General features: G+C 35.0%; 2 non-coding genes across 2 annotated transcripts; both read left to right on the top strand.

Moving 5' to 3' along the window:
• The first annotated feature begins 16,176 nt into the window (after positions 1–16,176).
• LOC112534482 lies at positions 16,177–16,282 on the top strand. The gene has a single exon (XR_003078769.1). It is a non-coding gene; the product is annotated as a small nucleolar RNA R71 (small nucleolar RNA).
• A 19,873-nt stretch (positions 16,283–36,155) lies between these two features.
• On the top strand, positions 36,156–36,262 carry LOC112537101. Its single transcript, XR_003081019.2, has one exon. It is a non-coding gene; the product is annotated as a small nucleolar RNA R71 (small nucleolar RNA).
• Positions 36,263–72,089: the final 35,827 nt, after the last annotated feature.

The raw sequence follows: 72,089 nt of genomic DNA, 5'->3' as shown, positions 1-72,089 counted from the left end.
TTTGTAATGTTCTTGAAAGCACCCATAACTTGATTTCCCACAAGATAGAAAATTGAAATAATATGGTCACTAGCTTAAAGTATTCGGTTGCATATGGATTTTATAGTGCGAGATCCCTCATTCCATAAGAAGAAAAGCTAGAAGCTAAACATGAATTAATAAATAAAGAAATATGAATAAACTAAAGTCAAATCAAGAACCAAAGAGGAGTTGACTGGTCAACAAGTCTCGTACTCTCAAATTTTATGAGGCTACTTAATGAAAAAAGGTGAAATTCTTATGGGCCTACCTAATAATACTCTGACCCAAATTACTTCATCATATGCATCCCAAACATCAAAATAGTCGCATTCCTGCTTGTATTACATTTAGATTAATAGAAAATAACATGATTTCTCCTTTATGCGTATGGATTTATGTCTCGTGTTGCTTAATCATCAAGCAAAGCATCAATGCCACCGATCAAGCTTACCAATTGCGTTCTCATGATTTCTTATGCTAATCCTTGTGTCAGGAGTCCTCATGATGAGAACCGATGTAGCACAAGGAATCCTACTTCAATTAGGAATCCTTATGATGGAAATCCTACTTCCTCAAGGAATCCTACTTCAACAAGGAATCCAAATTCCACTAAGAATCCTAATCCAGCAAGGAGTCCTGATGATAATAGGAACTGTAATTCAACTTGGTGTCCCAGTCAGATTCAAAATCCAAGTAAGATTAGGCTTAATTAGAAAAATGGGCCTCAAGATACTCTTATCAACTTAATCCAACATATGGAGGCATGATCAAGACAAGAAAAGCCCAAGATAATCAAGTCAAGCTATTTGGAGTCCAACACTTAAGAGTGGGCCACATATCACATGTTACTTAAGCCCTATTTTCAAGTTTATTATATGGGCTAGGGTTGGATGAATCTTTAGAGTTTTTATTCATTTAGGAGTCTTATTTTAAGCTATCTTTTTGGTTTAGGAGTTCTATTCCTAGTCTTACTGTTATTTGCTTCCTTATCATTATAGAATTAGGTTTTTTTAAGGCCTATATAAGCTAGTACGAATTTCTATGTAAAAGGAGTTGTTGAATATTGATTATTTTTTCCTTCATGAAAAGTTGAATAAACAGTGTATAACATAATAAAAAAAAAACTTCCTTTTTCTTATAGCGATGATACTAACGATGTATAGCGCAGCTTGTGCCAGCACGGCGGATGGCTAGAAGAAAGCCACAAAGGAACCCAGCTTCGAAGGAGGTTGCCCTAGTATATATAATATATTTAAACAAAACTTTATACAAAAAGTCTTATGCTGTGGCTGAGATGTTTGTCCTTGGTGAATTTATCAAGTCAAGGCTTGGTATTTTACAAACTTAGTTTAATCTAAACTTATGTTCATGTTAAACAACCTTTAATTCTTTATAATTGAGGTTCTTAAGTACAAGTTATTTAAGTTTCTTATTGTGAGTTAGAGTTTTTTTGCTTGATTAGGTGGACGATCCTTAGTGAAGACATCAAGATTGAATACGGGTTTGGCATAAGTTAGCCACGTCCGTATCACCTCGTGCCTAAAGGAACATGGAATGATGGAGGTCCCAATGGTGCAAATCCTGAATTAGAATATTTGGGCATGCCTCGAATCTCGTCGTTCCCTCTTTTCTCCAAAAGATTCATCCGCGATCATTCAGAGAATGATGTCCATACTCGATCAATTAATTTAATTTCTTCATAATCATATCAATACTCGATCAACTAATTTAATTTCTTCACATTTAGGGTTCGATAAGGAAAGAAATCATAAGTTCTTTTTTCTTTTCCATACGTCTAAGAGTAAGGATCAAATCGAATTGATTTAAGTACAAGGCTAGACAAAGAACATAAAAAAAAGGAAGGACGTGAGCAATAAGTCTATTTTTGCTATTGCGACTTGTGATTAGTTCCTATAGTTTTTGAAAGAACCTATAACTTGATTTCCCACAAGGTAGAAAATTGAAACAATATGCTCACTAGCCTCAAGTATTCAGTTGCATGCGGTTTTCATATTGCGAGATCCCTCATTCCATAAGAAAAAGAAACTAGAAGCTAAATATTAATTAATAAATAAAGAAAGATGAATAAACTAAAGTCAAATCAAGAACTAGAGAGGAGTTGATTGGTCAACAAGTCTCGTAGTCCCAAATTTTATGAGCCAGCTTAACAAAAATAAGAGAAAATTTGTGTGGGCCTACCTAATAACACTCCAACTCAAATTACTTCATTATATGTATCCTAAACATCATAACAGTCGCATTCCTGCTTATGTTACACTTGCATTAACCGAAAATCATATGATTTTTCCCTTATGTGCGTGGATTTATGTCTCGTCATGCTTGATCATCAAGCAAAGCATCAATGCCACTAACTAAGCTTATCAAGTGCATTCTCATGATTCCTTATGCTAATCCTCGTGTCATCAGGAGTCCTCATGCCTAGAGGAATAAGGAATTATGGAGATCCCAATAGTACAAATTCTAAATAGGAATATTTATATGCTCAATTGTCGTTGTTTCCTCTTTCCTCCAAAAGATTCATCTGCAATCATTCAAAGAATGATATTAATACTCGATCAACTCATTTAATTTCTTCACATTTGTCCAAGCAATGGATTGGTGCCTATGATTGCCGCTAACACGCGCTTTCACTCAACACTCATATTTATTCTCCCCAAATAAAACCAAACCATCATACCAGACAAAGAATAGAAATAGAGGCACAAAAGAAACAAATAAAATGAGAACATAGGTAGGATTTCGGGTCCGATAGGGAAAGAAATCACAAGTTCTTTGTTCTTTTCCATAAGGCTAAGCGTATGGATCAAATCGAATTGATTTAAACATTAGGGTAGATAAAGTACACAAAAGAAAGGAAGGACGTGAGCTATAAGTCTATGGTTTGCTAGGGCGACTTGTGATTAGTTCCCATAGTTCTTGAAAGAACCCATAACTTGATTTTCCACAAGATAGAAAACTGAAGTTCATCAACTTAGGCCATTTGGCTACAAAGGGTTTAAATAGATAGAGACATAACCTAGTTTTCTATTTGCATAAAGGATATGAACTAATTAGGAGTAAACTAAAGTATATGCTAAATAGAGGTTCTCCTAAATAACAAAATAAGGAACTACGCTTAATTAGGGAATAATAAAATCTATTCTAAAAGGAAATACTAAAAGACTTTTAAAATAATAAAATAAGAAGCTTAATTGATTTAGTCAACCTAATCAAGAAGGATATGACTAAATCAACCAAGATATATTCCTAAATAACCAAGATATGCGGCTGCTTTCGTTTCCTATTCAAGGTGATGCACTATTAAGGCAACGAGACACAGAAAGGTGTCTCTTTGGTATCCTCTTTAAGGAATTTCGCCCCTCCCTTGATTCTTTGGCATATTTGGCCCAACAAGCTTCTTTATAGCCCAATATATTGAATTAGATTAATAAGACTTGAATTAGTTCCAACTCAACATGTGTTGATGTAGTCTTAGCCCAAATATCTTGTATGAGTACATTAAAGCCTCCTTCATTCTCTTAGCTTGTAATTAGACCTCTTGAATGTGTAATGCATCCTTTGGACTTGGAGTAGAATTTGGCCCTTGGGTTAAAGTTGGACCTTAACTTGGCTTTGACTCTTAATTCACATCATCAATACTCGATCAACTAATTTAATTTCTTCACAATGATATCAATACTCGATCAACTAATTTAATTTCTTTGCATTTATACAAGAAATGGATCGGTGCCTATGATTTCCGCTTACTAGCAATAAGTTTATATTTGCTAGGGTGACTTGTCATTAGTTCCCATAGTTCTTGAAGAACCCATAACTTAATTTCCCATAATGTAGAAAACTGAACTAATATGCTCACTAACATCAAGTATTCGGTTGCATGCGATCTTTATAGTGCTAGATCCCAAATTCCATAAAAAGAACTAGAAGTTAAGTATGAACTAATATATAAAGAAAGATGAGTAAACTAATGTCAAATCAAGAACTATAGAGGAGTTGACTGGTAAACAAGTCTCGTAGTCCCAAATTATATGAGCCATCTTAACGAAAATAAGGGGAAATTCGTGTGGGCCTATGCTTCGATTAATCGAAAACAACATGCTTTCTCCCTCATGCGCGTGGATTTATGCCTCATCGTGCTTGATCATCAAGCAAAGCATCAATGCCATCGGTCAAGCTTGTCAATTGTGTTCTCATGTTTCCTTACGCTAATCCTTATGTCATTAGAGGTCCTCGTGCCTAGAGGAACAAGGAATGATAGAGATCCCAATGGTGCAAATCCTGAACTAGAATATTTGGGCGTGCCTCGATTCTTGTCGTTCCCTCTTTCCTCTAAAAGATTCATCTGTGATCATTCAGAGAATGATGTCAATACTTGATAAACTAATTTAATTTCCTCGCAATGATATCAGTACTTGATCAACTAATTTAATTTCTTTGCATTTTTCTAAGCAATGGATCGGTGCCTATGATAGCTAATGCGAATCCTATTCTCCAACCCAAGCTTCAACTCTTGTTCATGAACACTCCTAAAGCATCCTTGAACTTCTTAATGTGAGCTCTAGTCATTGGTTCATCATATTTGAATGGCTCGTATACAATCCTAGTTTGATTAGGATTCCTAGGTAAAGTAGGATTCCGCATGGGACTACGATTCCTAGTGGAAGTAGGACTCCTCGTGGGACTAGGATTCCTACTGGAAGTGGGATTCCTAGTTGGAGTAGGACTCCTCGTGGGACTAGGATTTCTAGTGGGAGTAGGATTCTTAATCGAAGTAGGATTCCTAGCGGGAGTAGGACTCCTTGTGGGACTAGGATTCCCAGTGGGAGTACAATTCCTAGTCGGAGTAGGGCTCCTTTTGCTTATGGGATTCACATCATTCCCTCCTTGCTCATGAGGATTTGTCCTCAAGTCATCAATCTCATCAAAATCAAAAGAAGATAAATCAACAACATTAAAAGTAGCACTAACACTATAATTACCAGGCAAGTCTAACTTATAAGCATTATCATTAATCCTTTCTAGAACTTGAAAAGGACCATCACCTTTAGGACTCAATTTAGAGTTACGCATACTAGGAAATCTTTCTTTTCTAAAGTGAATCCAAACCCAATCACCAGGTTCAAAGATTACTTTCACACGCCCCTTATTAGCTCTTTAGGCAACTCTGTCATTCCTTTTTTGAATGTTCAAGCACACCTTTTCATATAATCTAAATCAACCTTCTTTTGACCATCTAAATCAACTATGATATGCAAAGGCAAAGGAGATAAATCTAATGGACTCAAAGGGCTAAAATCAAACAATCTCAAAGGGCAATAATGAGTAGATGAATGCACACTATGATTAAAAGTAAACTCAATATGTGGTAAACAATGTTCCTAAGATTTTAAATTCTTCTTAATCAATGTGCACAATAATTGACCCAAAGTGCGATTTAGTACCTTAGTTTGACCATCAGTTTAGGGGTGACATGTAGTAGAAAATAATAACTTAGTCTCCAATTTACCCCACAAAGTCTTCCAAAAGAATCTAAGGAATTTTGCATCCCTATCACTAACAATAGTTCTAGGCATACTATGTAAACGCAAAATCTCTTTAAAGAACAAATCAGTAATAAGTGGTGCACCATTAGTCTTATGACAAGCAATACAAAGTGACATCTTAGAAAAATGATCTACAACCACAAAAATAGAATCATGCCTATGTTTTGACCTAGGTAAACCTAAAATAAAATCCATAGAAATATCAATCCAAGGCATACTAGGTATAGGTAGTGGCATATATAATCCATGAGGCTTAGATTTAGACTTGGCTTGTTTACATACAATACACTTATCACAAATTCTTTGCACATCTATGTGCATGTTTGGCCAATAAAAGTGATCATGTAAATCATCTAAAGTCTTAGCAACTCCAAAATGTCCCATAAGTCCACCCTCATGTGCTTTCCTTACCAAAAGTTCATGCAAGCTGCTCTTAGGTAGACACAATTTATTATTCTTAAATAAGAATCCATTATGCCTATAGTACTTTTCAAATGCAACCTACACATGCATGATAAAACTTGCTAAAATTATGGTCATTAATATTCAAATCTTTAATATACTCAAAACCAATTAATTTAGCATCAGAGTGTTAAAAAGCACATACCTTCGAGACAATGCATCAGTAACTATATTTTCCTTACCTTGTCTATACCTTATAATTTATGGAAAGGATTCAATGAACTCACTCCACTTTACGTGATGCTTGTTAAGCTTTTGTGGACCCTTCAAATACTTCAAGGATTCGTGATCAGTGTGAATCATAAACTTTATAGGCCAAAGATAATGCTGCCATGTTTGCAAAGCTCACACTAATGCATACATCTCCTTATCATAAGTAGGATACTTCAAGGCTGCCCCATTTAGTTTTTCATTAAAGTAAGTAATTACCTTTACTTCTTGCGCAAGAACGACTCCAATCCCTAAACCTGAAGCATCACATTCAATTTCAAAGGTATTAGAAAAGTTGGGCAAAGAAAGTAAAGAGGCAGAAATCAACTTATCTTTAAGCCTGTTAAATGCTTTCTCTTGAGCATCTCCCCACTTGAATCCCACACTCTTCTTGATTACTTCAGTTAATGGTGCGACAATAGTGCTAAAATCATGAGAAAATCTTCTAAAAAAGCTTGCCAAACTATCAAATGAGCGAACATCTCCAATAGACTTAGGTGTAGGCCACTCCTTGATTGCCTTAACCGTCTCTTCATCTACTTTAATGCCTTGCTCGCTTACCAGAAACCTTAGAAAAACAAGTTTGCTCGTGCAAAAAAAACATTTCTTAAAGTTAGCAAACAACTTTTTCCTTACACAAAACATTAAGTACTAAATGCACATACTCAATGTGTTCATTTAATGACTTACTATACACAAGTATATCATCAAAATAAACAACAACAAACTTTCCTTAGAATACACGCAAAACATGGTTCATTAATCTCATGAAAGTACTAAGTGCATTAGTGAATCCAAAAGGCATAAATAACCACTCATATAAACCATATTTTAAAAGCAGTTTTCCAATCATCACCCTCTTTCATTCTAATTTAATGATATTCACTCTTAAGATCAATCTTAGAAAATATACATGCACCATGCAACTCATCAAGCATGTCATCTAAATGAGGAAGAGGATGCTGATACTTTATCATTATTTTATTCACGGCTCTACAGTCAACGCACATTCTCCAAGTTTCATCCTTTTTGGGCACCAATAAAATGGGCATGGCACATGGAATCTTGCTCTCATGAATCAAGCCTTTATCCATTAGCTCCTCCACTTTCCATTGTAAGTCCTTTGTTTCCTCGGGATTACTTCGATAAGGTGGTCTATTTGGAATTTGCAAACCCAGAATGAAGTCAATTTGGTGCTCAATCGCTCTTAAAGGTGGTAAACATTTTGGAACTTCCTCGGGAAATAGATCTTCATATTCCTTTAAAAGAGAAACAAACACACTAGGCAAAGAGTTGTCAAGACTGTTAATAGTAAAACTTGCTTCTTTGTACAAAAGTATAATGACAAGCATGTTAGAAAAATAAGCTCTCTTAACATCACTCTCTTTTGCATAAAAGCTCACTTGTTTCTTTTTCCCCTCAATCTCTCCTTTTGCATGCACCTCTTCTCTCTTTTGCACATCTACACTTTGCTCTCCTTTCTCCATTCTTTGCTCATACCTCTCATTATTTTTCACATAGCTCTCCTTTTTCCGCACATTCTTTTTTTTTCTCTCACATGCGTGCATTCTGTCTCTCTCAAAATTCTTTGATCATGATAGACTTCTTTTGGCAATAAAAGTGAAAGTACAATATTTGTTTCATTCATTACAAAAGAATACCTATTAGAGTATTTATTATACTTCAACCTCATATCGAATTGCCATGGACGACCCAAAAATACATGACCAGCTTACATGGGTACAATATCACAAAGAACTTCATCAACATATTTACCCATAGAGGAAGAAACTAGACATGGTTTGGAAACTCTAACTTCCCCATAATCATTTAACCATTGCAAATTACATGGCTTAGGATGCTTAAGTGTAGGCAAGTTAAGTTTTTTCACCAAATAAGTGTTATAGGCATTGGTACAACTCCTAGTATCAATGATTAACCAACATAGCTTATCTTGAATTCGACACCTTTGATGAAAGATGTTGTCACATTGCTCATCTTCCTCTTCCTTCTTTGCTTGCAGGCTTACTTATGCAACCTACACTTAAGGCAGTGCACCTATCGATGCAGTCTAGCACTAATGGCGAGTATCAAGGTTGTATTCCTCGAGAAAGTGAAAGCCTAGAGTTACTCCTTTGTTCTTTGTTATATTAACCTAAAATGAGTGATGAATACTTTCTAAACTAACTAATAGCTACAATCTAAGCTCTAAGGGAGATGCAAGAGTAATTGATAGCTAAAATAACTAAGGCAAAAGAGCAAACCCAAAGGGAACCTAAACTAGTTGGCAATCAAACAAAAGATAAAGGATTGTTGAGTCTAATTATGCTACCCATGGACGAATTCTTAACCGAATTCGGTTTCTCTCTCGAGATAACCGAATTCCTAAATCTAATAACCTAAAGTTAGAATCTCTTCCTAACGATTGATTCTTAAATTAGCATTGAGCTTTAATCCGCCACTATTAAGCTTTGTTAATTCTTAATCCAGCTAGTTAATTATCCTTATCTCTAAGCGATTACTAACTAGTTCTTGCTATTCAAAATTCCAATTGCCAAATGGACTTCTCAATCACACAAAGCAATCTAAACACACAATTCCTAATGTCTCATGAACAATGCATTATCTTATTAATACTGAAAGCAAGAAGAATACAAAACTAATCCAAATAATCCAACAATATAATACTAAGCCAACATAGTAAAGAAATCCTAATGGATTTAATCAATCTAGCTAATCATGTTCATTATCAAAATCCACAAGGATACAATTACAATAAAGAGTAAAGGTAGAGAAAACCCGATTACACCCTTGGATGAGAGTAAACAGCCCAATTCCTCTTGTTCAATCTTGAATCGATCCTTGTTCCCATTGCTCGATTTGAAAACCAATCAATGAACCTCGCCCAATCTTCAATCCTTGAAGGGAATCTAATTGAAACCTTGATCCAAGTCTCCTTTTCCCTTGGTTCCAGCTCAGAAAACCCTTAGGGAGAGAAAAATTAGGGTTTTGGGACGTTCTTCCCCGCTCTTCTCTTTTCTTTCCTCTCTTCATTCTTTTAATTAATTGCCCCTATCGCCGCTAACACGGCCATATTCCTGGCCGTGTTGGGAACACGGTTTGGTGTTCCTGGCCGTGCTCCCTAAAAACCTTTCTTCCTTTAATGTTTGTTGCATCCAACACGGCCGTGTTGGTGGCTGTGTTGGGAACACGGCTAGTGTTGAATCCAACACGGCCGTGTTAACCTTCCTCATGGGCATACTTAGCTTGTTTCGGCACCTTTGACGTCCAATTATGCTCCAATTCTTCCCTTTATCATACTTTGACTTCTTTTTGACCTAATGCACACAAACAGATACATAGGGTGAGTGTTGGGACCAATTCACATCTAAATATATATAAAATCATTCTTCAAAACCCCATTTAGATGTATGTATTTTACGCACATCAAATAACCCTACACTTAGCTTATTGCTTGTCCTTAAGCAATCAAAAGTAAGATAAGGAAAATAAACCACTAAGGAACAACACTTGAACTGACAGACAAGCTAGGGCGCTCCTGCACATATCCTTAACAAGCGCAAGTCAAACAAAAAGAAATGAAGCAATCAATTCAAGTATCACAACCAAGATGCCAATAATTCGCAAAACATTGTCTCAATAAAATTATTCAGAACCAATGCCTCACCAGATTCACTCTAAATCACTCAAAGTGTTTAAAGGGTAGTGTTTAATCGCTCAATGCATCAACTACTGCCTTACTTAATATATGCTTGCTCTTAAATCCTACTCCTACCACTTATGGGGAGTCAACAACCATGTCAAGAGGTCTTTATAAAGGTTGTAATGAGGATTAGGTAGGGGTAGGTAAATTTGGTTAGAGTTGAACCTATGGTGTTCTACAATGAAATACATGACCTGCACAGAAGCCACAATGATTACAAGGGGTAAACAATGGACAGTAGTCCAAGGTGGGAAATAGGAATCAAGTCAAAATGTAAACTCCGAGAAGCAATTAAACAATTAGCTTACTTACTTTCTTTCTTTTCATCACCCTTCCCTCTTATTCTTCTTATTATATTTTTTTCTTCTTCTTTTTTTTTCGTCTCTTTTTCTTTTCTTTTTCATGAGGGAAGAACATGTTCTTTTAGATTGAAGTAAGCTACTACAAGATTCCAACGCTATTCCCAAAGACAAATATTCCTAATAAAAACAACTCATGTGCAGAATCATAACCCAAAGCATAATAAAACTAAGTGGCAGTGAAATATGATAAAAAATGGTGAAAGAGGGGGTTATCTACAGAATCAATAAACGAATGAAGGCTATTTGGCTAGAATGAAAAACCTAAGTGCCTTTATCATACCAAAGTGTTATACTCTCCTTATGGCCCTCATAAGCATTACCGAGCAAGTTCTAAAAGTAAAGACAGTGATTGGCACTCTCAACAAGAAATAAATACAAGCAAATAAAGTGTATGCTTATAATTTAGGCTCAATTTCTCACAAGTGTGCTTTTGAGTGGGTTCCAAACAAAAATCATCAAAATAGAATTAGATAAACCAAAGCAACTTAGTACAAAACTCAAACTAATTATCTTACATTCTTCCGCAAGACTCAACACTATCGGTTTTACCCAATCACATGGACATAAACAGGATTTCCAAAAGCAAGTCAACAGTAAAAGCATCGAACAAAGTGAAAAATTTTCAAAATTTTTACAAAAAATTGCACAAAGAATAAACAAAGAACTGAGATGGGATAATTAAAATGCGATATATACACTAGAAAAGGAACTGAATTTCATATACAAAACAATAAAATATGAAAGCAAGTGTATATTAATATCACCACCCCACACTTGAAGGACACACTATCCTCAGTGTACAAAATATAAGAAATGCAAAAGGAAAAGAAAAAAAGAAAACTAAAGAATTAAAATGAAATAAAGAAACAAGCTTCTTTAAAGTCATAAGCTAGACTTTATTCTTTCTTCCATATCCAATGACCCTCCAAGGTAATGCTTCAACCTCTGCCCATTAACCTTGAAATTTCCCTTTTCCGGATGATGCACTTCAACCGCACCATAAGGGAAGATTTGCGTCACTGTAAATGGCCCCGACCAACGACTCTTCAGCTTCCCTAGAAATAAATGGAGATGAGAGTTAAATAACAACACACTATCTCCTACATTAAATTCCTTCAAATTTTTGAATCGCTTGTCATGCCATTGTTTGGTCTTCGCCTTGTAGATTGTTGAATTTTCATAGACTTCTTGACGCCACTCCTCTAGCTCATTTATTTGCCACTGCCCTTGTCTACCTGCGCTATCCAAATCAAAGTTAAACAATTTAAGTGCCCATGACGCTTTATGTTCTAGCTCCAGAGGTAAATGACAACCTTTTCCATACACAAGCCTAAAAGGAGTGAACCCTATAGAAGTCCTATAGGTAGTTCTAAATACCCATAAAGCATAATCTAGCTTTGTAGTCCAATATTTCCTACGAGCTCCTACAGTCTTCTCTAAAATGCGCTTAAGCCCCCTATTAGTAACCTCTACTTGCCCACTCGTTTGTGGGTGATAAGGCATGGAGAATCGTTGAGACACTCCATATCTTTTAAGCACTTTCTCAAGTTGAGAATTACAGAAATGGGTTCCCCTATCACTAATTAATGCTCGAGGTGTTCCAAACCTAGAGAATAGTCTCTTAAGGAACCTCACAACTACCCTAGCATCATTAGTAGGCAAGGCTTGTGCCTCAGGCCATTTAGAAAAATATTCAACAGCCACCATTATATACTTGCATCCATACGAAGAAGGAAAAGGACCCATAAAATCAATGCCCCAAACATCAAAAATTTCCAACACTTGTATACTATGTTGGGGTATTTCATCTCGGGCAGAAATATTACCTGACCGTTGGCATGCATCACAAACTTGGACAAATGCTCGTGCATCTTGGAAGATAGTCGGCCAATAAAAACCAGCATCCATAACCTTCCTGGCCGTATGGTTTGCGGCTTGGTGTCCACCAACAGGTCCCTCATGACAATGCTTGAGAATTTGAATGATCTCCTCCCCATATACACACCTCCTGATAATTTGATCTGCACAAATTCTAAACAAGATGGGGTCGTCCCAAATGTAATACTTTAAGTCAGCAAAGAATTTCTTCTTTTGCTGGCTCGTCATACCCTTTGGGAGCATCCTTGCAGCCAAATAATTTGCATAATCAGAAAACCAAGGAATAGCATTTGCCAACTGCATTGAGCATAGGTGCTCATCCGAAAAGAAGTCATCGATCTCTTTTTCATTAAGCTCCTCCAAGTGCGAGTTCTCTAATCGAGAAAGATGGTCTGCTGCAAGATTTTCAGCTCCTCATTTGTCCTTAATTTCCAAGTCAAATTCCTGTAACAGAAGAACCCAACGAATCAATCTTGGCTTAGAATCATGCTTTGAAAATAAATACCTTAAAGCAGAATGATCCGTGTAAACAATTGTCTTTAATAGCACAAGGTACGAACGAAATTTGTCAAAAGCAAACACGACAGCTAGGAGCTCCTTCTCTGTGGTTGTATAGTGTTCTTGGGCATCCGTAAGCGTCTTGCTAGTGTAGTAAATAGGCTGGAATTTCTTCTCCTTGCGCTGGCCTAAAACAGCTCCAACTGCAAAATCACTAGCATCGCACATAAGCTCAAAGGGCAGCTCCCAATCAGGAGAAAACATGATGGGAGCCGTGGTTAGTTTTTCCTTTAATAACTCAAAAGCTCTTAAACAATCATCATCAAATTCAAAAGGTATATCTTTTACTAGCAATTGAGTTAAAGGCCTAGCATCCTTAGAAAAGTCCTTAATGGACCTTCTATAGAACCCTACATGCCCTAAGAAACTTGTAACAGCCCTAACCGAAGTAGGGGGAGGTAGTTTACTTATAACTTCCACTTTAGCTCTATCTACTTTCAACCCTACATGTGACACTTTATGTCCTAAGACTATACCCTCTTGGACCATAAAATGACATTTTTCCCAATTCAACACAAGGTTAGCTTCAATATACCTAGCTAACATCCTTTCTAAATTTTGCAAATAATGGGAAAAAGAGTTACCGAATACAGAGAAGTCATCCATGAAGACCTCCATCAACTCCTCTATCATGTCATGGAAAATGGCCATCATATACCGCTGAAAGGTCGCAGGCGCATTACACAAGCCAAACGGCATCCTCCTATAGGCAAAAGTGCCATAAGGACAAGTGAATGTCGTCTTCTCTTAGTCTTCTAGTGCTCTGGGAATCTGAAAATAACTAGAAAAACCGTCAAGGAAACAATAATACTTATGGCCTGAAAGCCTCTCAAGCATTTGATCGATAAAAGGAAGGGGACAGTGGTCCTTTCGGGTTGCGTCATTAGAGCGTCGGTAGTCTATGCAAACCCGAAAGCCCATTACCGTTCGTGTAGGGATTAGCTCCTCCTATTCGGTTTTCACCACCGTCATGCCCCCTTTCTTGGGAACCACCTGCACAGGACTTACCCAAGCACTGTCAGAAATAGGGTAAATTAAACCTGCATCAAGAAGTTTAATTACCTCCTTTTTAACCACCTCTTTCATATGAGGGTTCAACCGCCTTTGTGGCTGCACCACTGGTTTGAACTCATCCTCCATCAAAATCTTATGAAGGTAGTAACTCGGGTTTATTCCTGGTATGTCAGCCGTCTTATACGCAAATGCCTTTGCATACCTTCTCAAAATACACAGCACCATCTCCCTCTCCTCAGGTGTGAGATGAGCGGAAATAATAACCGGTAAGTGCTTTGCTTTATCTAGGTAGGCATACATTAAGTGCGCTAGCAACTCTTTCAACTCAAGAACGGGCGGCTCCTCCAAAGAAGGCTTCAGCTTCTTTACTCCTGACCTGTCAAGATCAACAAAACCATCAGTCTTTGAATCATCAACATCAGCAGCTAATAAGTGCTCTAGCTGCTCCAACACTTGTTCATTAGATAAATTATCCTCATTTTCTTGCATCGCCACTTGCAAAGGATCATCAATCATTATTTCCTGCAATCAAGATTCCACAATATCATTGATAAAATCAATCGAACAGACAGTACCATCATGCTCATATGGGTATCTCAAGGATTTAGTCAAATCAAATGTAATGCTATCATCATCTACCCTAAGTTCCAGCTTTCCGCTACTAACATCTATCAAAGCTTTAGATGTAGCTACAAATGGTCTACCTAGGATCAATAGGACATCACTCTCACCATTCATATCCATGACAACAAAATCCACAGGAAATATAAATTTGTTAACTTTAACTAGCACATCTTCTATAATCCCTTTCGGGTACTTAACAGTTCTATCTGCTAGTTGTATACTCATCCTGGCAGGAGTTAGCTTAGAAGTGCTTAGTCCTAACTCCTCAAACAATGAACTAGGCATCAAATTGATGCTAGCTCCCAAATCAGCTAATGCTAGCAATTCCAATTTATCCTCAATCAAACAAGGTATAGTAAAACTCCTTGGATCGCGTCGTTTGATTGGAATCTTGCTCTGAAACACTACTGAGCATTCTGCATTCAAGGTCACCAATCCCAAATCCTCTAACTTCCTCTTGTTGCTTAGAATTTCTTTTAAAAACTTTGCATACTTTGGCATCTGCAAAATAGCTTCAACAAAAGGTAAGTTAATCCGCAATTGTTTAAAAAGATCTAAAAATTTACCGAATTGCTGATCAACTTTATCCTGCTTAAGTTTTGCAGGATATAGAATGGGAGGTTGGTATGGCCTCGAGGGGATCTTCAAATCCTCCTTCTCTTCAACTGCTCCCTTTTCTTTCTCATCAGGCTTGTCTTTCTTTTTCGACTCATCCACCTGCACATCAGAATCATCATTAGTGAAAGGCTTAGATGGACTAGGAAGTTCCTTACCTGATCTCAAAGTAATTGCTTTGGCATGCTCCCTTGGATTAGACTCAGACGTATTACTTGGGCGTGCTGGCGCCTCTCGACCATCATCCTAGACAATTGCCCAATTTGAGTTTCTAAGTTCTGAATTGAAGCTTGTTGATTCCGAATGGCAGTGTCTGTTTGTTAAAATCTGTTCTCTGAAGTTGCAATGAACTTCGTCATCAACTCCTCCAAGTTAGGTTTCTTCTCTTGACTACCTTCTGGTTGATGGGGAACAGAATGCATAGGTTGCTGCGGATGCAACGTCTGATATCCTGGTGGACCTTGGTTATTGGAATTCCTCCATCCAAAATTAGGATGATTCCTCCACCCTGGGTTGTATGTATTGCTGTAGGGATCATTATGCTGCCTACCTGCATAATCAACATGCTCAACGTTAGAAACATTAGTAGGCATAGAAGATGCAAACATACCTCCCGCTTTACAATTGGCACTGTAATGCGGTCCACCACAGAATTCACATCCGGGCTGAACTACTTGGATCGACATGATTCCTCCACCCTAGGTTGTATGTATTGCTGTAGGGATCATTATGCTGCCTACCTGCATAATCAACATGCTCAACGTTAGAAACATTAGTAGGCATAGAAGATGCAAACATACCTCCCGCTTTACAATTGGCACTGTAATGCGGTCCACCACAGAATTCACATCCAGGCTGAACTACTTGGATCGGCATCTGAAGTAGTTCTATCTTATTGGAAAGTAGCTCTACTTGTGCCGCCAAGGCTGCTGTAGGATCTGCCTCAGCCCGATATACAACAGGCTTTGGACCTCTAGCCCGTGGAGTTTGCCACTAATAAGTGTTGGTGGCCATCTCTTCTATCAAATCCTGGGCTTGCTCAGGTGTTTTGCTATTGATAGCTCCCCCTGTAGCTACATCTACCATTTGTCTAGTGGCTGTATTCATGCCACTATAGAATGTCTGCACTTGCATCCAAAGAGGAAGACCATGGTGTGGGCAACACCTTAACAAGTCCTTGAAGCGCTCCCAGGCTTCGTACATCGATTCTCCTTCACCCTGCACAAAAGAAGATATGTTATTTCACATTTGAGCAGTCTTAGCAGGAGGAAAATACTTATTCAAAATCTTTTCAGCCAAAGAAGTCCAGGTAGTAATCGTTTTCGGTGGCAAGGACTGCAACCATCTTTTCGCTTTATCCCTCAAGGAAAAAGGAAACAGCCTCAACTGTATGGCATCATCAGTTGTTCCATTAATCTTAAAGGTATCATATATTTCCAAAAAGTTGGCAATATGCTCGCTCGGATCTTCGCTCGCCAATCCTCCAAATTGCACCGTATTCTGGATCATCTGGATTACATTCGGCTTTATTTCAAAATTATTAGCCGCCACGGGAGGCCTCACTATCCCAGTTTGCGTCCCTGCTAGAGAGGACCTAGCAAACTCGTACATGGTCCTTTCATCATTACCTTCATTTGCATTGTGGTTCTCCATCTCACTAGTTTCACGAACAGGAATCTCTGCTTCAATTTCCTCCTCTACTGCCTGCATACGCCTCCTTAGTAATCTAAGAGAGCGCTCGGGTTCAGATAAAGGCTCTATAAGATTAGGATTAGAGCTCCTAGTCATAAACTAGCTGAGCACAATAAAGAACAACAACACCAACAAACAGGATAAGAACAAAACTATACACATAAAACAAATTATGAACAAAAAGATAAATGACTAGACTAACAAATATTAAAATTTTAATTTAGTTGACAGAAAACCGTTCCCCAACAACGGCGCCAAAAACTTGGTAGGCATACTTATGCAACCTACACTTAACGCAGTGTACCTATCGATGCAGTCTAGCACTAATGGCAAGTATCAAGGTCGTATTCCTCGGGAAAGTGAAAGCCTAGAGTTACTCCTTTGTTCTTTGTCATATTAACCTAAAATGAGTGATGAATACTTTCTAAACTAACTAATAGCTACAATCTAAGCTCTAAGGGAGATGTAAGAGTAATTGATAACTAAAATAATTAAGGCAAGAGAGCAAACCCAAAGGGAACCTAAACTAGTTGGCAATCAAACAAAAGATAAAGGATTATTGAGTCTAATTATGCTACCCGTGGACGAATTCTTAACCGAATTCGGTTTCTCTCTCGAGATAACCGATTTCCTAAATCTAATAACCTAAAGTTGGAATCTCTTCCTAACGATTGATTCTTAAATTAGTATTGAGCTTTAATCCGCCACTATTAAGCTTTGTTAATTCTTAATCCAACTAGTTAATTATCCTTATCTCTAAGCGATTATTAACTAGTTCTTGCTATTCAAAATTCCAATTGTCAAATGGACTTCTCAATCACACAAAGCAATCTAAACACACAATTCCCAACGTCTCATGAACAATGCATTATCTTATTAATACTTAAAGTAAGAAGAATACAAAACTAATCCAAATAATCCAACAATATAATACTAAGCCAACATAGTAAAGAAATCCCAATGGATTTAATCAATCTAGCTAATCATGTTCATTATCAAAATCCACAAGAATACAATTACAATAAAGAGTAAAGGTAGAGAAAACTCGATTACACCCTTGGATGAGAGTAAACAGCCCCAATTCCTCTTGCTCAATCTTGAATCGATCCTTGTTCCCCTTGCTCGATTTGAAAACCAATCAACGAACCTCGCCCAATCTTTAATCCTTGAAGGGAATCCGATTGAAACCTTGATCCAAGTCTCCTTTTCCCTTGGTTCCAGCTCAGAAAACCCTTAGGGAGAGAAAAATTAGGGTTTTGGGACGTTCTCCCCCGCTCTTCTCTTTTCTTTCCTCTCTTCATTCTTTTAATTAATTGGCCGTGTTGGGAACACGGCCATGTTCCTGGCCGTGTTAGGAACACGGTTTGGTGTTCCTGGCCGTGTTACTCTTTATGGCCGTGCTCCTTAAAAACCTTTTTTCCTTTGATGTTTGTTGCATCCAACACGGCCGTATTGGTGGCTGTGTTGGGAACACGACCAGTGTTGAATACAACACGGCCGTGTTAACCTTCCTCATGGGCATACTTAGCTTGTTTCGGAGTCTTTGATGTCCAATTATGCTCCAATTCTTCCCTTTATCATACTTTGACTTCTTTTGGACCTAATGCACACAAACAGACACATAGGATGAGTGTTGGGACCAATTCACATCCAAATATACATAAAATCAATCTTAAAATCCCCATTTAGATGTATGTATTTTACACACATCAGTTGCACACTTAAAGGATGCCTTGTAACTAGAAATTATTTTTCATTAACTTCCCTCAAGTCATCTTCTATGTTGCTTGCGTCTTCAAGAGGTGGCATCTCATCCTCCTCATCTGCACTATCATACTCTCCATTAGCAAGAATCAAGATCTTCTTGTTTGGACAATCTCGTTGTATATGCCCTCTCCCTTTACACTTGAGACACTCAATGCTGCTTATCTTGGGTTTAAGCATCTCAAACTGCTTTGCACTCCCTCCTTCCTTGCCCCTTTTATTATTGTTAAATTTATGCTTGAAGGTGATTTTATCTCAATTTTTTCAATTTTGCTTCCAATTAGATGTTGTATTAGACAAACTAGGCTTGGAAGGTCTTCCCGTCAATTGCCTTTCCACTTTGAGTGTCATATGGTACATGCCTTCTAACTCCACCTATGGATGCAGTTCCACAATATTAGCAATTTTCTTATTTAGCCCGCTTAAGAAATGAGCCATGGTTTGCTCACGGTCTTTCTCAATCTTAGCACAGATCAATATCACCTCTATCTCACAAAAATACTCCTCAACACTCTGCGAACCTTATGTAAGCCTTTGTAGTCGGTTGTGAAAATCTCTGTAACAATGATTCGGCAAAAACCTCTTTCGCATGACATTCTTCATCTCTTGCCAATTAGAGATAGGTTCCTCTTTATTTTGCCTCCTTGAAACCTTTAGTTGGTCCCACCATACTAATGCATAATCCATAAACTCAACGGCAGCAAGTTTGACTTTCTTTTCCTTATAGTAGTTATGTCAATCGAACACAAAATCCGCCTTCTTTTCCAATGCTAGATAGGCTTCAGGGTCACTCTTGCCATGGAAAGCAGGAATCTTCATCTTTATACTCCCAAGATTATTATCTTGCCTACACACCCTTGTATATTATCATTTATGGACTCATGATCTTCATCATACCATCTCCCACTACGAGCTTGTCTAAGTGCGTGTTGGTTTATGTCATTGATGTTATCATTGTTGGCATTTTGATTTGTTACCACATTATCCCCTTAATCACTAAAATCTTGCATTTGTCTCCCTATACGATCCAAACGCTCCATGACTTATGCCATTGTTGGTTCCGGTGGATCAACCATGATAACCTACAATAATAGCTCAAAAGGAATAAAGAAACCTCACAAGTAACACTCCCTCACGTGTTTACACTCAAAGAATGTCACTCAGACTCTTGATTCACTTAATTAGGCTTTTACCCTCTAATGATCTCACCACTTGCCTTTTACCTTTCAAATTCTTTTTTTATAGTTCTTATGGAACTTAAGCTACTAATTATTAAATTAGACTCGATACAATCCAAACAAAGCAAAGACTAAACTCAATGTTGACTATAAGAATCAAAGAAATGCAATAAAAAAGACAAGAATCAAACAAGACCAAAATAAGAAAACTTGGAATAGGTGTTTAAACTACCCCCACATGCAACTCTAAGAAAGATCGTAATTAAAATACGGCAAAGGACTTGAATTTTAACTCAAGCAATGACTTGATGTATTTTAGGCCGAATTGAATTCTATAAACTCAACTTATTACAAATCAGAATTCTTTCTTTTGGCATTTTTTCTTTCCTTTTGCTTTCATTTTTCCTTTTTTTATATTTGCTATGCCAACTTATGGCCAAACAATATTTTATATTAGATTGCATCAAGTTTGCAATAACAAGACACTAAGACTTGCAAACAAACGAATAAAGCAAAGATAGACTTAAAGATGACAAGTTTGCTAGGATAAAGAGAAAAAGGACAAATTTTTTTTATACATGGAAGAATTAATTTGAAACTTAAATAGAACAAAAGGAAATGAATTGGACTCTAAAAAGAACAAGGAAAACAAACTGAATAACAAAAATACTCTAGACAAGAAAATGAATCACAAAGAAGAATAACATATTGAGAAAATAATTTCTTTTATTCTTTTTTAACACTAAAGAAAATGAATCAATAAGAACAATAGGATACGTACTTGATTGATGAGCCAAAGCTCTGATACCAAATGATACAAATGTGGCTAACTTGTGCCAAACCCGTATTCAATATTGATGTCTTCACTAAGGATCGTTCACTTAATCAAGTAAAGGAACTTTAACTCCCAACAAGACCCTTAATTAACTTGTACTTAAGAACCTTAATTATAAAGAATAAAAGGTTGTTTAACATAAACAAAAGTTTAGATTAAACTAAGTTTGTAAAATACCAAGCCTTCACTTAATAAATTCACCAAGTTCATAAATAACAAAAGAAGAGAATTAACTCCAAAATAATCAATATTCAACAACTCCCTTTACATAGAAATCCGGACTAGCTTATATAGGCCTTAAGATAACCGAATTCTATAATGATAAGAAAGCAAATAATAATAAGACTAGGAATAGAAGTCCTAAACTAAAAGGATAACTTAAAATAAGAATCCTAACTATTAAAAGACTTCTTTAAATGAACAAATACTCCTAAAATTCGTCCAACCCTAGTCCATATAATAAACATGACATTTGGGCTTAAGTAACATGTAATAAGCGGCCCATTCTTGAGTATTAGACTCCAATTAGCTTGACTTATTTATTGTGGGCCTATTTTGACTTGTTCATGTCTCCATATATTGAATTAAGTTGATAAGAGTATCTTGAGGCCCATTGTCTTGATTAAACCAAATCCAACTTAGGCTTTAGATCTCCAACCCAAGATTCAACTCTTGCTTCATGAACACTCCTAAAGTATCCTTGAACTTCTTCATGCGAGCTCTAGTCATTGGTCCATCATATTTTAGTGGCTCGTGTACAACCCTAGTTGGATTAGGATTCCTAGTGGAAGTAGGACTCCTCACGGGACTAGGAGAACCAGAGAGGAGTTAACTGGTAAACAAGTTTTGTAGTCCTAAATTTTATGAGCTAGCTTAACGAAAACAGGAAAAAGTTCATGTGGGCTTACATAATAACATTCTGACCTAAATTACTTCATTATATGTGTCCCAACAAATCATTTCAGTTTTCTATCTTATGGCAAATAAAGTTATGGGTTCCTTCAAGAACTTTGCAGAATTATGAAGACTCAGGCTAGCGAACATAGACTTATTGCTCATGTTCTTTGTTTTCTTTTTGTGTTCTTTGTCTACCCTTGTGTTTAAATCAATTCGATTTGATCCTTATGCTTAGCCATATGGAAGAGAATAAAGAACTTGTAATTTATTCCTTATTGGATCCAAAATCCTACCTATTTTCTCATTTTATTCGTTTCTTTTCTGCGTGTATTTGTAATCTATATCTATTATGATGGTTTGGTGTTATTTGGTGAGCATAATCACGAGTATTGAGTGAAAGCGCATGGAAACAATGATTATAGGCACCAGTGTAATGCTTAGAAAAATGTGAAGAAGAAAATTAGTTGATCGAGTATTGATATCATTCTCTGAATAATCACAGATGATTCTTTTAGAGGAATGAGGGAACACCGAGAGTCGAGGAACATCCTAATATTCTGATTTGAGATTTCCACCATTCGGGTCTCAATCATTTCTTGTTCCTCTAGGCACAAGGACTCTTGATGGCACAAGGATTATCATAAGAAATCATAGGAACACAATTGACAAGCTTGATCGGTGGCATAGGGGTGTGGCTACATGATCAAGAAGGAAGAGACATAAATCCATGTGCATGAGGGAGAAATCATGTTGCTTTCGATTAATCCAAGCGGGAATGCACGCATTTTGATGTTTGGGACAAATATAATAATTTAATTTGTACCCAGTAGGTAGGCCACGCGAATTTCCCCTTATTTTCGTTAAGCTAGCTCCTAAAATTTACGACTACCAGAGTTGTTGACCGGTCAACTCCTCTCTAGTTCTTGATTTGATTTTTGTTTATTGATCTTTATTTATTCATATTTGGATTCTAGTTTATTCTTCTTATAGAATAAGGACTTTCACACTATAAAAGCCACATGCAACTAAATACTTCAGGCTAGTGAGTATATTATTTCAGTTTTCTACCTTCTGGAAAATCATGTTACGGGTTCTTTCAAGAACTTTGCGAACTTATCAAGACTCACGCTAGCGAATATAGAATTATCGCTCACATCCTTCCTTTCTTTTGGTTCTTTGTCAACACTTGTGTTTAAATCAATTTGATTTGGTAGTTACGCTTAGCCATATGGAAGTGAACAAAGAACTTGTGATTTCTTTCCTTATCGGATCTGAAATCCTACGTACATAATCATTTTATTCGTGTCTCTTTCAAATCTCTATCTAGTATGATGGTTTGATATTCTTTGGCAAGCATAAACACAAATGTCGAGTGAAAGCGTATGCAACCGACAATCATAGGCACCGATCCAATGCTTGGACAAATGCGAAGAAAGAAAATTGGTTGATATGGTATTGATATCATTCTCCAAATGATTGCAGATGAATCTTTTAGAGGAAAGAGTGAATGATGAGAATCGAGGGACGAGGACTGCTGATGACATAGGGATTGGTGCATGGATTCATGGGAACACAATTGTCAAGCTTGACCAGTGGAATTGGGTTTGTTACTTGATGATCAAGCAGGATGGGATGCAACTCCATGTGCATAAGGGAGAAATCATGTTGACTTCTTGAAATCCATGCGGAATGCGTGCATTTTGATTTTTGGGATGCATATACTATTGGGAATTGAAATTAAAACATAATTAAAGGTGCAATGGAAGCAATTTAAAATTTTTCTTAATTCCCATCAAGGATCTCATTGATTTAGATAGTCATAACACACAAAAACAAGCAAAAGATGGAAAAGGCTTACAAAAGGTGTGTGCCCCCTATTACAAGGAGTGCTTCTTGCTTTATTGATTCTTGATTCTTGATTCTTCAAGGGTGATTTATGCACTTGAAAGCTACTTAAATGACCAGCCTCTAATGGTAATTCATACAAGCTTCGAATATCCTATGAACAATCCTTCATAAGAGAGAGAGTGGAGATGATGAGGAATGAATGCTAGTTCCAAGCTCGGTTAAATCTTAATTAATCTAAACAGTCTTTAACATATTAATAAAACCAAAACGCCCTAGATGTTCAATAGATCCAAGCATCTTTAGCCCATGTGCATTCATAGATGCACCTTTGGCCATCTTGCATCGGAACAATTCCTTTGAGGTCTCATACCTTTCAATCCTTGATTACTCATCAAACATTTCCTTCAAATTAAGATGATAATTTGAGCATCCAGATTTTCATGTTGTCTTTGTAGTTTGAAAATCATACTTCCTAAAATCACATAAACAACTTGGTCATTCTCTTCTTGACACTTTTTATACTCTTAGACCACCTCCTCGGGTGCATTTTCGACAGGGGGATGCAATGCAGGTGTGTCTAGCACATAAAGCTTCTTCTCTTGTTTGAGAACAATTCTCACATTGCAATGCCAATCAAGAAAGTTCATCCTAGTAAGCTTGTTGGTGTCAAGGATATTATGCAAAGATAAATTACCACTCATCTTTTCTTACAACCTTCCAATATAAAGATAAACGAATATAAGTTAGTTTATACAAGTAACCAGTAAAGGTCTTGCAACCAATTACTTAACTCCCACTATTTTTTATACAAATTAATAGCCCTTATTTTGGGATGCTAACAATTTAGCTATCCTAGCGAGCTATAATCCCATCTATTTTAATATGACCTTGAGTATGCCCAATAAACCATATTAAAATAAATTAGATAGATAATTATTTGTTAATTATATCTCTATACAACTTCTAGATCAATTAGGTGACAATGGCGTTTATCTAAACATATTTTATGATGTTCCAAACATCATATATGTTTCACCTAATTCATGCCTCTACCTTCATATAATCATGAGTAAGCCCATCCAAATTATATAAGATAGTTAAGTAAGACCCATCAATTAAAATAAAGAACATGCTAAGCTAATAGGTAACCTTGGGTATGCCTAACAAATTAGCCTATGAATAAAGTTTTCATTCATATTTTAATTATGGAAGGCAACTTAATCATGTCCTTAATATGTGACGTAATATTGAATAAGGAATTTGTTAAAAAGTAGTGATTAAGGTCTCATGCTTTGGTATGAACATACAAATATCAAATGTAAAGGTTTCATGCTTTGGCATGATCATGCATATATCATACATCACATATATAATATAAGTTAAGAATGCCAAACTACTATGGATGATTATGGAATTTTTAAACTAGTTATCTCAAGCCATCAAAGATAACTAGATGGTAAAAACTTAGGTATTGCCTTCATAATCTCCATGTCTTGAAGCAATATCCCCCTTCATCTCCATTTAGTGCCATATCTCCACCCGGATTACAAAATAAAATTCTATCTAACTAATCTAAAACTATATATAATATTTACATAAGAGTTAAAGAAACCTTGAGTTGCATTCAAGGGGAGTTAGATGAGAAAAGAATTTTACAACCTATAGAAATTTAGAGAAAGGGAAGAAATGTAATCCTTATTTCAAAAATACCAAATCAAAACATTCAACACAATCATATTACTCTTTATAGTTCATAACCATCCATCATGCCAAATATAATCATAGTAGATAAAGCATATAAAAGAATCAAGATAGCATAAATTCAAATTATTTAATCATTGCAAGCAACTAGGGCTAACCGGAGTGTGAAAATTTAAAATAATTAAATCATATTAAAAAAATTCTCCATATTTTAGAGTATAATTTTCGGCCAAAACAAAAAAAATAGGACATAAAGTTAACCTTTGACCAAACAAACTTTACTAATTCTAGTCATATTAGGACACCAAAATTTAATCTTGAAGAAATTTGTAAAGAATTAAAATTAATTAAATCAGATTTAATTAATAACTAATTCCCTTTAAAATATCCTTAATTTTAATTTTATAACATAAAGTTAAACATTAAGACATAAAGTCAAACTATGTCTTAATTAAGACCTAAGTCCTAGGTTAACAAAAATTAATAAGAAACTTTCTTTAATCAAATCAAATTTACAAAATAAAATTCTCCTCTAATTCCTTAAATTTTTGGCCATGTCTAAATTTTAGGACAACAGTCAAACTCTTGTCTTAATCTAGACAACTTCCTAGTCCAACTAGGATTCTAATATTAAAAGTCCTTGTCCGAAAATATTTATAGTACTTGTATTAATTAAAGAAAACCTTTTAATTAATCTACTAAACATATTAGGACAAGTAATTATAATCCTAAGACAACTAGGATATGTCTTAAGACAAGAAGTCACATGCCAACTAGGATACTTCATTTAGAAATCCCTACAAACAAGGACACTTCTTATTTAACAAGATTTAAAGACCTAACAAGGCTAATTAATCACATTAATTCCAGAATTAATTGATTTCATCAAGATCTAGCATCAAGAAAATGAAATTTTCTATCAAACAATTCAAGATAATGAAGATTCACATGGCAATCATTAAGAAACAAAGCAACTATGCAAGAAACATGATCAAGATTCAAATCAACCTTCAAGATTGCTTCAAGAACTCATCTTATGCATGATCTATATTTGATGTTCTTCCTCAAAAGGCTTGCCATTAGATCAAGAACCACACATGTGTCAAATTCCAACAAGCAACTCATACTATGCATATAACTCATCAAATCAACACTTGATTTGTATATTGTGTGTATATATGGTGTTCATGAAGATCAAACCTTAAATTTTCAGAAATCTAGAGATTCATTATTCCTCTTCTAAATCATATTCATCGCTGCCCAAAATCAAATCAAATCCAATCAAATTCCATATACACATACACATGCGAAAGCCTTAGAATGTGTAGTTTGTGCATAGTTTTGCTTTGATCATCAAGAATCCAATTCCAAATTGTTTTGAACGAATTTTGAACATTTAAAAATTCCTGTAACAATTACCCATGAAATTATTTCAATTAATTTTCCCATCCAAATTTGATAAAAGATTAGATGTTGTTGATCACATTAAAAGTTGTTTATGCAGATGGCATAGTTTTTTGAACACCCAAACCCTAATCAAACGAGATCCGAAAATTCTAAAAATCTCCATATCATAAATTTTTATCAATTATAGTTCATATGCAATAAGAATCACCTAAATATTTGAAGTATAGCTATGCCAACCAATGGAAACTCTAAAACCGCCTAGAAATTCTAGATTTGCATCCTTATAATCAATTAATTATTATGTAACTATTATGACTAAATTAATCAATGGAGGCTCTGATATAATTGTTAGGAATTGGAATTTAAAACATAAGTAAAGGTGCAACAGAAGAAATTTAAAATTTTTCTTAATTTCCACCAAGGATCTTATTGATTTAGATAGTCATAGCACATAAAAACAAGCAAAAGATGGAGAAGGCTTACAAAGGGCGTTTCCAGCCTATTCTAAGGAGTGCTTTCTGCTTTGTTAAATCTGCATGATTGATGCACTTTAAACCTACTAAAATGACCAGCCTCTAATGGTAATCCACATAAGTGTCAAAGTTGGAATCTCCTATCAACAATCCTTCACAAGAGAGAGAGTGGAGATGATGAGGAGTGAATACTAGTTCCAAGCTAGACTGTGATATGGAACCTCAATGAATAAGCTTGAGAACCCCTTTCGAATTGCGAACCCTCGACACGTTAACATAAAAATCCCAAGAACCAGTTCAGTTCAACCCTTAAGAAAGGTTAGAAAACAGATTACTTAGAAAGATGATCAAGAATTAGAATTTAGAAAACTTGTTCCTAAATCCTAATTTCGAAACACTCCATAAGAAGATGATCAGTCTAGTTGAATGTTTCTTAAGCATGCCTTCTACACAAGTGATGGAAATTGTAGGTTTCATCAATTAACACCCCAATAGCAAAAATACTATGATAAGTTGAATTAGAAGAAAACTAGAAATTACCAATTTAATCCACAAATTCGGATCGTTCAAAGATTGAAGTTAGAAGATGGATGCTACTTAACCCCTTTACCAACAAGGATAAAGATACTAAGATAGACTTTGAATTTCCTCTTATGCCACAAACAAGAAAGTTTGATAAATAACAAGAAAAATAAAGATTTAGATTTTGACACCACAAGCTAGAATAAAGCTTGATAAGTCGCAAAGTTCAAGCAAGAAATTAAAGACAAAATTCCTCACAATAAAACTCAAACAAAATTTCATATATCAAATTCGATCATGCTCTCAAAGAAAGAGAAAAGGACTTGTTTATATAGAGTACAAGTCCATGCACACACTACTAAAATAGACTCACACACATAGGATTACTTTTACTCTTAAATGGCCTTAGTAACCACTATCCACACTAATAGCCATTACTTAGTATTGATTACCCCATTAACTTGTATATGGTGGCTCTTAATAACCACTACCCACATTGATAGCCATTACTTGGTATTAATTACCACATTAACTTGTATGGTGGCTACATGTAACCCTAATTGTTATTAACATGAAAACAAGTTAAATATTATTCCTTGGGCCTCCATGGATGCCTTATTGGGTTGAAGTTCTTAGGCTTTCCAAATGTCCCTAATTAAACCCAATATGGCTTGTTGAAGCTTCTTGGATTTGGACCTTGTGATTGGGCCTTCTTGTACTATTAATGGATCTTGGATCTCTTTAAGCTTTGAACTTGGATTCACATCAACAAGAAGACAAAGACAAAGAAAACAAGCTTTAAGGTAAAAATATGAATTATCCTTCAACTTTAACTTAATCTCCTACATCAAAATTCGTACTAGCATTACATAGGGCTCAAAAAATCCTAAATCTTAACTAATAGGATTTACATCTCATCTAGGATAAAGATAACCTTCCTAACTAAAATAGGTGACTTAAACAAAGTCCTAATTAAGTTAAAATACATGTGGGGCCACCCAAAATAAGCCATAAAATCCTAATTTACATAAGTCATGTAGATGGGCCTCACAACATAAGCCAAGCTAGGTCCAAACTGTTCATATGCTCCAATTCATCTTCTTTGGTCTTTTTAAGCCTAATTAGATTCATCCAAGCCCAATAAACTGAATTAGATTAATGAACCTTAAACTTAAATCCAATTATGTGTCCTTAGCCCAAATGTCTTGGATAAGCTTATTGACTTGTAATTTGAGTCGGATTAGGACTCCTAGTTGAATTAGGATTCCTTTCGTTGTTGGGACTCCTACTACCATCAAGACTCCTTGCTGGATTAGAATTTCTAGTGGAGTCAGGACTCCTTATTATATTAAGATCCTTGAGCTAGTAGGATTTGCATCATCAAGACTTTTTATTGGAGCAGGATTCGTTGTGCTAGTTTGGTTTGTATTATTTCCCCTTTCTTTGAAAAGATTCATCCTTGAATCTTGCCCGAATATTGTAAAAGAAGCAAACATATAATTTTCAAGAACAATACTATCTCATTATCAACCTACAAATCTTTCACAAAAGTTGTTAGAGGAACTTTAGAACAAATAATACTTTTAATGCCAATAAAATCAACATGTTCAATTGGCTCAATGGCATCACGCAAAACATCTTCATTCTTCACTAGCTTAACCTTTGCTTCTTCTTTAATAATGATCTCTTCATCTTCGGTTTTGCCCAAAAGTTGCAAATTATTATCTTTTTCACCATCTTGCTTTATCATGCCTTTAGAATCTTCGTTGACTTTGATAGAGCATTGTAACTCCTCTAAGTCATCAATCTTTTTGTTTTCACTGTCCAAAACACTCTTTTTATTTTCACTCTCTAAAGCACTCTTTTTATTTTCTATCTCATTCTTTTCAGCCTTTACTCTCACTTTTCCATTTTGCATTGGTCTTCATACACTTCTTTTGCTGAAAGTAGTGTAAGTGTGACTTTTCTCCCACCTTTTACAAAAGAGTACCTATTAAGGAACCCATAATGGATAATCCTTCTATCAAACTGCCATAGAATACCAAGCAAGATATGGCTAGCATGCATTGGCCCTACATCACATAGCACTTCATCTGAATACCTCCCAATACTGAAAGCCACAATAACTTGTTTATTCACTTTTATCTCACTATAATTGTTTAACCATAATAACTTATAAGGTTTTGGATGTGGAATGAGATTCAATCCTAATTTTCTACCATTAAAGTGCTAGCAATGTCTGTATAATTACCATTATCAATAATGACATGGCATGTCTTACCTTGTACATGACATCTTGTATGAAACAAGTTGTCCCTTTGTTGCTCATGAAAATCCTCGTATTGATAATACATCTCTCACACACAACTGGCTTGTCTAACACTCAAAACAAATCAAAATAAATGACACTACAAGAAGAAGAAAAAACTAGACTTAATTAACAAGATTAAACCTAAACACAATAAAACATATAAGAACAAAATGTAATGATGAATTACTATCTTAATAAATGAATATACAAAAAAGGACAACATTAATTCACCCAAATGAATATTTTCTTATTTCTTTTTTTAAAAACTAACAAAGGTCGAATCCAATTTGATAGAAAACAAATTCAAAATAAAAGACAAACAAAGAACAATAATAAGTATCGAATTAAAAGAAAGAATAAAGAAACATAAGTAATCAGAATTGAATAATGAAAATATGAAAGGATAAAACTTGATCTAGAGCCAAAGCTCTGATATCAAATGATATGGAACCTCCATGAATAAGCTTGAGAACTCTTTTTGCAATGCGGACTCCCGACACATTAACATCAAAACCCCAAGAATCAATTCGGTTCAACCTCTAAGAAAGGTTAGAAAACAGATTACTTAGAAAGATGATTAAGAATTAGAATTTAGAAAACTTGTTCCTAAGTCCCAATTTTGAAACACTCCATAAGAAAATGATCAATATATTGAATGTTTCTTAACCATGCATTCTACATAAGAACACAAAGACAAAGCAAACAATCTTTAAGGTAAAAATACCAATTATCATTCAACTTTAACTTAATTCCCTATATCAAGATTCATACTAGCATTATATAGGGCTCACAAAACCCTAAATCTTAACTAATAAGGATTTACATCTCATCTAGGATAAAGATAACCTTCCTAGCTAAAATAGATAACTTAAACAAAGTACTAATTAGGTTAAAATACATGTGTGGCTGCCCAACATAAGCTATAAAATCCTAATTTATATAAGTCATGTAGATGGGCCTCACAACATAAGCCAAGGTATGCCCAAAGTCTTCACACGCTCCAATTCAGCTTCTTTAGTCTCTTTAAGCCAAATTAGATTCATTCAAGCCCAATAAACTAAATTGAACTTCAATCTAATTATGTGTCCTTAGCCCAAATGTCTTGGATAAGATCATTGACTTGTAATTTGAATCAGATAATGACTCCTAGATGAATTTAGATTCCTTTTGTTGCTGGAATTTCTAATGCCATCAGGGCTCTGATGGGCTCTTTATGCAACCTACACCTAAGGCAGTGAACCTACCAATGCAGCCTAGCACTAGTGAGTATCAAGGTCGTATCCTTGGAGATCGGGTGAACTTAGAGTTACTACTGTTTACTATGTTATCTAGTCTGAAATAGGGTGTGAAAGTTCTAACGTACCAGCTAATGGTTATGAGTGCAAATAAGTAAATGAAGAACAACGGACAATTAAAAGACAATTGCAAAGAGAGAAACAAACCCAAAAGGGAGCCTAAGTGATGGAATTCTAAAGATGGATTTTATGGATTGACGATCTTGCTTACCCGTGCCTAAATCCTAAATTGAATCCCGGTTCCTCTCTCGAGCTTACCGGATTTCTAAACCTGCACTAACATAATGGAATCTCTTCCTATCGGATTACTACAGATTAGCATTAAGTATGATTTAAAACTATTAAGAGTTATTAGTTCTTAATCCGGCGAGTAAATCAACCTTATCTCTAAGTGTTAACTACCAGTTCTTACTATTCAATGTCAAGTTGTAACAAGCATTTCTCAATGTCAAGAAACAACCTAATAAACAATTAATCCAATGTCTCAAATTAACTGAATCAAACTTTTATTACTGAATAGCAAGAAGATTGCAAGAATGACAATTATAAAAACTAACAATTAAGCATAATCCATCAACAAAGGTGAACCCTAATGGATTCAAAAGATCTAGCTACTCATGTTCATGGTTAAAGCAATTAGGGAACAAAACAAGGAAAAACAAATTAAAGGCATGTACACCCTTCCCTTTCAAGCTGAATGAGAAACCCTAAAATTGCAAATTCGAAATCTCAAACCCTAGTTGCCTCTTGAATGCTCCCAAAGTTTGTCTTGATCTTCAATTCGATGTTGGAACAAGTGAAATCCCTCCTTCAATTGATGAATTTTGATCTCTCAAGGTCTACAATTGAGGTATAGGAAATAATTGATTAAGTGTGTGTCTTGGAATTGAGTCCAAAAATCGTCTCCTCTCCAAAAGAACTCAAAATTGCCCATATAGTTGATTCAGCATGGCCGAGTCCAGTCGTGATGATTGACCACGGAGTCTATCAGGTCCGACTCCTTCCAAGCCGTGCCCAAGTCGAAATGGCACAATTGGGGATAGCCTCTTGAGTCCAGCCGTGCTCAACCCTCGGGGTGCTAGTTCTCACCCAATTTGATGGATTTTGGTCTGTAATCACACGTATTTCCCTCGAATATTGATGGTGTCCTTCGAAAATGACCTGAAACGAGAAAGGAAACAAAAGACAGGTGATTCTAGCATAAAACGGGATAATCATGCATAAAAATGTAAACAATCGGGCATGAAAACATGTGTAGTATGATGCTTATCAAATTACCCCACACTTAAACTTTTGCTTGTCCTCAAGCAATCAACAACTCACTCCTCAAACAAATACCAAATAACTCAATCCAATGTATTGCAGTAGGTTAGCTCAAAACAAATTTCAAAACTCCATAATGATTTTTCCTAAAATCCCCAAATCACTAAATCCTTAAGAGAGAGAACAAACTTAATAAAGTTGCTAAAGTTAAAATGATAAACCATCTAAATTGAGAAATTGAGAACCATGCCTCACAAGATGTCACTCAAAACACACAAGTGTATATAGGTGAAAGAAGATCGCCAAGCTCTCAACGCAAAAATACAGAAAAGGTGCTTACCATAGGCTTGCTTATAGATCCAATCTCCATTACTACAAAATAATCAATAATCATGATCAAAGGGTCTTGAGCCAGGTTGTAATGCGGTTAAGGTAGGGTACGTATAAATATGGAAAGTAGGCTACAAGTTGGTGGAAGTTAAGCAAGTAATGCAAGAAAGTAACGAAGGATCAAGTGTTGTACCAAAATGAACACTAAGTTGCTCTAAAAATAAGATGATGCTCAAAATGAACTAAATTAATACTCTTTTTTTTTTTTTTTATTGAATATATATATACTATGTATATATATTACAACAGCTTATGTAGGGGTTGTTGGTTATTGACACATACAATAAGACTGAATAAATTTTTTTATTTTTTTATTTTTTTTATTTTATTTTTTAACTTTTTATTGAAGGGAGCATCTATGAAAAATCTAGCAACTTAGTGAAATATATGATTGCAGATTGATCCAAAATAAAATGCAGTATAAACTTACATAATTTCCAGCAACAATGGTAGAAAGAATGGTCAAATGAATAGAAGTGATAAAATGAGTGTCACTGTTATTATTATCATGAAAGGAAAGGCTAAGGCTCAAAATTGGTTCACTAAGGGAAAAACAGGGTTAGGCTTTTTGGCCAAATTGTGTAAATCCTAAGTGCCCAAATCATCTCACGATTATTGACAATTCATGTAATCTCAAAAGATATCGTAAAGCATGTTCTAGAAACAGAGATTCTGTACAATGCTCACTGATGAAAGAAAAGGAGCATAATAGTAATGCACCAATTGGCTCAAAATCTCGCCATTTGAGTGGGTTAAAATTGCATGAATTCTCAAACCAAAGTTTAAACAGTCAATCACAATAATAAGCAACAATATTAACAGTGTTCTACATCTAAGATAAAGTAAAATGGAAGAATTTAAGGAAAAATACCAGTTTTACCTGGTTGGATTGTAATTAAGAGATTTGTTCATTGCCTTCTTCCAACAAGGTTCGATAAAAGCTATAAGAGAATCCATTCAAAGGAGAAAATCATTAACTACTCGATTAAAACAAAACTCAAGATAAGGACAGTAATAATGAATGGACTGAATCAATAAGGGATATTAAAACAAGATAAAAATAGCAAAGATAAAATTGGTATCTGCACAAATCTACGGTACCTACCCCACACTTGTGAAAAACACTGTCCTCAGTGTGAACAAGGTAGGCACTCCAAAATAAAAGGAATAAAATACGTAAAATGAAGCTAATTATGGGAGTCCATAAAAGAAATTAGAAAACTAAGAGAGAAACAAGATGACAAAAAGAGATAAAAACTAGAAAGTCTACTAGATACTGCCCTTGATGTGTACTTTAACACTTCAAAATATGTTAGTCCTCAAAATTACATACGAGCATCAAGTAGGCTAACTCCTGCAAAATTCAAGAATAAACACATTCCAAGCAACATCTAGTAAAAGGTTCAATAAGATAGCATCTCCTCAAAATCAAACTTACTAACAACAGACTGAAATATCTAACTGCAAATGACTACATAAAATAAAAAAAAAATGTCCAAAAATTCAGAAAGTAAAAATAGATTCGGGAATGCCTCCCGAAGGCGCTTCTTTTTGTTCGAGTCGTCTAGCTGGACTCTAGATCAGCATTCCTGCATCGCGGGCAAATTAAGAAGGTAGGCTCAATGTAAGTTGGGGCTCGAGGCATATAAGCGCAATGAAAAGGTTCGATGTGTGCGATTAGATGACCAAGGAGGTGCTCTCTGGACCGATTTGGGATGTCCATTCATCCACTCCGAATTCCGGCTAAGTGACCTGTCAAAAACAAACTTGCAACTACCCTTCTCGGGTCTATCACAGCACAAAGTCTCATATTGATACAAGTTATTTTTTTCAGATGAATAACTCATACTAGTAGGGGAAGAAACATGTATAGCATCATCCATTTGTACATCTTGTGGTTGTGTATTACATGCAAGATCAATTCCATCAATACAACAAACGGCATGAACATGGTCGGTAGAAGAACTATCAAATGAGGGTAAACTAAAAGTGACACAGTCGTCCCCTACATTAAGTTCTAACTTCCCCTCAAATACGTCTATTTTAGCTCTAGTTGTGGCAAGGAGAGGTCTCCCCAAAATTAATGGTAAACCATGCTCATTGTCCATATCCAAAACCACAAAGTCCACAGGAAATATGAACTTATCTACCTTAACTAGCACATTTTCCATAATTCCCCTAGGAAGCTTAATAGAACGGTCAGCTAATTGAATGCACATCCTAGTGGATTTTGCCTCCCCCAAACCTAGCTTATTGAACAAACTAGTGGGCATGACATTTATGCTAGCCCCCAAATCAGCTAATGCATCATTAACACATAAATTACCTAAAGTGCAGGGAATAGTGAAACTCCCTGGATCGTGACGTTTCTCTGGCAACTTGCTCTGAAACACCGCTGAGCACTCCTCATTAAGCTAAACATAGGCGACCTCCTTCAACTTCTTTTTTCTGCTAAGTATGTCCTTTAAGAACTTAGCATACTTCAGCATCTGCTCCAATGCATCAATAAAAGGCAAGTTAATATGCAGTTGTCTAAAAATATCTAAAAACTTACTGAACTACTCTTTCGCCTCTGCTTGTTTAGCTCTAGCAGGATAAGGAATCTTAGGTTGATATTCCCTGACTGGAATTGATTTCACCTTTTGTCCCTCAGGTTCCCTAACCTTACTGCTTGCCTTAACCTGCATATCAATAGTGGCGTCATCAAAAACAGGCTTAGAAGGAGCTGAAACTAACTTACCTGAATGCAAAGTGATGGCGTTCACGTGCTCCCTCGGGTTAGACTCAGTGGTGCTCGGGAGCGCTCCTTGCTGCCTTTCAGACAACATCTTAGAGATTTGGCCAATCTGGGTCTCCAAGTTCTGAATCGAGGCCTGCTGGTTCCTAAGTGCACTATCGGTTCTTTGGAACCTCATCTCTATAGACGTCACAAACTTCATCATAAGCTCCTCTAAATTTGACTTATTTTCTGGTAGAGGAGGAGCTTGTGCAGGCCCAGATGAATGTTGCTGCCGATGAAGTCTCCGAAAACCAGGTGGACCACAGAGCGTTATTGTTCCTCCAAACTGAAGTTGGGATGATTGCGCCACCCGGGGGTTGTATGTATTCTTTGTAAGGATCGTTCACGCCTTGGGGCATTCCCCATATAATCAACTGTTCAACATCGGAAGACATAGCGAATTAGATGGAAAAGTAGTAGAGGATGAAGCAAACATACCTCCCGCGACAGTCGACCGTGAATGCGGGCCACCACAAAACCCGCGACCAACGTTCATTTGCATGAATCGGCATCCGGAGTTGGTCGATCTTCTTGGCTAGAAGCTCCACTTGAGCTCGCCAAGGTTGCTGTAGAGTCCACTTGGTTGACCACTCCCTGCCTTCCTGGTCGACTCTAGAGGATTGCCAACGATAGTTGTTCATGGCCATTTCCTCTATCAAGTTCGAGCCCGCCGGGCGTCTTCTTGTTTAGCGCCCCACCGCGGCATCCACCATCGCCTCGTTGCAAGGTTCAACCCACGTAGAAGGTCGAACTCGCATCCACACCGGCAATCCGTGATGTGGGCAGCATCTCAAAAGATCTTTAAATCTCTCCCATGCATCGTACATGCTTTCATCATCAAACTGCACAAAAGAAGATATGTCATTTCTAAGTTTAGCAGTTTTAGCGGGAGGAAAATACTTATATAAAAAAATTTCGGCCAACGCCTTCCAGGTAGTGATCGTCTGTTGTGGAAGAGATTGCAGCCATCTCTTTGCTTTGTCCGTCAAGGAAAATGGAAACAATCTCAGCCTAATGGCATCATCGGTTGTTCCATTTATCTTGAATGTGTCACAAATCTCTAAAAAGTTGGAGATATGTGCATTGGGATCCTCGCTGGGCAATCCTCCAAATTGCACGCTTTGCTGGATCATCTGGATAACATTGACCTTTATCTCAAAATTATTGGCCGCTACAGCAGGCCTGACTATACTCGTTTTTGTCCTATCTAAAGATGGTCGAGCAAACTCGTACATCATCCTCTGATCGTCGTTGGCCTGGGGGTCATGGTTTTCCATCGTGTCTAGTCTATCCACAGGTACCTCAACCTCAATCTCCTCCTCTTCTAATTGCAACCTCTTCCTTAAGAGTCTGAGGGATCGTTCTGGATTAGATAGAGGCTCTATAAGATTCGAGTTTGAGCTCCTGGTCATAAACTACCTAAAACCGAAAGTCCACACAACCACCAATCAACAAAAACAATATAATAATAAATAATAAATAATAAAAAAAATAGAAAAATAAAAAAATAAATAAAGAATAAATGAATAAACAAATAATGACTAAATTAACACAAAAACAATTCACTCTAGTTCACCGTTACTGTGTTCCCCGGCAATGGCACCAAAAACTTGATGGGCTCTTTATGCAACCTACACCTAAGGCAGTGAACCTACCGATGCAGCCTAGCACTAGTGAGTATCAAGGTCGTATCCCTGGAGATCTGGTGAACCTAGAGTTACTACTGTTTGCTATGTTATCTAGTCTGAAATAGGGTGTGAAAGTTCTAACGTACCAGCTAATGGTTATGAGTGCAAATAAGTAAATGAAGAACAACAGACAATCAAAAGACAATTGCAAAGAGAGAAACAAACCCAAAAGGGAGCCTAAGTGATGGAATTCTAATGATGGATTTTATGGATTGTCGATCTTGCTTACCCGTGCCTAAATCCTGAATTGAATCCCGGTTCCTCTCTCGAGCTTACCGGATTCCTAAACCTGCACTAACCTAATGGAATCTCTTCCTATTGGATTACTACAGATTAGCATTAAGTATGATTTAAAACTATTAAGAGTTATTAGTTCTTAATCCGGCGAGTAAATCAACCTTATCTCTAAGTGTTAACTACCAGTTCTTACTATTCAATGTCCAGTTGTAACAAGCATTTCTCAATGTCAAGAAACAACCTAATAAACAATTAATCCAACGTCTCAAATTAACTGAATCAAACTTTAATTACTGAATAGCAAGAAGATTGCAAGAATGACAATTATAAAAACTAACAATTAAGCATAATCCATCAACAAAGGTGAACCCTAATGGATTCAAACGATCTAGCCACTCATGTTCATGGTTAAAGCAATTAGGGAACAAAACAAGGAAAAACAAATTAAAGGCATGTACACCCTTCTCTTTCAAGCTGAATGAGAAACCCTAAAATTGCAAATTCGAAATCTCAAACCCTAGTTGCCTCTTGAATGCTCCCAAAGTTTGTCTTAATCTTCAATTCAATGTTGGAACAAGTGAAATCCCTCCTTCAATTGATGAATTTTGATCTCTCAAGGTCTACAATTGAGGTATAGGAAATAATTGATTAAGTGTATGTCTTGGAATTGAGTCCAAAAGTCGTCTCCTCTCCAAAAGAACTCAAAATTGCCCATATAGTTGATTCAAGACACGAGTCCAGTGGGATGATTCGAGTCCAGTGCGATGATTGATGATTCAAAGACACGAGTCCAGTCGCGAGGATTCAAAGACGGCCGGAGTCCAAAGTGTTGAATCTATGGAGTCTGTCGACTCCTTCCAAGCCGTGCCCAAGCCGGTCTTTGAGCCACCACAGGCCGGAGGCCGTGGTGGCTACCAAGTCGGCCGAAATGGCATAATTGGGGATAGCCTCTTGGTAATTCAACGCAGTAGGTGTCCGGTATGCTAAACCCTCGGGGTGCTAGTTCTCACCCAATTTGATGGATTTTGGTCCGTAATCACACGTATTTCCCTCGATTATTGATGGTGTCCTTCGAAAATGACCTGAAACGAGAAAGGAAACAAAAGACAGGTGATTCTAACATAAAACGGGATAATCATGAATAAAAATGTAAACAATCGGGCATGAAAACATGTGTAGTATGATGCTTATCAGGCTCCTTACTAGATTAGGATTCCTAGTGGAGTCAGGACTCCTTGTTAGGTTAAGATTCCTTGAGCTAGTAGGATTTGCATCATCAAGACTCCTTATTGAAGTAAGATTCGTTGTGCTAGTTTGGTTAGTATCAGGTTGAATCTTAATTAATCTAATTAATTAAGTGTTGGTGGCATCATTCTCCTTCACACATACACACAACCCTAGCCGCCCATCATACTCAATATATATACACATAGGATTTAACCTAGTCTTATAACAATAAGACCTTACTTACTCTTAAGTTGGGCCTTAATTGGGCTTGTTTAGACTAAGTTAACTTAATTAATACATTAACTTAATTAATACATAAGCATAGTTATAGGGCCTTATAGTTGACTATCATAGCCTAAAGTATATTAAACTAATTAACTTTTAATTAGGCCTAATATGGAACCTCCATAAATAAGCTTAAGAGCCCCTTTTGAATTGCGGACCCATAACACATTAACATGAAAACCCTAAGAACCAATTCGGTTCAACCCCTAAGAAAGGTTAGAAAACAGATATTTTAAAAAGATGATCAAGAATTAGAATTTAGAAAACGTGTTCCTAAATCCTAATTTCAAAATACTCCACAAAAAGATAATTAATCTACTTGAATGTTTCTTAAGCATGCATTCTACACAAGAACACAAAGACAACAAAAAACAACTTTTAAGGTTTAATAACCAATTATCATTCAAATTCAACTTCAACTTTTTAATTCATTACCTCAAAATTCGTACTAGCCTTATATAAGCTTTAGAAAACCCTAAATATTAACTAATAAGGATTTACATCTGATCTAGGATAAAGATAACCTTCCTAACTAAAAAAGATAACTTAAACAAAGTCCTAATTAGGTTAAATTGCATGTATGGCCGCCCAAAATAAGCCATAAAACCCTAATTTACATAAGTCACATAGATGAGCCTTATACTATAAGCCAAGTTGGGCCTAAAGTCTTCATATGCTCCAATTTAGCTTCTTTGGTATTTTAAGTCCAATTAGATTCATTCAAGCCTAATAAACTGAATTAGATTAATGAAATTCTTCAAGCCTTGATGTTTCCTTAGCCCAAATGTCTTGGATAAGCTCATTGACTTGTAATTTGAGTTGGACTAGGACTCCGAGTTGAGTTAGGATTCTTTGTTGCTTGAACTCCTAATATCATTAGGATTCCTTGCTGATTAGGATTCCTAGTTGAGTCAGGATTCCTTGTTGGACTAAGGTTCCTTGAGCTAGTAGGATTTGCATCATCAAGACTCATTGTGATACGAGCCTAACCTATATCAAAGGATTAAACCCATATGCAAGTTTGATTTAATTGCCCAAGATCTATCTAGAACTATATCAATGGAAACATTAGACCCTTCAACTATATTAAACTATCAAACTTAAGGTATTACAGGTAGAAGATGCTACAATTTAGTGTGGATTCTAAATTGATAAGTCAAATCTGAACGCCACAAACAATGAATTGCTTGATAAGTTCAAATTAGCTCTAAATAAGAATTAAGAATAGAGCATAAAGTCACAAAATATATTAATCATCAATCCAACAACTTGAAAATTTCTACTAGGCTTTTATAGGATTTAGAAAACCCTAATTCTAAGCTATTAAGGAATTACAACTCAAATAGGATAGAGATAAACATCCTAACTAAAATAGATAACTAAAAACAAAGTCCTAATACTCCCAAAATACTATGTAGTCACCCATTAGGAGTAAGAAACCCTAGTTTCTTTAAGCCACACGCATGGGCCATCTTTGGTGGAGCTAATTAGGCCCAAACTCTCTTATGTGCTCCTTTATGCTCATTAATCCCATATTAGTTTTATTCAAGCCCAATAAACTGAATTAGATTAATGAGCCTTGAATGTGAATCTAACTCTTTAAGCCTTGATGTGTCCTTAGCCTAAACATCTTGAATAAGCCCATTGAGAGGTTCTTTTATCTTCTTAGCTTTGGACCTTGTGATTAGGCCTCTAAGGATATGAAGTGGATCTTGAGTCCTAGTTGAAGTAGGATTCCTTGTTAGAGTAGGACTCCTAGTGCCAATAGAATTTGCATCAGTCCTTCCTTTAGCATGATTCATCCTCGAATCATCACGTATGTCAAAATCAAAAATGAAAGATCAACAACATTAAAAGTAGCACTAATTCCATACTCATTGGGCAATTCCAATTTATATGCATTATCATTAATCCTTTCAAGAACTTGAAAAGGACTATTTTCTCGTGGAAGTAACTTGGAATCCCTTTGTGAAGGAAACCTTTCCTTGCGCATGTGCACCCAAACCCAATCATCGAGTTCAAAAATGACCTTCACACGCCCTCTATTTGCTTGTTGAGCATAAACTTTATTCTTTCTTTCAGTATTTGCACGCACCTTCTCATGCAAACTCGTCATAAAATCTGCCTTTTCCTTTCCATCTAGATTAACACATTCACTAAAAGGTAAAAGAATCATATCTAATAGAGATAAAGGAATAAATTCATAAATAACTTCAAAAGTACATAATTGAGTAGATGAATGCACACTACGATTATATGCAAACTCTATATGCAGTAGACATTCTTCCCAAGATTTTAGGTTCTTTTTAACCATAGTACTCAACAAAGTACCTAAACTCCTACTAACTACTTCAATTTGACCATCAGTTTGTGGATGACATGTAGTAGAAAACAATAACTTAGTTCCCAAATTTCCCCATAAAGTCTTCCAAAGTTAGCTTAAGAGCTTTGCATCCCTATTACTAACAATAGTTATAAGCAATACCATGCAAACACATAATTTCTTTACAAAATAAGTCAGAAATATATGTTGCATCATCAATTTTATGACATGGAATGAAATGAGCCATCTTAGAGAATCTATCAACAACAACATATATAGAATCATTACCACACCTAGACCTAGGTAAACCAAGCAAAAAATCCATAGAAATATCAATCCAAGGTGAACTAGGCACGAGTAATGGTGTATAAAAGCCTTGGGCTTTAGATTTAGACTTTGCTTGTGTTACAAATAATGTATCTATCACAAAATCTAGTGACATCTCGCTTCATATTAGGCCAATAGAAAAAATCATGCAAAATATCTAAAGTCTTAGCAATTCCAAAGTGTGCCATTAAACCACCCTCATGAGCTTCCCTAACTAATACCTCACGCATAGAACATATGGAAATACACAAATGTTTTTCTTTAAACAAAAACCCACCATAACTATAAAAATTATCAAAAGCACCTTTTTCACAAGCATTAAACACATCGCCAAAATTAGAGTCATGCTCATAAATTTCTTTAATATGCTCAAAACTAAGGAATTTGGCATTCAAAGTATAAAGAATTGCATACCTTCGAGCTAACGCATCCGCAATAACATTATCTTGACCTTGCTTTTCTTTGATCACATATGGAAAGAATTCAATGAACTCACTCCATTTAGCATGGCATTTGTTAAGCTTTCTTTTCCCTTTCAAATGCTTTAATGACTCATTGATGTGCGTAGAATACACACATCTAAATGGGGATTTTAAGGTAGAATTTATGTACATTTGGATGTGAATTGATCCTAACACTCACCCTATGCGTCTATTTGTGTGCATTAGATTCAAAAGAAGTCAAAAACTTGATGGTTGCTACTTGTGTTAGCTACAATCTAAGGCAGTGTACCTATCGATGCAGTCTAGCACTAATGGCGAGTATCAAGGTCGTATTCCTCGGAAAGTGAAAGCCCAGAGTTACTCCTTTGTTCTTTGTTATATTAACCTAAAATGAGTGATGAATAATTTCTAAACTAATTAATAGCTACAAGCTAAGTTCTAAGGGAGATGCAGGAGTAATAGATAAATAAAATAACTGAGACAATAAAGCAAACCCAAAGGGAACCTAAACTAGTTGGCAATCAAATAAAAGATAAAGGATTGGTGTCTAATTATGCTACCCGTGGATGAATTCTTAACCGAATTCTGTTTCTCTCTCGAGATAACCAAATTCCTAAACCTAATAACCTAAAGTTGGAATCTCTTCCTAACGATTGATTCTTAAATTAGCATTAAGCTTTAATCCGCCTATATTAAGCTTTGTTAATTCTTAATCCGGCTAGTTAATTATCCTTATCTCTAAGCGGTTATTAACCAGTTCTTGCTATTCAAAATTCCAATTGCCAAATGGACTTCTCAATCACACAAAGCAATCTAAACACACAATTCACAACGTCTCATCAATAATGCATTATCTTATTAATACTGAAAGCAAGAAGAATACAAAACTAACCCAAATAATCCAACAATATAATGCTAAGCCAACATAGTAAAGAAATCCCAATGGATTTAATCAATCTAGCTAATCATGTTCATTATCAAAATACACAAGAATTCAATTACAACAACGAGTAAAGGTAGAGAAAACCCGATTACACCCTTGGATGAGAGTAAACAGCCCCAATTCCTCTCCCTCAAATTGAATCGATTCTTGTTCCTCTTGCTCGATTTGAAAACCAATCAACGAACCTCGCCCAATCTTCAATCTTTGAAGGGAATCCGATTGAAACCTTGATCCAAGTCTCCTTTTCCCTTGGTTCCAGCTTAGAAAACCCTTAGAGAGAGAAATATTAGGGTTTAGGACGTTCTTTCCCCGCTCTCCTCTTTCTTTCCTCCTTTCTTTTAATTAATTCCACCTGTCACCTCCAACATGGCCGTGTTGATGCCCCTGTTCCCAACACGGGCTGGTGTTTATGCGCGTGTTACTCTCTGTGGCCGTGTTGGTGCCCGTGTTGGGAACACGACCAGTGTTGAAACCAACATGGCCATGTTCAGCTTCCTCATGCGCATACTTAGCTTGTTTCAGCAGCTTTGACGTCCAATTATGCTCTAATTCTTCCCATTATCATTCTTTGACTTTTTTTGAACCTAATGCACACAAACAGACGCATAGGGTGAGTGTTGGGACCAATTCACATCCAAATGTACATAAATTCTGCCTTAAAATCCCCATTTAGATGTGTGTATTCTACGCACATCAAATAACCCCACACTTAGCTCATTGCTTGTCCTCAAGCAATCAAAAGTAAAATAAGGAAAATAAACCATTAAGGAAGCAATCAATTCAAGTATCACAACCAAGATGCCAATAATTCGCACAATACTATCTCAACAAAATTATTCAAAACCAACTCCTCACCAGATTCACTCTAAGTCACTCAAAGTTTTTAAAGGATAGTGTTAAATCGCTTAATGCATCAAATACTGCCTTACTTACTATATGCTTACTCTTAAATCCTACTCCTACCACTTGTGGAGAGTCAACAACCATATCAAGAGGTCTTTATAAGGGTTGTAATGGGGATTAGGCAAGGGTAGGTAAACTTGGTCAGAGTTGAACCTATGGTGTTCTGCAATGAAATACATGACCTGCACACAAGTCACAATAATCACAAGGGGTAAACAATGGATAGTAGTCTAAGGTGGGAAATAGGAATCAAGTCAAAATGTAAACTCCGAAAAGCAATTAAACAATTAGCTCACTTACTTCCTTTCTTTTCATCACCCTTCCCTCTTATTCTTCTTATTATTATTTTTTTCTTTTTTTCTCTTTTTTATTCATAAGGGAAGAACATTCACATAATAGAGTGAATTTGTTTTGGATTGAAGAAAGCTGCTACAAGATTCCATACTACTCCCAAGATAAAAATTCCCAATAAAAATAACTCATATGCAAAATCATAACCCAAAGAAGAATAAAACTAAGTGGTAATGGAATATGATAAAAAAAATGGTGAAAGAAGGGGTTATCTACATAATCAATAAACGAATGAAGGCTATTTGGCTAGAATGAAAAACCTAAGTGCCTCTATCATACCAAAGTGTTAAACTCTCCTTGTGGCCCTTATAAGCATTACCGAGCAAGTTCTAAAAGTAAAAACAGTAATTAGCACTCTCAACAAGAAATAAATACAAGCATATAAAGTGTATGCTTACAATTTAGGCTCAATTTCTCATAAGTGTGCTTTTGAGTAGGTTCCAAACAAACATCATCAAAACAGAATTAAATAAACCAAAGCAACTTAGTGCAAAACTCAAACTAATTATCTTACATTCTTCCGCAAAACTCAACACTATCGGTTTTACCCGATCACATGGACATAAAACAGGATTTCAAAAGCAAGTCAATAGTAAGAGCATCGAAACAAAGTGAAAAATTTTCAAAATTTTACAAAAAATTGCACAAAGAATAAACAAATAACTGAGATGGGATAAATATCACCCACCCCACACTTAAAGGACACACTGTCCCTAGTGTACAAAATATATAAGAAATGAAAAAGGAAAAAAAAAACTAATACTGCCCTGACTATAGCTCCGGAGTCAAAAGAGGTGCATTAGCAAGTATATCTCGGCGTTGGCTGGTTTGTGGTGGAGGAGTGGCTGCAAATAATAAAGAAAGAATTAAAATCGAAACTGAAACAAAAATTAAATAAAATATGAAAACTAAAACTAATACAATGTTTCAAAACAAAAGGTTAAAATATTAGAGATTAAAGATAAAAATTGGGGTGCCTCCCAAAAGCGCTTCTTTTTGATGTGATGAGTCTTCTTAGCTGGACTCATGATGAAAAGCAAACAGGCATGATCGACGACCATCCATCCTTCTTCCAAGGAAATGTCTTCAAGTATCCGCTTAGAGGGATAATCGTCAATTTCCTCTTCACGACTGTCAAGCAAGCTGCCAGTATGATGGGCAAAACTCGCTCCTCATATAATTGCACGTAGTCATGATGCTCTAGGGGCTCTTCCAATTTGAAAGCTGAAGTTTCACTAATTGGAAGGATCGACGGTTGGGCAATTTCTTCAGGAATGTCGATGGTTTTCTCTAGTCCTTGGCTTGGTTCACTTGCTAGAAGAAACTCGAGCTCCTCCAAGACTTGTTCATTGGATAACTCGTGCTCATCTTCCATTATTGAAGGTACTTGTGGAAAATCCACCAAAAATTCCTCTAACTGCAACTCAGCATCATCAATTGTACGTTCCTGTTGGTAGTCTTTCAGAGGGATCATGTTTGCCTCTTCTTTTTCTGGTTCTATCTCCATGTTCAAAGAGTCATCCTGCACAGAAGTATCATCGTCAAACATAATAGATAACCCAGAAAAATTCTCACCTGAACAAAAAGTGAAGACGCTCAAGTGTTCCTCGGATTCAGTAGCGTTTGATGGAGTTCCCAATTGCTCTTCAGCTAGTAACTTGAAGATTAAGCCTACTTGATGCTCTGTGTTCTTAATCGAGGCTTGTTGATCTTCAAGTATCCTCTCTATTTGTTGGAATCTATCCTCAAGACTTGCAATAAAACTCATCAGCTCATGTGACACTAACTCTTCACCTTGAGTTGATGGTGCAAGATTAGGCTGCTGAAATTCTGGTGGTTCTTGGCCATCTAAGCTCCATCCAAAGGGTGAATGAATGCTCAACTCTTGATTGTAGGTGCTTCCATACGAGTCATTTGGCCAACTTCCCGTGTAATTCACCTGTTCAGAGTTATAAGAACAATGAGCAACATCACTATATAATGGACAATCATTACTTAAATGTAAACCACAACAAAATTCACAAAAAACTTGAGATGAAAGGATAGGAGTGGAGAGTTGATCGGTAGCCCTGCAAAATGATTTCACTCGAGCTTCTAAAGATGCAAGGGTATCCCAATTTTTAGCACTCTCTTGGTTCCTGATCCCATTTTCCAACATGTCATACAAAGAGTTTAGCATTGAACCTCTTTATCATCCACTATCTGAATCATAAACTTAACTAAATAAATATGTACAAAATGTTCAGAAATAAATATAAATAAAAATAAAAAATGGCTAAATTAACAAATAGTAAATTTCACTCTAGTTTTCAAACATTCCTCGGCAACGGCGCTAAAGCTTGATGGTTGCTCTTGTGTTAGCTATAATCTAAGGCATTGTACCTATCGATGCAGTCTAGCACTAATGGCGAGTATCAAGGTTGTATTCCTTGGGAAAGTGAAAGCCCAGAGTTACTCCTTTGTTCTTTGTTATATTAACCTAAAATGAGTGATGAATAATTTCTAAACTAACTAATACCTACAAGCTAAGTTCTAAGGGAGATGCAGGAGTAATTGATAAATAAAATAACCAAGATAAGAAAGCAAACCCAAAGGGAACCTAAACTAGTTGGCAATCAAATAAAAGATAAAGGATTGGTGAGTCTAATCATGCTACCCGTGGATGAATTCTTAACCGAATTTCGTTTCTCTCTCGAGATAACCGAATTCCTAAACCTAATAACCTAAAGTTGGAATCTCTTCCTAACGATTGATTCTTAAATTAGCATTAAGCTTTAATCCGCCTCTATTAAGCTTTGTTAATTCTTAATCCGGCTAGTCAATTATCCTTATCTCTAAGCGATTATTAACCAGTTCTTGCTATTCAAAATTCCAATTGCCAAATGGACTTCTCAATCACACAAAGCAATCTAAACACACAATTCACAACGTCTCATGAATAATGCATTATCTTATTAATATTGAAAGCAAGAAGAATACAAAACTAACCCAAACAATGCAACAATATAATACTAAGCCAACATAGTAAAGAAATCCCAATGGATTTAATCAATCTAGCTAATCATGTTCATTATCAAAATCCACAAGAATTCAATTACAACAATGAGTAAAGGTAGAGAAATCCGATTACACCCTTGGATGAGAGTAAACAGCCCCAATGCCTCTTGCTCGATTTGAAAACCAATCAACGAACCTCGCCTAATCTTCAATCCTTGAAGGGAATCCTATTGAAACCTTTATCCAAGTCTCCTTTTCCCTTGGTTCCAGCTCAGAAAACCCTTATAGAGAGAAATATTAGGGTTTGGGACGTTCTCCCCCTGCTCTCCTCTTTCTTTCCTCTCTTCTTTCTTTTAATTAATTCCCCCTGTCACCACCAACACAATCGTGTTGTGTTCCCAACACGGGCTGGTGTTTATGCCCGTGTTACTCTCTGTGGCCGTGCTCCCTAAAAACTTCTTTTTCTTTGATGTTTGATGCACCTAACACGGTCTGTTGCTGCCTGTGTTGGGAACACGATCAGTGTTGAAACCAACACGGCCATGTTCAGCTTCCTCATGCGCATACTTAGCTTGTTTCAGCAGCTTTGATGTCCAATTATGCTCCAATTCTTCCCTTTATCACTCATGATCCATGTGAATCGCAAACTCTTTAGGCCAAAGATAGTGTTGCCATGTCTCTAAAGCTCTCACCAATGGGTACATCTCCTTATCATAAGTTGGGCAGTTGAAGGCTATCCCATTGAGCTTTTCACTCAAATAAGCTATAGGTTGTCCTTCTTGTATAAGAACAGCTCCAATACTAATTATTAGAAGCATCACATTCATTCTCAAAAGTCATGTCAAAATGAGGTAAAATAAGTAAAGGTGCACTAACTAACTTAGATTTAAGCAAGTTAAAAACCTTTTCTTGTTCCTTACCCATTTAAATTCCATATTCTTTTTAATTACTTCCGTTAAAGGTGCGGCTATGCTAGATAAGTCCTTAACAAACCTCCTATAAAAACTAGCTAAGCCATACACCGATCTTACATCCCCAAAACTCTTAGCTTTTAGCTAAGACTCTATTGCCTTAACCTTTCCACTATCAACTTCTATTCCTTTAGCACTCACAACAAATCCAAAATAAAAAAGTTTATTAGTGCAAAAAGAACATTTAGCAAAGTTGATATACAATCTCTCTTTGCTCAAAACATCAAGTACCAAGCACACATGTTCAACATGATCAAGATATCATCAAAATAGACAACTACAAATTTTCAAATAAAAGCATGCAAAACATGGTTCATTAATTTCATAAAAGTGCTAGGTGCATTAGTCAAGCCAAAAGGCATGACTAACTATTCATATAAACCATACTTAGTTTTAAATGTGGTTTTCCATTCATCATCCACCTTCATCCTAATTTGATGATAACCAGATTTCAAATCAATGTAGAGAAGATAGTCGACCCATAGAGTTCATCTAACATATCATCCAAATGAGGAATTGGATGGCGATACTTTATTGTAATCTTGTTGATAGCACAACAATCAACACATATACGCCATATTCCATCCTTTTTTGGTACAAGTAAGATAGGCACCACACATGAGCTCATTCTTTCTCTAATCCACCCTTTGGCCATCAAATCTTACACTTGCCATTGCAACTGCTTCATCTTCTCAGGTTTAATTCGATAAGCTGGTCTATTTGAAATTGAAGTGCTAGGATAAAATCAATTTAATACTCGATTCCCCTTATTGGTAGTAGTACATTAGGCATCTCTTCGGGGTACAAGTCTTTGAATTCCAGCCAAAGAGATTGAAAGACACTAGGGAAACTAGTGTTTTCTTGGTTAGTGCTTAAACTTGTACAAAAATGCAATCATGGGTTGCCTTGACAGAAAAGCTCTCTTCACCTCACCCTCTCTTGTATAGAAATTGCCTTCTTTCTTAGAACTGACAATCACACCCTCTCCTTTTGCATGTGCCTCTTGCTATTTTCTTCTTTCCGCATCACCCTCTTTCTCTCCTTTTTCCTCTTTAGGCTCACATCTCTCATGGCTTTTCATACAACTCTCCTTTTGTTGCGCTTTTAACTCTTTTTCCCTCTCAAGTGCTTTCTCTCTCTCTTTTAGAACCTTTTGGTCCTTATAAACTTGCTTAGGAGATAATGGTACAAGTGTAATAGGTTTATTATTCATCATAAAAGAATATCGACTTGAATATCCATTATGCACAACTCACCTATCATATTGCCATGGACTTCCTAATAATATATGACTAGCATGCATAGGAATGACATCACATAACACTTCATCATGATAACGTCCAATAGAGAATGAAATCAATGATTGCCTATTAACCCTTATTTCCCCATAATTATTCAACCATTACAATCTATAGGGTTTTGGATGTTTAGTAGTAGGTAAACATAACCTATCAACTAAACTAGCACTAACAACATTGGTACAACTCCCCCATCTATAATTAAACTACATACCTTGTCTTGGACTTGGCATCTAGCATGAAAAATGTTCTCTCTTTAGACTTCATTCTCTTTCTTTGCTTGCTTATTAAGAGCACTTCTTATGACAAAAATCTCACCATTAGGCCCAATTTGCTCACTTATGTCACTTGCATCCTTAAGATCGGGCATGCGTCCTTCATCATCATTACTAGACCATTTTGTGTAGCCACCATTACATGCTTATTTGGAAATTGTGATGCAATATGTCCTTGCTCCAAACATTTAAAACACTTAATATCTCGAGAGCTAGTGTTAGAAGTTTTGGGTTTACCTTGCGTTTTAGTGTTACCCAAATCTTTCCCATTCTTGCTAACATCTACTTTGGGCTTGGAAAATCTCTTGTCACTATCTTTCCAATTCGGTTTCTATATGGAAGTTGTATTTCCCGAATCATACCTAGTCATTTTACTCTTCAATTGCTTTTTAATCTTGATGGCTTTATGTAGCATGTCCTCCATCTCAACATATTCTTACAACTCTAACACATCAACAATGTTCTTGTTCAATCCACTCAAGAACCGTGCCATAGTTGCCTCTTTTTCCCCTCTACGTTGCTTCTTATCAGTGCAATTTCCAATTCTTTATAGTACTCCTCCATACTTTTAGATCCTTGTACCAATCTTTGTAGTCGATTGCATATATCTCTATAGTAATGTTGGGGTACAAATCTCTTCTTCATGATGGTTTTCATCTCTTACCAACTAGTAATGGGCGCTTCTTTGTTTCTCCTCCTACTCAATAAAAATTTATCCTACCAAATTATAGCATAATCTGTGAATTTAAAGCTAGGAGTTTTACCTTTTTCTCTTCAGAGCAGTTATGACAATCAAAGATGAAATCTACTTTCTTTTCCCATTTTAAGTATGCTTCAGGATTGGCTTTCCCTTGGAACTTAGGAATCTTCATCTTTATATTTCCAAAGTTGTTAGCTTGCATTCTACGCCCTTATCCATTATCATCAATGGGCTCATCATCATCATCATCATGCCATCTCCCTCTATGAACTTGTCTAAGTGTGTGTTGGTTTATGTGGTTGGAGTTATTGTTAGGGTAATTTTGATTTGTTTCCACCCTCTCCACTCAATCACTAAAATTTTGAAGTTGCCTTCCTATATGCTCCAAATGCTCCATAACTTGTGAGATGGTTGGCTCTGGCGGATCAGCCATGATAATCTATAATAACACAGCACGGAGCAAAGAAATCTCACAAATAACACTCCCTCGCGTGTTTACACTCAAAGGATACTCACGCTCGTGTTTCACTTAAATAGGCTTTTACCCTCTAGTGAACTCACCACTCACCTTTTACCACTCAATCTCTACTCTTTGGTCCTTATAAAGTCTAAAACAATCAATTATCAAACAACCAAAATTGTAACTATTCAATAACCAACAAATCAGATTTAAAACACACATAAGAATACCGAAATAAGAAGACTAAACTGGACTTAATGAACAAGATTAAGCCTATACACAATGAAGGACTCAAGAACCAATGTAATAAAAGACTAACTAAGCTTAACAAGTGAAGAAAACAAAAGACATAATTTTTTTTATTTTTTTTAGAATCGGTCCGGTCATAGAGCCATTTCACAACAACAATTTTTTTCTTTTTTTTTACTTTATTTCTTAGCTATTTTTCCTTTTCTGTTTTTCTGAAGGCACTTAACTAAAGAATTTGGAACAAGTAAAGATTTGATTAGAAGTAATCACAAACAATCATAAAATAGATTTAAATAAGATCACAAAAATGAAACTGATTTTTTATAATTTGAACAAAATTTGGATAGAGAAGAATGACAAAAGAAGATAACGAAAAGAATATGCAGAAATTAAAGATGCATAACCTGATTTAGAAATCTGGCTCTAATACAAAATGATATGAACTTAGCCTCTATCAAATGATTAAACCCGTATGCAAGTTTGATTTTTTTGCTCAAGATCTATCTAGAACCAGATCAATGGAAACCTTAGACCCTTCAACTATATTAAACTATCAAACCTAAGGTATTAGAGGTAGAAGATGCCACAATTTAGTATGGATTCTAAATTGATAAGTTGGATTTGAACACCATAAATAATGAATTGCTTGATAAGTTCGAATTAGCTCTAAAGAAGAACTAGGAATAGAGTATAAAGTCATAAAATATATTAATCATCAATCCATCAACTTAAAAATTCATACTAGTCCTTTATAGCCTTTAGAAAATCCCAACTCTAAGGTATTAAGGAATTATAATTCAAATAGGATAGAAATAAACATCCTAACTAAATTAGATAAATAAAAAAAAGTCATAATACTCCCAAAATATTATGCAGTCGCCCATTAGGATTAAGAAACCCTAGTTTCTTTAAGCCACACGCATGGATCATCTTTGGTGGAGCTAATTAGGCCCAAACTCACTTATGTGCTCCTTTATGCTCATTACGCCTATATTAGACTTATTCAAGCCTAATAAATTGAATTAGATTAATGAGCCTTGAATTTGAATCTAAGTCTTTAAGTCTTGATGTGTCCTTAGCCCAAACATCTTGAATAAGCCCATTGAGGGCTTCTTTTATCTTCTTAGCCTTGGACCTTGAAATTGGGCCTCCATGGATGTGAAGTGGATCTTGAATCCTATTTAAAGTAGGATTTTTTGTTGAGTAGGACTCCTAGTGCCAATAGGATTTGCATCACCTTGTTAGAGTAGGATTCATTGTGCTAATTTGATTCGTATTATTCCCCCTTTCTTTAAAAGGATTCATCCTCGAAATTTGACCGAATATTGTGAAAGAAGCAAACATATAATCTCCAAGAACAATACTAACTCATTATCAACCTGTAAATCGTTCACAAGAGTTGTTAGAGGAACTTTAGAACAAATAATATTTTCAATGCCAATAAACTCAACATGTTTAATTGGCTTAATGGCATCAAGCAAAACATCTTAATTCTTCACCAGCTCAACTTCTGCTTCATCTTCAACAATGATCTCTTCATCTTGAGTTTCACTAAAAAGTTGCAAATTATTATCTTTTTTCACCATCTTCATGCATCATGCCCTTAGAATCTTCAATGACTTCAGTACAGCATTGTAACTCCTCTATGTCATTAATCTTTTTGTTTTTACTCTCCAAAATACTCTTTTTATTTTCACTCTCTAAAGCACTCTTTCTATTTTTCATCTCTTTCTTTTCAGCCTCTACTGCCATTCTTTCCATTTAGCATTGGTCTTCATACACTTATTTTGCTAAAAGTGGTGCAATTATAGTCTTTCTACTATCCTTAATGAATGAATACCTATTGAGGTACCTATCATGCATCGCCCTCCTATCAAATTGCCATGGTTTCCCAAGCAAAATATCACTAGCATGCATAATTACTACATCGCACAACACTTCATCATGATATTTACCAATAGAAAGAAAATAATTGCTTGTTGGTTTACCTTAACCTCACCACAATCATTAAGCCATTGAAGCTTATATGGATGTGGGTAGAAATTTGAGCATGGATCTCGGATCCATCTTGTCTTGATCCATACCAAACCGTAGAATCGAATTTTTTACATATATTTATTAATAATTATTTACATTATACAAATAATACCTATTAAAAATAACTATAATATTATAAATACTTTATACTCTATAAAAAAATTATTTTATATTTATCATTTTATATAATTCAAGCAATTATTATCGAAATAAGAAAAAAAATTATTTTCTTTTACTCAGTGTTTAATGATTGACATCATACACTAAAAAATAAGAGAAGGAAAAAACAAAACCCTCTTTTGTATCACATTTTTTATCTATATAAATAACCATTCAAAGATTTTCACTATCCAATTTTCTGTTTCCAACAGGTAAGAACACTTCTCTATTTTTAATTTTGTTTTTTATTTCTAATTTGTTAGTAAGGTATCCTATCTTGTCCAAGGTTGCACACGATGTATGGGTTATCCAACTTCAACAGTGGCCTCTAAATCTGCATTTAATACTGGAGGACAAACTCTAGATTAATATAGAAGTTCTTTACTTCCTACAACAGTGGAGGTCCTCATTCATTGTCAAGATTGGCTTAGAAGTTCAAATAAACTTATCCAGCTAGAAGAATCACTAGAGGAGATTGAATGCATAGGGTCAGGTAACATTTCTTTACTTCCTACATATGTTGGTTTATTGTTGATGCTGTTAAGTTTTATTAATATATTTTTTTAATTTTATTGCAAAAATTATTCAATATCTTGAGATTGGTGAGTCTCTTATGCCAAGATTAAATGTGGAGTGCTAATTTTGAGGGGAGGTAATAATATTCCTTTGCTAATTTTGTGTAATAGTGTATTATATTATGTTAATTTAATTTTGGTTAAAATTAAGTAATAAGAAAACTCTGGTTCATTTTATTAGCTGATTTGTTTTCTTTTTTTCAATTGTTGGGGTGTGTACTAGTATTGTTACAGTTTGTACTCTTTAGCTCCTATAATGTTTTGGACTTGTATTTTAGTGCTACATAAAGTTTGTAAATTTTTTTATTTTAATGATTGCCATCTACAAAATATTTTTATGCTACCAGTAACATATATTTTAATGGTTTGTATTTGAATATTGAATGAATTATTATACTTGCAAATGACCAAATTGCAAAATAGGTTGTTCAAGAATCTGATTGCAATTCTAATTGAGATTTTCATGCTACTTTCTTTAGGTTGGTAATTGTATTTTCTCTAAATGTATTTGATTAAAGATGAGATTTGAAGTTGTGTTTTTTAGATTTTTTAGAACCAAAAATAGCATCAAACCGAATTGTATTTAACTGTAAAAATTGGTAAAATACGGTACGGATCCATTTATATTTGGTACGATACTGGTACCTTTAATTTTAAAAGAACCGAGATTTGATATGGTACTGGTAATTTATAGATAACCAAATTGGATCGATCCATACTCAGCCTTAGATGTGGGTGTGGTATGGTAGGTAGCCCTAATCTACTAATTAATAGAGTACTTACAACATTAGTCCAACTCCCACTATCAATAATCACATTACATGCCTTGCCTTGTACATGACAGCTTATGTGAAACAAGTTGTCCCTTTGTTGCTCATGGCAATCCTCCTTTTGATAGTACATCTCACACACACAACTCACGTGTTTAACACTGAAAACAAATCAAAGTCAAAACGGCATGACAAGCAGAAGACAAAACTAGACTTAATGAACAAGACTAAGCGTAAGCACAATAAAACACATAAGAACAATATATAATGGAGAATAACTAATCTTAATGAATTAATAACAAAAAGGACAAAATTAAAATACCAAGCCAATCTTTTTTAATTTTAGAACTCTAACAATAATAACTTAAACAAAGAACTAATAACAAGAACCAAATTAAAAGAAAGAAAAAAGAAAGAAATTAGAATTTAATAATGAAAATATGAAAGGATAAAACATGATCTAGAGCCAAAGCTCTAATACCAAATGATAGAGAACCTCCATGAATAAGCTTGAGAACCCCTTTTGAATTGCAAACCCCCAACACATTTACATCTGATCTAGGATAAAAATAACCTTCCTAACTAAAAGAGGTAACTTAAACAAAGTCCTAATTAGGTTAAAATGAATGTTTGGCCACCCAAAATAAGACATAAAATCCTAATTTACATAAGTAATATAGATGGGCCTCATAACATAAGCCAAGTTAAGCCCAAAGTCTTCATGTGCTCCAATTTAGCTTCTTTGGTATTTTTAAGCCCAATAAACTGAATTAGATAAATGAAATTCTTCATGCCTTGATGTGTCCTTAGCCCAAATGTCTTGGATAAGCTCACTAACTTGTAATTTGAATCGGACTAGGACTCCTAGTTGAATTAGGATTCCTTTCATTGCTTGAACTCCTAATATCATCAGGACTCCTTACTAGATTAGAATTCCTAGTTGATTCAGGACTCCTTGTTGAATTAGGATTCCTTGAGCTAGTAGGATTTGCAACATCAAGACTCCTTATTGGAGTAGGATTCGTTGTGCTAGTTTGTTACATATCAAGGCCCAATGTATATAAGCTTAAGGCCAATCTTAAACCTCATTTTAATCTCAACTTTAAGCCTATTTGTATACGACCTAAAAGGCTCCTAACATGTTTGCAATGATTTATGAATTATGAATAAAACCTTTTAATTCAATCTTAATTCTCTAATTAATTTAATTCATACTTAATTGATCAAGATTGGCATCTGGCAATGCATCATGACCACCCAAATGTGAGAAAGGATTAAAGTGCTTTAATTAACCTCTAAAGTGAACAGTCTCCCAATGTAATTCAATGCTTTCATTATACTTTTATCCTGATTGATTCATAAGGCATGGATGCAAGTGTCAACTCTATAATTGAATCAATCATATTTGTTCTTGATAAATGCATATAACATCTTGAATAATATATATGAAATACTTTTCATAATCTTCATTCAAACAACCTTGGCCAAGAATTTCCATGTTAAAACATATTAAGAATCATTGGGATAAGATCCCATAACATATTACCTTGGGCAATGAATTATTTATTGATAACTTATTATCTTCATATGACTCTTAGTATACCTAATGACTATCCCTTGAGCACTTCATGGATAGAAAAACATAAGATAGTATCAAAGTATAGTAATCCTCATATAAGATAATATACTGTTATCTCAAGTCTAAGGATCACGTCTTACATGATTGTCACAAGAGTATTGTCCATAGACACTTAGGGTAAATTTCTTATGGACTACTCAGTAAGGTCGTGTTCAATGAACGTGTTCTTGTAACAAGCACCCATATGCTTATCTCCAAATAAACCTTATGAGATAGATGGCTTAACAAACAAGTAAGTGATAACACATTACAGTAGTATCGAGCGTTTGATCAATATCCAATGATCACTATCTAATTCTTGATGAAACATCAACTATGAACAAAGTTTAGGAACATATGTAATGACAGCCTCATTATTATAAACTCGCTTTATAATTTCTCTAATATATTATGGTAGTCTCGAGCGTTTGATCAATATCTAATTCTTGATCAAACATCGATTATGAACAAAGTTTAGGAATGTATGTAATAAGAACCTCATCATCATAAACTCACTTTATAATTTCTCTTATTTTTGTTTTTATATTCCATGATGTTCATCTGTTTGGATTATTCCTTAATAATACTTGACTACTCATACCATTAGAGTCGAAAAACGCCTTTAGTATAATTGTATGCCATCAATTATGATAAATAAATGAACACAGATCATCTGACAATTCTTTTCCTTTAGGGCATACTCTAACATATAATGACGTAATTTGGGCCGTAGTGTTATTAGTTTGGCCCACACCAATGTCCCCTTGTTTTCTTTAAGCTGACTTATAAAATTTAGGACTATGAGAGTTATTGACTAGTCAACTCCTCTATGGTTCTTCATTTGATTTGATTTTATTCATCTTTCTTTATTGATTTATTCATATTTAGCTTGTAGTTTATTCTTTCTATGGAATGAGGGTTTCACAGTATAAGAATCGCATGCAACCGAATATTTGAGGCTAGTAAGCATATTATTTCAGTTTTCTACCTTATGGGAAATCAAGTTATAAGTTCTTTTAAGAACTTTGCGGACTTATGAAGCCTCGAGCTAGCAAACCTAGACTTATCGCTCACATTTTTTCTTTCTTTTGTGTTCTTCATCTACCCTTGTGTTTAAATCAATCCAATTTGATCCTGATGCTTAGCCATATGGAAGAGAACAAAGAACTTGTGATTTCTTTCCTTATCAAATCCAAAATCCTACCTATATTCTCATATTATTTGTTTCTTTTCTGCGTCTATTTGTAATCTATCTCAAGCATGATGGTTTGGTTTTATATGGTGAGCATAATCATGAGTGTTGAGTGAAAGGTCATGGAAACGACAATCATAAGCATCAGTCCAATGCTTAAACAAATATAGAGAAATTAAATTAGTTGATCGAGTATTGATATCATTCTCTAAATGAGCGCAGACGAACTTTTTGGAGGAAAGTAGGAACAATGAGAATCGAGGCATGCCCAAATATTCTGTTTTAGGATTTGGACCATTGGAATCCCAATCATTCCTTATTCCTCTCGGTACAAGGACTCCGGATGACACAACTATTATAGTAAGGAATCATGAGAGTGCAATTGACAAGCTTGACTGGTGGCATTGATGCTTAGCTTGCTGATCAAGCAATACGAGACATAAATCCACACACATAAGGGACAAATCATGTTGTTTTTTATTAATCAAAGCGTACTCCAAGCAGGACTATGAGAGTTTTGATGTTTGGGATGGATATAATAAAGTAATTTAGGTCAAAGTGTTATTAGGTAGGCGCCCATGCGAATTTACCCTTGTTTTCATTAAGTTGGTTAATAAAAGTTAGGACTATGAGACTTGTTGACCAGTCAACTCCACTCTAGTTCTTAATTTGACTTTAATTTATTCATCTTTCTCTATTTATTTATTCATATTTATCTTGTAGTTTCTTCTTCTTATGGAATGAGGGTTTCGCACTATAAGAACTGCATGCAGTCGAATATTTAAGGCTAGTGAGCTTAATATTTCAGTTTTCTACCTTGGAGGAAATCGATTTATGGGTTCTTTCAAAACATTTGCAGACTTATGAAGACTTGCTCTAGGGAACCTACACTTATCGCTCACGTTCTTCCTTTCTTTTGTGTTCTTCGTCTATCCTTGTGTTTAAATTAATTGGATTTGATCCTCACGCTTTCCTTATCGGATTCAAAATCCTACCTTTGTTCTGATTTTGTTTGTTTCTTTTTTGTGTCTATTTGTAATCAATATCTGGTATGATGGTTTGATTTTATTTGGCAAGCATAATCACTAGTGTTGAGTTAAAGTGCATGGAAGTAGCAATCATAGGTACCGATCCAATGCTTAGACAAATGCGTCGAAAAAATTTAGTTGATCAAGTATTGATATCATTCTCTGAATGATCGTGAACGAATCTTTTGGATGAATGAGGAAACGACAAGAATCGAGGCACGCCCCAATATTCTAATTCAAGATTTCCACCATTAGGGTCTCCATCATTCCTTGTTCCTCTGAGCACGAGGACTCTTGATTATATAAGGATTAACATAAGGAATCATGGAAATGTAATTGACAAGCTTAACCGGTGGCATTAGAGTGTGAATAGATTATCAAGTAGGAAGAGACACAAATCCACGTGCGTAAGCGGGAATGCACGCGTTTTGATATTTGGAACGCATTTAATGATTTAATTTGTCCTTAGTATTTTTAGGTAGACCCACGCGAATATTTCCTTATTTTCATTAAGCTAGCTCCTAAAATTTATAACTACGAGTGTTGTTCACCAGTTAACTCCTCTCTAGTTCTTGATTTGACTTTAATTAATTCATCTTTCTTTATTCTTTTTTTCATATTTAGTTTGTAGTTTCTTCTTCTTATCGAATGATGGCTTTCGCACTATGAAAATTGCATGCAACTGAATATTTGAGGCTAATGAGCATATACTTATAAAGACTCTCGCTACTGAAATTGGACTAAGCGCTCACGTCCTTTCTTTTTTTTGTGTTCTTTATCTACCATTGTGTTTAAATCAATTCTATTTGATCCTTACACTTAGCCGTATGGAAGAGAACAAACAACTTGTTGTTTCTTTCCTTATTGGATTCGAAATTCGATCTATGTTCTCATTTTATTTTTTTTTATGCATCTCTTTCTAATCTTTTTCTGGTATGATGGTTTGGTTTTATTTGGCAAGCATTAACACGAGTGTTGAGTGGAAGCAGCACTTGTAGGCACTATCCAATGCTTGGATAAATGCGAAGAAAGAATATTAGTTGATCAAGTATTGATATCATTCTATAAATGATTGCGGATGAAACTCTTGGAGGAAAGAGGGAACATCGAGAATCGAGGCATGCCCAAATATTTTGATTCTAGATTTGCACCATTAGGGTCTCCTTCATTCCTTGTTCCTCTAGGCATGAGGACTATTGATGACATAGGGATTGGCGTAAGTAATCATGGAATGCAATTGACAAGATTAACCTTTTGCTTTGGGGCATGACTTCATGACCAAGTAAGACGAGATGCAAAACTATGCGCATAAGGGAATTCACACATTTTGATGTTTGGAACATGTATAATGAAGTAATTTGTGTCAGAGTGATATTAGTTAAGCCCATGTGAATATCCCCTTATTTTTCTTAAGCTAGCTCATAAAATTTGAGACTGTGAGAGTGGTTGATCAATCAAATCCTCTCCAATTCCTTATTTGACTTTACGTAATTCACTTTCTCTATCTATTTATTCATATTTAGGTTGTAGTTTCTTCTTCTTATCACATGAAGGCTTTCGCACTATGGAAACTGCATCCAATCGAATGTTTGAGGCTAGTGAGAGTACTATTTCAGTTTTCTACCTTGCGAGAAATTCATTCACAGGTTCTTTCAAGAACTTTGAGGACTTATAAAGATTTTCGTAAGCGAACCTAGCCTTATCGCTCATGTCCTTTCTTTCTTTTTTATTCTTTATCTACCCTTGTGTTTAAATTAACTCGATTTGTTCCTTATGCTTAGTCTTATCGAAAAGAACAAAGAACTTGTGATTTATTTTTTTATCGGATTCAAATCCTACCTATATCATCATTTTGTTCATTTTTTATGCGTCTATTTGTAATCTATATTTAGTATGATCGTTTGGTTTTATTTGTTGAGCATAATCATAAATGTTGAGTGAAAGCGCGTGGAAGCGACAATCGTAGGCACCAAGCCAATTCTTAGACAAATGCGAAGAAAAGAATTAGTTGGTCGAGTATCGATATTCATTCTCTGAATAAGCACAAACGAAACTTTTAGTGGAATGAGGGAATAACGAGAATCAAGGCATGCCTCAATATCTTAATTCAAGATTTCCACCATTGGGATCTCCATCATTCCTTATTCCTCTAGTCATGAGAGCTCTTGATGACATAAGGATTAGTATAAGGAATTATGGGAAAGCAATTGACAAGCCTGACCAATGGCATTGGGGCGTGACTAGATGATCAAGCAGGAAGAGACACAAATGCACGTGCGTAAGGGAGCAATCATGCTGCTTTCGATTAATCCAAGTGAGAATGCACATATTTTGATGTTTAGGATGTATATAATGATTAATTTGTCCCTAGTGTTATTAGGTAGGCCCACACCAATATCCCCATGTTTTTTATAAGCTGGCTCCTAAAATTTACGACTATGAGAGTTGTTAACCCTTCAACTCCTCTCTAGTTCTTGATTTGACTTTAGTTAATTCATCTTTGTTTATTTATTTATTCATGTTTAGCTTACACTTTCTTATTCTTATGAAATTATGGCTTTCACACTATGAAAACCGCATCCAAATGAATATTTGAGGCGAGTGAGCATATTACTTATAAACACTCTCGCGAGTGAAACTGGACGTATCGCTCACGTCCTTCTTTCTTTTGTGTTCTTTATCTACCCTTGTGTATAAATCAATTCAATTTGATCTTTACACTTAGCCGTATGGAAGAGAATAAAGAACTTGTCATTTCTTTCCTTATCGAATCCAAAATCCTTCCTATGTTCTCATTTTCTTTGTTTATTTTATGCCACCCTTACTAATCTCTGTCTAGTATGATGCTTTTTGGTTTTATTTGGGGAGCATATACACGAGTGTTGAGTGAAAGCGCATGGAACCGACAATCATAGACACCTAACCAATGCTTGCACAAAATGCAAAGAAAGAATATTAGTTAGTCGAGTATTGATATCATTCTCCAAATTATCACAGACGTATCTTTTAGAGGAAAAAGGGAATGTCGAGAATCGAGGCACAACCCAATATTTTGATTCAGGATTTGTACCACTGAGATCCCCATCATTCCTTATTCCTTTAGGCACGACGACTTATGATGACACAAGGAATGGCATAAGGAATCATGGGAACGCAATTAACAAGTTTGACCGGTGGGCATTAGGGCTTAATTTGATGATCAAGCAGGATGAGACGCAAATCCACGCATATAAGGGAAAAATCATATTGTTTTCGATTAATCCAAGCGTAATACAAGTAAGAATGCAAGTGGTTTAATGTTTGTGATGCTTATAATGAATTAATTTGGGTTGGATCATTATTAGGTAGGATCACACAAATTTCCCTTTATTTTCATTAAGATGGCTCATAAAATTTGAGAGTATGAGAGTTATTGATGAGTCAACTTAACTATAGTTCTTGATTTCACTTAAGTTAATCCATCTTTCTTTATTTATTCATATGTAGCTTGTAGTTTCTTCTTCTTATTCAATAAGGCTTTCGCATAATGGAAACCGCATGGAACCGAATATTTAAACCTAGACTTATCGCTCACGTCCTTTCTTTCATTTCTATTCTTTATCTATCCTTGTGTTTAAATCAATTTGTATTTATCCTTACGCTTAATCGTATGGAAAAGAACAAAAGAACTTGTGATTTCTTTTCTTATCGGATCCGAAATCCCACCTATGTTCTCATTTTGTTAATTTTTTTGTGTGTCTCTTTCTAATCTCTGTCTAATATGATGGTTTTATTTTATTTGGCGAGCATAAATATCAGTCTTTAGTGAAAATGTGTGCAAGCGGCAATCATAGGTACCGATGTAATGCTTGGACAAATGCAAAGAAAAAGAATTAGTGGATATAGTATTGATATCATTCCCTTAATTATCACAGACGAATCTTTTGAAGTAAAGCGGGAAGCCGAGAATCGAGGCACGCCCAAATATTCTAATTCTTGATTTGCACCATCAGGACCTGCATCATTCCTTATTCCTCTAAGCATGAGGATTGCTGATGACACAGGGATTGGTGCAAAGAATCATGGGAACACAATTGTCAAGCTTGACTGGTAGAATTGGGGTGTGATTTGACGATCAAACAGGACGAGATACAACTCCTCGCGCGTAAAGGAGAGCTCATGTTGATTTTGACAAATCTAAGCAGGAATGCATGCGTTTTGATGTTTGAGATGCACATGATGATGTAATTTGGGCCGGAGTGTTATTAGTTAGGCCCACAAAAATATCCCTTTGTTTTCTTTAAGCTGGCTCATAAAATTTAGGACTATGAGAGTTGTTGACCGGTCAACTTCTCCTGGTTCTTAATTTCACTTTAGTTTATTCGTCTATCTTTATTTATTCATTCATATTTAGCTTGTAGTTGCTTCTTCTTATAGAATAATGACTTTCGCACTATGAAAACCGTATATAGCCGAATATTTGAGGCTAGTGAGCATATTATTTCAATTTTCTACCTTACGAGAAATCAAGTTATGGGTTCTTTCAAGAACTTTGCGAACTTATGAAGACTCGCGTTAGCGGACTTATGAAGACTCGCGCTAGCGAACTTAGTCTTATCGCTCATGTTCTTTCTTTCTTTTATGTTCTTTGTCTACCCTTCCACTTACATCAATTCAATTTGATAGCCCTATGGAAGAGAATAAAGAACTTGTGATTTCTCTAAATAATCACAGACAATCATAGGTACCAATCAAATGTTTGGACAAATGCAAAGAAATAAAATTAGTTGATCGAGTATTGATATCATTCTCTAAATAATCACAGACATTTCTTTTAAAGGAAAGAAGGAACGCCGAGAATCGAGGCACACCCTAATATTTTGATTCAAGATTTGCACTACTAAAATTTCCATAATTCCTTATTCCTCTAAGCACGAGGAGTCTTGATGACACAAGGAATGGCATAAGGAATCATGGGAACACAATTGACAAGTTTGACCGATGGCATTGGGGCTTCACTTGATGATCAAGCAAGACGAGACACAAATCTACATGCGTAAGGAAAAAATCATATTATTTTTTATTAATCCAAGTGTAATACAAGCGGGAATGCAAGCGATTTGATGTTTGGGATGCTTATAAGCGGTTTGATGTTTGGGATGCTTATAATGAATTAATTTGGGTTAAATTGTTATAAGATAAGACCACACAAATTTTTTCTTGTTTTCATTAAGTACGGCTCATAAAATTTGAGACTGTGAGAGTTGTTGATTCATATTTAGCTTGTAGTTTCTTCTTATCGAATGAAGGCTTTCGCACAATGGAAACCGCATGTAACTAAATATTTGAACCTAGACTTATCGCTCACATCCTTTCTTTCATTTCTGTTCTTTATCTACTCTTATATTTAAATTAATTCGATTTGATCCTTACGCTTAGCCGTATGGAAGAGAACAAAGAACTTGTGATTTCATTCCTTATCGGATTCGAAATCTCATTTATGTTCTCATTTTGTTCATTTTTTGTGTGCGTATCTTTCTAATCTCTATCTAGTATGATGGTTTAGTTTTATTTGGCGAGTATAAATACTAGTGTTGAGTGAAATCGTGTAGAAGCGGCAATCGTAAGCATTGATCCAATGCTTGGACAAAGGCGAAGAAAGAAAATTAGTTGATCGAGTATTGATATCATTCTTCGAATGATCATAGACGAATCTTTTAGAGGAAAGAGGGTATAACCCTCGTACCTAAGGAACAAATAATAATAATAATAATTTATATGTTTTAAGTAAAGATTTTATTCAATTTTGGATGATTTATAATAACATCATTATTGAGACCTTTATTTAAAAAAAAAAATTTAATACTGGATAGATGGATCTATTAAATTACACTTAATTAGTGATTCTTTTAAATAATTAATTAAGTGATTTATATAAAGTGTGAGCTACCCTTTTAGAAATGTCACATTCTATATTTTCTAAGCTCAAATATACATAAAATTAAATGCATATATTTTGACTCTAGTTCTTGAAAATAAATAATAGAGAGGTAAAATAGTAGTGATGATAATATTATTTTAATTAAGTAATTTTATAATTTTATTTATATAATCTGGAATTATTATTTTAAATTACTAAATGAATTACATTTTTGGAGACATATTATTTGAAAAAAATGATCTAAAACTATAGGACTTAATTAAGGAGTTAATTTTGGTATTTCCAATGTCAAATGATAGTGTAATAATTTAAATACTTAATCAATGTATTTGATTGATGAAATTATTTAAGTACTAGAATTTAGTTGATATCTCTTTATACAAAGGGGGTTAAAATTAAAGTTTGATTTAATATGAGATTTTAAATGGAAAATATCATTATCGGTATTTTTGAAATTAATTATGTCGGTAGGGATATTTTGATAATTCTTCCATTATAAAAACAAAGTTAAATAAATAGTTTTTATATTTCTTATAATTCTAATTTGGACAAAAATAGCGCATTAGGATTTAATTAAAGGAACAAAAATAAGTTTAAGGACTAAACTAAAGTTAACTATGGCAATAGTTATAAAAGAACAAAAAGGAAGGACCTAGAGGGGAGAAAGGGAGGTATGGGGAAGTGAGAAAAAAAAAAAAAAAAAAAAGAAAGAGGAAGGAACGGAAATGATATGGAAGGGGAGAAGAATTCTTTTTCCTCCTCTTTTGCCATTTGCCATCAATGGCAAGAGAGATTGTGGGTACCCATAACCCTCTTTCTTGTTTCACTTTATTAAGGAAGTCATCTCCTAAAAATCCCTTGCCCAAACTCACCTTTTCAATTTGTCAATAATCTAAATCACCATTTACAGCAGCACATCAAACCTTGGAAAAAAAATTAATAATAATATCAGATATTTTCACTCAAGAATAAGGAACAAATGAGCTGGGGATTTTCTTGAAACCAAAAAGAACTCTCTTCCTTGGCTGATCGAATTCAGCTTCCAACTTTCTTCTTCACTATCACTTTCTTCTTCCTTCTTCACAAGAATATATTGAGGAGCCTTAATTAGTTTTTGGTCAAAGGAGGAAAGAGATTGAGTTCATGATTGAACCACGAGGATTAAAGTCTCTATATGTGTTGTGCTTGGATATTTGGAGGATATGATTGAAATTTTGTGTTAGTCTACTGGAATGGTAAGTTCATGCATTTTACCTTTTCAATCACATTCAAATTCGGGTGATATTAATGATTGCAATGGTACTGAATTAATATGCTGATTTATCTAGATGTGATTATATTTTGTTAAAGTTGCTGAAGAGATTTTTTGAATTTATTTTAGTAGAATTAACCTTCGTGATTTTGGATTATTTTCTTTTCTGTTGTGTTGGGTTAATAATTATAATGTATCCTTTTGGACTATTAACTGTAGGATGAAATAGAAATAAATTAATCCAAACCCTTGAAATAAAATATTAGCATATAAATAAATATTACCACATTTGGACATTTAATTGGTCTACCTAGATGTAGGTCAAATTGGTGTTTTAGAGTTTTACCATCAATTGTATATTATTAAGTTATGCATACCTTTTTTATATTAACTAAAAAGATATTAAATTTTTATTACTCCTATTAATTTATGGATATTAATATTGTGACTATTAATATTATTCTTAGAAATGTGGTTGTGATCATTGGAGGCGGATGTGATAAATTAATTTTTGGAGACCTCAGATGGAAATTATTGTGGATTGTGCTGTGAGTTTTTCTATGGGTTTTGGTTCCATTTTTATGGGAGAATTAGTCCACATTATAGGGGAGGTGCTGCTGAATTTTTAATAAAATTAATTAATTGAAATAGATGGATAATTAATAGGATTATGCTAAAATAAGATTAGAATTAGAATTAGATTTTAGATATAAAATCAAAAGATGTTGGTTGAAGATTATTAGAATTAGGATTTAAGTTTAATTGTAAATTATGTTTATGCATGAAATTTTAGAGTTGTGCACTCGAATATCAATCTGGAGGAAATTAGCAAAAAAATTAAATAAAGGTATAGTCAGTCGAGTTAGCATACCATGTGAGTGGATAAATCTATAACATCATATTTTTTAATATGTGAAAACAACCCCAAAAAAGGGATATATTTTTTAATATGAGAAAACAACATCGTAAGAGGAGTATATTTGCCAATATTAGAAGAAAACCCCATAAGAAGGGTATATTTGTGATATGATAGAACAATCCTATAAAAGAGGTACATTCATCAATATCAGAAAATAACCGCGTAAGATGAGTATATTTGTGAATATGAGAAAACAACCTCATTAGAGGGGTATATTTCTGAATATGAGAAAACAACCCCGTAAGGGGTATATTTGCAATTATAAGAAAACAATCCTGTAAGAGGAGTATATTTGTGAGTATGAGAAAATAACGCCATAACAGGGGTATATTTGTGAATATGGAAAAACAATCATATTAGAGAGGTATATTTATGAGTATGAGAAAATAACTCCGTAATAGGGCTATAGTTTTTATTATGAGATAATAACACAATAAGAGGAATATATTTGTCAATATAAGAAAACAACCCCGTAATTAGGGTATATTTATGACTATTAGGCAACAATACCGTAAAAGGAGTATATTTATGAATATGAGAAGTCAACCCCGTAAGAAAGGTATATTTGTAAACATTAGAAAACAACCCCATAAGAGGGGTATATTTATGAGTATCATAGAACAACCCCATAAAAGGAGATATGTTTAGTAAATAAAGTAAGTGTTCTAAAGATCATCAAGCATGCAAACGATTGATAACATAAAAGTAAACCCAAAAATATAAAACTAAAATAGGAATGCCTCCCAAGGGCGCTTCTTTTTGGTTCTTGAGTCATTTAGCTGGACTCGACATGGATCATCCTTGCAGATACAGAATCATGTTAACCCACTCCTCAATCTCTAATGAGTTTCCGTGATACACCTTGAGCCTATGTCCATTGACCTTGAAATCACCCTTCTCAGGATGATGAAGCTCGACTGTGCCATATGGGAAAACTAGCTTAACCACGAATGGCCCCGACCATCGACTTCTGAGCTTCCCTGGAAACAAACGAAGACGTGAGTTATATAGCAATACTCTATCTCCAATCTGAAATTCCTTGGGACCTTTGAGCCTTTGATCATGCCACTTCTTTATCTTAGCCTTGTAAATTGAAGAGTTTTCATACGCCTATTAACGCCACTCCTCCAATTCACTCAATTGCCACTATCTTTCCTTACCTACAGAATCAACATCAAAATTGCAAGTTTTAAGGGCCCAAAGAGCCCTATCTTCTAATTCGACAAGTAAATGACAAGACTTCCCATACACCAGCCTATAGGGCGTAAAACCTTTGGAGGTCCTATATGCAGTTCTAAATGCCCATAATGCATCATCTAGTTTCGAAGCCCAATCCTTCCTACTTACACCTATAGTTCTCTCTAAGATGCATTTTAAACCCCTATTAGTAAACTCAACTTGCCCACTAGACTATGGGTAATAGGGAGTAGAGAACCGATGCATTACACCATAGCACCTGAGTGCCTTTTCCAATTAAGCATTGCAGAAATGTGTTCCCCTGTCACTAATTAGCGCTCTAGGTGTGCCGAACCTAGCAAATAAACTCTTAAGGAACCTGCAAACAACTCTGGCATCGCACATTAGTTCAAAGGGCAGCCCCCAATCAGGCGAAGTCATGATAGGGGTTGTGGTCAAAAGTTACTTCAATAACTCAAAAAAAGATAAACATGCATCATAAAAAATGAAAGGTCCATCCTTAATTAGTAATTGAGTAAGAGGCCTAGCAATCTCAGAGAAATTTCTAATAAACCTTCTGTAGAACCCAACATGGCCTAAGAAACTCCTAACAACCCTAACAGAACTAGGGGGTGGTAGCTTAGATATTATTTCTATTTTAGCTCTATCAACTTCCATCCCTGCATGTGAAATCTTATGCCTTAGAACAATTCCCTCTCTTACCATAAAATGACACTTTTCCCAATTTAGCACCAAGTTAGCCTCAATGCACCTAGCTAACATGCGTTCTAAATTTTCCAAACAGTGAGAACGAATTACCAAAAACAGAGAAGTCATCCATAAATACCTCCATCGACTCCTCAATCATATCATTAAAAATGGCCATCATACACTGCTGAAACGTAGCCGGCGTATTGCATAGACCAAAAGGCATCCGTATTGAATCACATGATCATTTGTAGAAGAAGAACTTGTGTCTTTTGACATGATTGTAAAACCTAAAATCTTAACAAAAGAAAATAGAAAGAAACAATCTCACAACACTCCCTCACATGTTTCACTCAAAAATGATGTATACCACTTGTGTTTATACTCAATTTTGGCTTCTTCTTTTTTTCTCTAATGATCTCACACTCTTGCCTTTTACATCTCAAATTTGCCTTTTGATTCTTAGATGAACTAAGTTTCTCAATCAAATAAAATTTCAAGAATGTAATAATCAATGATAAAAAAAAATAAGGTAGGCTAACAAGAAAATAATAAGGTAGGCTTAAAGAAATGAACAATTTGTAGCAAATAGGCTAATAGAAATGAAAACAAAGATAGATCATCAAAGAACATAAAGAGACAGAATTATAAAGATAGATCTCAATGGAATATGAAGAGTCAATTTTATTTTTATGTAATCTGAGATCTAACACAAGAAAATCAAAAATAACAAAATTTTTTTTTATGGATGAATTTTTTTTTTTGATATATGAAAATAAAATCTTGAGATAAGAAGAAAAAAAATAATAACAAGAACAATAGATGGCAAAGGTGCAAAATAAAAGATGAACACAAGATATTGAGAATTAAAAGATAGTTTTTGGATACGCAAACCTCAATCTTGAGCTAATGCTCTGATACCACTTATGATGGGAATTGTAGGTTTCATCAATTAACTCCCCAATAGCAAAAATACTATGATAAGTTGAATTAGAAGAAAACTAGAAATTACCAATTTAATCCACAAATTCGGATCGTTCAAAGATTGAAGTAAGAAGATGGATGCTACTTAACCCTTTTACCAACAAGGACAAAGATACTAAGATAGACTTTGAATTTCCTCTTATGCCAAAAACAAGAAAGTTTGATAAATAACAAGAAAACAAAGATTTAGATTTTGACACCACAAGCTAGAATAAAACTTGATAAGTCACAAGTGTTCAAGCAAGAAATTAAAGACAAAATTCCTCACAATAAAACTCAAACAAAGTTATAATTCATATATCAAATTCAATCATCCTCCAAAAGAAAGAAAAGGACTTGTTTATATAGAGTACAAGTCCATGCACACACTACTAAAATAGACTCACACACATAGGATTACTTTTACTCTTAAATGGCCTTAGTAACCACTATCCTTACTAATAGCCATTACTTGGTATTAATTACCCCATTAACTTGTATATGGTGGCTACATGTAACCCTAATTGTTATTAACACAAAAACAAGTTAAATATTATTCCTTGGGCCTCCATGGATGCCTTATTGGCTTGAAATTCTTGGGCTTTCCAAATGTCCCTAATTAAACCCAATATGGCTTGTTGAAGCTTCTTGGATTTGGACCTTGTGATTGGGCCTTCTATACTATTAATGGATCTTGGATCTCTTTAAGCTTTGAACTTGGATTCACATCAGTCTCTCGATAATGACCTGAAAAGTGAAAGGAACCAAAAAACAGGTGATTCTGGCATAAAACAAGATAACTATGCACAAAAATGTAAACAATTGGGCATATAAACGTGTATAAAATGATGCACATCATTTTCTCATATTCATAGATATACCCCTTTTACGAGTTTGTTTTCTTATCCTCATAACTATATCCCACTCATAGGGTTGTTTTGTTATATTAACAAATATACCACTTTACGGGGTTGTGTTCTCATGCTCATAAATATAGCCCTCTTAAGTAGTTGTTTTCTAATATTTACAAATATACCAGGCTAATTGGTGTGCTTTCTCATATTCATAAATATACACATTTTACAGGGTTGTTTTCTAATACTCACAAATATAACCCACTTATAGGGTTGTTTTCTTATATTGATAAATATTCTCCATTTATGGAGTTGTTTTCTAGTACCCCTCTTACGGGATTATTTTCTAACATACTCCTTTTATGGGGTTGCTTTTTAAGACTCATAAATATACCTCTCTTATGGAGTTTTTTTTCTCATATTCACAAATATACTTCTCCTACGGGGTTGATATATATATATATATATATATATATATATTATGGAATTGGTTTTTTAAACTCACAAATATATCCTACTTATGGGGTTGTTTTCTCATATAAGAGAATATAACCCTTTTATAGGATTATTTTGTCATACTCATAAATATCCCCCTTTCATGGGGTTGTTTTCTGATAGTTACAAATATACCCCTCTTATGGGGTTATTTTCTTATATTAAAAAATTTAATTCTTTTTACAGGGTTATTTTTTAATATTTACAAATATACCCCTACTATGTGATTGTTTTCTCATATGATAAAATATACCACTTTTACGGGTTGCTTTCTCATACTCACTAATATATCTCTCTCACGGGGTTGTTTTCTAATATTTACAAATATATCTCTCTTATGTGGTTGTTTTCTCATATTAAAAGATATACTCATTTTACGGGGTTGTTTTCTCATACTCACAAAAATACCTCTCTTACTAGGTTATTTTCCAAGTATTTACAAATATATACCCCCTATTATATGGTTGTTTTCTCATATGATAAAGTATACCCCTTTTACAAGGATGCTTTCTCATATTAGAAAAAATAATCCTTTTACGGGGTTGTTTTCTCTTATACACAAATATACCCCTCTTGCGTGCATGTTATCTAATATTGAAAAAGGTACCCCTCTTACGGGGTTGTTTTCTCATACTCGCAAATATAACCCTCTTATAGGTTTGTTTTCTAGTATTTATAAATATACCCCTCTTACGAGGTAGTTTTGTCATATTAGAAAATATAACCATTTTTCAAGATTGCTTTCTCAAACTCATAAATATAACCCACTTACGGCGATGTTTTCTCATATTCATATATAAACCCAATTTACGAGGTTATTTTCTCATACTCATAAATATACCCCTCTTACTAAGTTGCTTTCTAATATTTACAAATATATAGCCACTCTTATGGGGTTGTTTTTTAATATTAAAATATAACCCTTTTACGACGTTGGTTCCTCAGATTCTTAAATATACCCCTCTTACAGGATTATTTTCTCATATGAAAAGATATACCCCACATGTGCGCTTGTTTTATCATACTCACAAATATAGCCCTGTTACGCGGTTATTTTCTCAAACTCATAAATATACCCTTCTTTCATGGTTGTATTCGAATATCAATAAATATACCCCTCTCACGAGGTTGTTTTCTAATATTCAAAAATATTTCCCTCTTACGGGGTTGATTTCTCATATTCATAAATATGCCCATTTTACTGCGTAATTTCCTCATTCTCACAGATATACCTCATTTACCTAGTTATTTTCTTATATTGACAAATATAGCCCTCTTACTAGATTATTTTTATATATTAAAAAATATACCCCTTTTACGATGTTGTTTCGTCGCACTTACAAATATACCCACTTACGG

This window comes from Ricinus communis, chromosome 2 (genome assembly GCF_019578655.1).
Source record: "Ricinus communis isolate WT05 ecotype wild-type chromosome 2, ASM1957865v1, whole genome shotgun sequence".
NCBI classification, from domain to species: domain Eukaryota; kingdom Viridiplantae; phylum Streptophyta; class Magnoliopsida; order Malpighiales; family Euphorbiaceae; genus Ricinus; species Ricinus communis.
The sequence above is the reverse complement of the archived record's forward strand: the minus strand, read 5'-3'. Positions and strand labels throughout refer to the sequence as shown.